Source organism: Helianthus annuus, chromosome 17, assembly GCF_002127325.2.
Source record: "Helianthus annuus cultivar XRQ/B chromosome 17, HanXRQr2.0-SUNRISE, whole genome shotgun sequence".
Taxonomy (NCBI): Eukaryota; Viridiplantae; Streptophyta; class Magnoliopsida; order Asterales; family Asteraceae; genus Helianthus; species Helianthus annuus.
This window is the reverse complement of record NC_035449.2, coordinates 29831921-29904009: the sequence shown is the minus strand read 5'-3', so window position 1 is coordinate 29904009 and position 72089 is coordinate 29831921. Positions and strand designations below refer to the sequence as shown.

The following is a 72089-nucleotide window of genomic DNA, read 5'->3' as shown; positions in this document are numbered from 1 at the left end:
CAATTCTCTAAATTCTTTGTTACTGGCACTTGACCACGGGGCCGTGCCCGGTCACCACGGGGCCGTGTCCAGGATGCCAGTAACAAAAATCTTTGCTTTTTAAACCACTTTTACACATCCTAATCGACCAAAAACCTTATTTTTGGACACATTGAGGACAATGTGTAATTTAAGTGTGGGGGGATGCTAAAACCTTGAATTTTGCAAATCCTAAACACAAGCCTTACACAAAACTCTATTGGAACCGCTAAACACCCCAAATTTTTTCAAAAACTTTTTCATTTTTTTTAATTTACTTGTCTTAGTTTAAGTTGGGAATAACAAGTTCTAAAAAGGTTATATTTTTACAAGTTTACAACCGATAGCGTCGTGATAACAAAGAACCAACATAAGAAAATTATGAAACGGCATAACAAGTCTAGTTAAAAATTCGATTATATATACTTGATCACATTAAAAACCCATTCCCACAAAAGTGAGTTTTGAGCCTTTATTGAGCATAAAAATATACATATTTAGACTAAATGCTCATTTTTCGTTTCTTGTGTGAATAGCCGCTTGGTTCTTACAAATCTAGAACTTGCCACAACAATACATTCCCGGTCCTTACCAACTTAAACCCAAGTAAGTAAATGATGGAGGCATTAGGACTAACCATTTTTCTTTCAAAACCATTATTTTTCAATTTTTTTCACCTACCCAAAATCCCCCTAGATAGCCCCTTTGAGCCTAAACCTTTCATTTCATTACCCCAAAACCCTTTTTACCCACCAAAAACCATTTTTATTTTTCACCCTTTATTTTAGTAACAAGCTCGGTTCTTCGTAAACTCGCCTTTTTATGTGATAAAAAAAAAACAATGATGAAGTCAAAAACAAACAAAAGCTATATAAAAGCTTGTTTGGAGAAATACTTCAAAATAAAAAGTCACTAAAGACAAGGTATTTTACGAAAACCGACGCTTTTTACGATTTTCGCTCTTTTTACTAACCACTAACCCAACCACCCACCTTTAACCCAAGCCTAACCCTTCACCCAAAAGTCCTCTTGATATTTACAAAGGTAAAAAGTTAAAAAGGAGGAGGATTGATTGCTTGGCAAGCCTATGGAAGGCGTAAGTTCCATGCCGCTCTCGAGTGATTCACTAAAAAAAATACACCTTCGGCCGAGTGTTGAGTGATCCCCCGTGAGGTATGTGAACTTGTATATAAATGGAATTTTAATAAGGCATGCTATGCCCAAATAAGTAATTTATCTTATGAAATGTTCAAAATAAATCATAACGAATAGGATTGTAAATAAATAAAAATAAAACTTACAAAGACCTTGGATTCCCGACACTCTAGGACAAGCTAAAAACTTTCTCTTCTACCTATTCCATTTGGGAGTGTAAGCCACATTTAAAGAGTTTTGCTTGAGCACAAGCAAAAGTTCAAGTGTGGGGGTATTTGATGTGTGTAAAATGCAACATATAAATCACATCAATTAAGGCATAAAACTAACCCTTTTTAAGTACTAATGTTGGAAAAAGAGTGTTTTTGTCTTCCTTTGGTATTTTCAGGATGAAATGAGCTCAAAATCACAAAAGAAGCAAAAAGACAACTAATTCTAGCATAAATACAAGAAAAAGGAACAAAAGTAGACTGCCCGGACCCTCAACGGCACCTCCCAAGGAAAAGAAGAGAAAACAGAGACTGAACACGCCCCGTGTCCAGCGAACACGGGGGCGTGCCCAGGAAGCAGCAGAAAAGACAAACCAGTAGAAGCTTCCATTGCCCACCACGGGGCCGTGTCCAGTGGGCACGGGGGCGTGGTGAAAGTACAGCAGGCGCATTAATTGTAATTGCGAATTACAATTAATGAAGAGAGAGAATGTCAGACGGGCACGGGGGCGTGTCCAGCGGACACGGGGCCGTGCCCAGCCTTCTGTTCAGCCTATAAATAGGGGTGCTTGGCTTCATTCCATTTCATCCCTTGGCACACCACCTCTCTCACACTTCATCCACCACCCACCACCACCATAACACCATCATCCACCACCATCATCCATTGTCCATCGTAGAGTGTGTGAGTCGTCTCGGGATCCAAGATTGATCGTAAGAGTTCTTGACAATCAAGGCCATGTTTGCCTAAGTCTCTTACATCACTTGGTGAAGACAAGTGTTTAGTATAATACTTTTTATTTTTAATCTTTTGCACTTTTTATTTGGTTTTGTATTAATGACTTTAATAACTAGTTACTTATGTTGAAGGTGATCTTTCCTTATCGTTTGTCCGTGGTGTCTTGGCATTATTTTACTGTCTATATAAAATAAAAGATTTTCACCATTCATATCTCCACGGTCTATATGGAGGTATGTTGGCTACCTGGTCGGGGGTTAAGGGAACGGTTTGGTAAGGGTCTTGCCCTTGTTCAGCGTTTAGAGGTCCTGCTTGGGACCTGGGTCAAATTTAGTAGGATCTCCTTCAATGCCCATAGGTATTGGATGGCGGGGATCCAAACTCTTTGACCCCCTCATAAGTTAACTACTATTAATACTATAACCCGGCTATTTAGGACTGTATCCCTGCTGACTCAGACTACTTAGCCGAGGGTAACGTCACCGCCGAAAGCGGGGCCTACCACAATTTGCATTAATAACTTAATTCATTATCTTTCAATAATCCGACCCTTTAGGATTGTATCCTTGCTGACTCAAACTACTGGGTTGAGGGTAACGTCGCCTTCAAAAGAGGGGCCTACTACAATAACTAAGATAATCTCTTAAACAAGTGCAAAAGTGCGAAAATAATCAAAGGTTATACTAATACACGTGTCGGATCCAAGTGATTCATCTTGTCTATCTGTTTTTATTTTATTTTATTTTTCAGCATTTAGTTAGTTTTTATTTTTCTTAGTTTAAAACATTTCTCTCACTCTTTGATTTGATTAGACGTTGAGGATAAACCGGTATTAAAAGCTCTTGTGTCCTTGGACGACCTCGGTATCTTACCAACACTATACTACGTCCACGATGGGTGCACTTGCCCATATGTGTGTTTAGTGTTAGTAAATATCGTGTTTTATAAATTTAAAACTTGGCTAAAAGTGTAAAAAGGGCTTAAATACTCATCAAAAATATATTACACTACACACGCATCAATGGTATCTTATCTCACAATCATAATCATTCAAAGTTTCCATCCATCGTCGCTACCTCATGTTCAAATCCTTTTGGTTAAACAGATGCTGGAGGCTCTTATGATCAGAATAGATCACACACTTGATGCCATATAAATAGTGCCTCCATAGCTTCAGTGCGAATACAACGGCACCCAGCTCCAAGTCATGGGTGGTGTAATTCTTTTCATGCACCTTTAACTATCGAGAAGCATAAGCAATAATCTTGCCTTTCTGCATAAGCACACATCCCATCCCGGTGTGTGATGCATCACAATATACCACAAACTCTTCTATTCCATCAGGCAATGTCAATACCGGTGCATTGCTTAGCTTCTGTTTAAGGATATCAAAGGCTTCTTGTTGCTTCGGTCCCCAGTCGAACTTAATTTTCTTCCTAGTTAGAGAAGTTAGGGGTGCAGCAATCCTTGAAAAATTTTCAATAAAACGCCTGTAATATCCTGCCAATCCCAAGAAGCTGCGAATTTCTGTGGGCGTCTTCAGCTCTTGCCAATTCATGACAGCTTCCACCTTAGCGGGATCCACTTGGATACCACGCTCACTAACCATATATCCAAGGAATTGGACTTCTCGAAGCCAGAATTCACACTTCGAAAATTTGGCATAAAGCTTCTCCTGTTGAAGTAGTGAAAGGATACATCGGAGATGCTTCTCATTTGATCTAGTTAGAGTGGGAACCAGTGGGTGCCCTTTTAAGGGTTTAATGCCCACCTAATTACCAACTTATAACTACCTTGATTCGACTAATCACTCGGACCATTAATGATTAATCGCTAAGTCAAACGTTAATTACGACGGTTTGACTTTTAAGCTAAAACTAAGTAAAAACTCAACTAAGAAAGGTTAAGCATACTTACTGAAGTCCTATGCATGATTAGGAAGGCTTAGGGTCTGCTCTTAAGCTCCAGGAAGCTCCAGAAATGCAGAAGTGAGGTGTGATCAAAATGGTTGCACAAGAGGCCTTTATATAGTGTTCAAAACTCACTAGATCATTGACACACAAGCCTAACAATGCCATGGATCATCCACAGATGTCCCTAAGGGCCTAGGGGTTGTTTAGGGGTCGCCCATAGAGTGAAATAACTAACTAAGTCGGTTAAAAAACGTTTATAACTGCCAACAGCCAACTTGCTGTCGCTGGGCACTCCTTACGGACCGTAAGGCATGACCTTTACGGTCCGTAAGCCTTTACCAGAAGGCAAAAAAATTTAACCTTTCAAGCTTTGAACAGTCAACTTGCATAGTATGATTTTTGAGCCAGAATTTGTCAGTATGAGACCTTTTAACCCATGCTTGATCAGTGGTGTCTACCCTATCTTATTGTATTATTGGTTGAACAATATTGGAAATCATACACGAAAGTTTATCGAGCATTATTTCATAGGATCCATTCTTGCAAATTTGGAATCCATCATTATTAGAACATCACTGGATTTAAAGGTATACTTAGATGTTTATTATTCATATTAGGGTCTTGGGATTTTATAACAAAGTCGTTCAGAGGTATAAATTACCATGCCGATATGTTTAAAAATCCTGCCATGCATCTTTAACTAAATCCGGGTTTATAATGTTTTTGTCGTACATGACACGTGTCGTTATATATATTGAACGCAAATTTTCGAGGTGTTACATTAAACGATTGAAAACTGTAATCTTAAACTAGGGTGCAAAACTGTAATTTGTCATGAGTAATGAGTGAGCGCTAGCGAATAAAATTACATTGAGTCTACCAATTAAAATAAAACACTATAGGTTTGCGAAAAAAAACGAAAACGATTACAAGAGTGTAATTTTGAACTGGGGGAATCGTAAGTTTGATTGGTAGTAAAATCGTAATTTAACAAAAGCTACAACAATAGCAAGATTGTAATTTTGAACTGAGGGCAAAATCATAATTTTGGCTGGGGGTAAAATCGTAATCCGTCAAAATCTACAACGATGGCAAAACTGTAATTTTGAACAGGGGCAAAAGTGTAATTCAAAACTGGAGCAAAATTGTAATTTGTTTGGGCCATGCCTCGCCCGCGTTGTAGGGTGCTAGGCCTATTCCTACCAAATAAAACAAAACACTATTATAGATTTGCTAGAAAACGATGAAAAGACTGCAGTTTTAAACTGGGGGCAAAATTGTAATTTGTCATGACCAATGAGGGAGCGCTAGCGAATAAAAATTAAATCGACTCAACCAATTTAAAAAAAAAAAACACTACCATAGGTTTACAAACAAAAAAAACGAAAGCGATGGCGAAACTGTACTTTTGAACCGGGGGAAATCGTAAGTTTGACTGGGGTAAAACCGTAAGTTATCAAAAGCTACAATGATGGCAACATTGTAATTTTGAACTGGGGCAAAATCATAAATTTGCATAGGGGTAGAATCATAATTTGTCAAGTCAAAATCTACAACGATGGTAAGACTGTAATTTTGAACTGTGAGCAAAAGAACTGGGGGCAAAATTGTAATTCTAAGCTGGGGTAAAATCGTAATTTGTTCTAAAAATGGGGAAGTGTCATGCAGCGGCCTGACACTATTCCCCTCCATGTGAAATGTAGTATATATAAATGGGGGCAAAATCGTAATTCTAAGCTGGGATAAAATCGTAATTTGTTCTGGCCAATTAAAAAGTGTCAGGAAGTTGCCTGACGTTATTCACCTCCATGTGAAATGTAATATATATATATATATATATATGAATTCATCAAAACTAAATCATCGTGTCAAATCAAAACATTTTGGTTATTTTTGTAGTTTACTACAAATTAAGACTTAAACAAACGAAAGCCTAACATGGTCTTACAAATCTAGCCGGAACATATACGAATTTATACACTAGTTAAAATGATGTTCATTTTCTAGATAGAAAACGTTTGGACACGTAATCAATAAACAGAACTAAAAACATCATGATATATTGTTGATTGCTAATATAAATTATAACAGACTTAAAAATATAATATCATATAATATTATATTGCTAAAATATTACTTTTTATGAACATTTTTCTGGGACAACATAACGCGTAGGAAGCACGTTTATTTCAATCAGTTCAGCTTGCTTCTCGTGTATGTTGGATATACGCTCAGTCAGTTCAGCGAGCTTCTCGTTAATCCTACGGTTCGAGTCTATTACTTCTTACAAAATCTACCTAAGTTGTTAAAAAACATGTAGCTCTTTGATCGAGTTAGTCCTTATTTACCTATAAATTAATGTATAAGTTAGACATCATTTAACTTTTCTTTTAGTAAAGAGAAAAATTAAAAGTAATTATTTTTTTTTTAACAAAGAGAAGGCTCAAAGTCATCATAGTTTACTAATACAAGATCTTTTAAATCATAGCATGTTTACCGAAAACCGACAAGAATACAATTACAAACCACAAAACCCATGTATTAATATTTAAATATACTTCAGACTTTCATGGTTAGTATAAATCGTAAATATGATTCCATGTAGATAATGTGTCCAAATCTTTAGAGCAAATATTTCTGCTCCCAATTCAAGATCGTGTGTGTAATTCTTTTCATGTGTATATTGTCTTGAGGCATAAGCAATTACCTTGTTGCATTGCCTTAGCACACAACTTATTCCAGTATGTGAAGTGGCGCAGTAGATCACAAGATCTTCAATTCCATATGATAAGGCTATAATTGGTGCATTTGTGAGTTTCTGCTTCAGTGTGGCGGCTTACTCTTGGTTCTTGAACCCATTCATACTTGACATTCTTATATGTCAATTTGGTTAAGAGGACTGGAATTTGGGATAAATTTTGAATGAACCATCGATAATACCCACCCAGTCCTAGAAAATTCCAGACTTCTACAAGGGTCTTTGGAATTTCCCATTCATAAATGGCTTCGATCTTAGCTGGATCTACTTGGATCTCTTAAGCGTTGACCACATGTCCAATAAATTGTACTTTCCGAAACCAAAAGTCAAACTTAGAAACTTTTGCATACAATTTTTCTTGACATAGTTGTTCCTACAATATTCGAAGGTGCTTTGCATGCTCTTCTTCATTCTTTGAATAAATAAGTATAACATTGTCACACCCCGACCGCGTAAAACAACAAACCGCTGCGGAAACGACGGAGAGTGGAGTGGCAGAATTATTGTTTCACAACCATGGTATTTTAAGTTTTGTTTTATTTATTAACAAAATGGTTACATTGTCTTAAAATGAAAGAAATACATAGTACATAACATAATTAAACTATTCTTGCTTCATTTTATGTCACTAAGGCCCAAGTCCGCCTAAGTGTATCTTGAACAACCCTATGCATCAGCTCCTGAAAACACATGTGAAAATGGGTACGTCAGTATAAAAATGCCTGTGAGATACATAGGTTTATTGATTTAGGATTCATGACTTGTAGTTGAAAGAAATGTTTAACAAAATGTTAGTCATGAATCTTAGTAAAATGTTTTCTTTTGTAAATCATACAAAAAGCGATAAGAAAATCAGATGTTATAAAAGAATAATGTATGGTTAAATGAATAACCAAGTAAAATGAGTTTGTATAAAGTAAGTTATTTGTAAAACAATGTTTTGTGAAGATATGTTATTTGTGTAAAATGTAATATGTATAAATTGAAATGGTTTAAATAACAATACGATATGTAATATCATAAAAGCACTTATATATAGGAAGTACCAGCGGCGTATCCACCATGCTTTTATCATATTACACATGCCTCGTTATTTATATCACTTACCCAAACAAACCACCAAATACCTTGTTTAAAATGTTTATGTGTAAACGATGTCTAATGTCAAATGTAAATCATGTAATGTATAATCAAATGTTATGTATGGCAAGTAAAGTGTAACTACTCAAACCATATGTAAAATGAACAAAACAATCTATTGATATAAATCATAGTTTAAATCAAAAGTATGTTTTGCAAATTCAATGCTTTACTGATACAAACATTTATGTGGAAATATTAAAACACATACATTCAAGCCTTGTGACTGTGGAGACAAACCCTTAAACATATTAAAGGTTTATCAAAATTTATGTATATCGGAGTCAGTCATTTCCTACTTCCAAACAAACCTAGGAAGCCAGAAACGGGAGTTGTCAATTCCTATGGTACCACTACTTACTACCGAGTGGCGTGATCAATGTTAATGAACGTATTTTTGAGCCGTTAAACAAACCAAATGTCATACCAAATGTAAGCATGTTATGTGAAAACAATGTACTAAGTATGCTAAAAGAACATACATAGCAAAAAATGTGATGTAAATCAATGTGTACATACGCTGAAATAAACATATGAAACAAATGTGTTTATGAAATCAATGTACTAGCATGTTAATTAAACATACATAGCATAAACATCGATGAAATCATGTACTATAAGTGTACTAATGAACATAGCAAGCATATGATATAAAAGCACGAAAGCACGAAAGTAACAAGTAGGCACATGTGTTTCACCCCAAAATATTTTAAAACAGTAAAAGAGGGGACTATGTACTCACTTGAGAATGCTTAGAAGTCTTGAAATAACAACCAAACAAAGCTAGAAGGATCACGGAATCAATCGGCACCTAATATAGGTAACTATGTTAATAAACCGAACCTAAATCGGAGGATTGGATAGAATGAGGTTTCGTAAACCTAGGGGTGTTCAAAAAACTCGTGGCTCGCAGCTCGCTCGAAACTCGCTCGAAAAAAGCTCGAAGAAAGCTCGGCTCGAAATTGGCTCGGATGTAAACGAGCCAGCTCGGCTCGGCTCGCTATATAAACGAGCCGAGCTCGAGCTTTGTCTGGCTCGGCTCGTGAGCTCGTGAGCTGGCTCGATAAGGTTTACATCCTTCATTTTTTTGTCCCACATCGCTTAGAAAACAAAAACTATTCCCCCCTATGAAAGAAGGTAAAGATGAGGAGAAAGTGAATTAACTATTTATACTTGCATATTTAGCCATGTGGTTAAATTAAATGGCAATTATGGCCCTTAGGCTATGAAGAAATTCAACTTTAAGGGTTTTTTAAGTATTAAATTTTGCGGTTCTTTGTTAGTTCGAGCTAGATCGAGCCGAGCCGAGCTAGCTCGAATTCTAATCGAGCCGAGATCGAGCCTCAAATCTCAGCTCGATTTAAAATTCGAGCTCGAGCCGAGTCAGCTCGAATCGAGTTCGAGCCGAGCTCGAGCTGGGTCTAGCTCGGCTCGACTCGGCTCGTTTACAGCCCTACGTAAACCAAATGAGTATAGGAACTCATGTAATATGGTTTAACAAAGCCTACATTCTAAATCGAAACCTATCCTAAGTGCTTATGACCCGTTACGACTCATTTAGGTAGCTTATGCTACTTTAAAGCGTCATTTGCGCAAAAGCGCAAACGAGTAGCCTAACTAGTCCTATGACAAGTATTATATGCCCTAACATGTTTAATAATCAGTTTATATGGCAAAAGTTAAGTTACATATGTTTAAAATGAAGTTATGCGCAAAAAGGGCATTTTGGTCATTTTTCCTAAGGCATATAACTATCTATCATACAACTAAGTAAACTAAGTGACCATAAGGTATAACCTCGGAAGGTTATTCCCTATACAACTATGGTCACAAAATATGTTTGGTCGGATCCTAATGATCGACCAAACGGGTCGAGTTCAAAAGTCTAAGCGGTTGTTTAGACCGCTTATCTTACGACCCTATATAAGCACTAAACTAAAAGTGACGAGTTAAACATGTTAAAACATGTTTAACTAAGTTAGAAAACAAGTTTGATATCAAAACAAAGGGTTTTGATACCCAAGAATAGTTTGATTGCAAAATATGCATAAACACGTACTTTGACCGAAACTATGACTCGTCACTACGCCTAATCAACGTGGTAATCAGTAGGTATAGTCACAAGGGACTATAACCATCGTGATTACGCTCACGTTGCGAAGTTCAAACGAACTTTGTGTTGACCAAAGACTGGTCAAAGCAGAAAGTCAAACACTGTTCGACTTTCATGCTTAAAAATGCATAAAAGTATGAATGAAACTTACAAAAGGTCCAAGCCTTGAAGATAGAACAAGAAGACAAGAAGATTGGGACCTTCAACCAGAAGGGATAGTCCCAATTATCCAGAAATGAGAGGAAAAACTGAATATGCAAGTTGTGAAGTGAAAATGGATGGGTTTATATAGGATTTCCAAAACCGTTAGGATCGTTTCTCGAAATACGAGCTTCAATCTTGGCCCTCCATGTGTACCCACTGTTTTAGCATTCTATGGGTACCCAAAACCAGGTCCATGTTTGAAGGAAACCATGTACAAAACAAAGGAACAGCTGGGTTTTGCAGGAAACTGGTTTCTGGCATCTGGCAATGGCTTACGGACCGTATGGTATACTGCTTACGGTCCGTATGTAGTCAGCAGACCAGCAAGTTTTGAAAATTGTCAGTTTTGGTCCTTGTGTGCGTATTGTCGTGTTTTGGCACTTCTAACACCCGTCAAACGCATTTTCAAGCTCCATAAGGATGTTAAAGCATAGGGAACTTGAAATATGCTCAGAAATGTCACGGATGTCGGTCCGTTTGGCTGTACGGTTACGTTGTTCGGTTAATTACGACGGAAATCGTAACGGACGCGAAAACGATCCAAATCGCGAAACGAATGAAGTTTTAGCATTCCAAACGTTAAAATAAAATATTTTAATGATTAAAAGTTTTTTTGGATGTCCGGATACGTTTAGAACGTAAGATATGCGCGAAAATGCCAACTTATGCACTTTTTGACGCTTTTAGTCCCTGATTGACCAATAAGTTTATTTTAGCATACCGAACCCCTCAAAGCCTATTTCTAAGCTATGTAAAGGATATTTAGGGTATGTTTAGCTTATGATCAAGTTCCGGAATGTTTGTTACTATACGAATCGGCATACTTTCGCAGTTTGACGTAAATAGTCCCTTCGATCGAATAAACTTGCTTTTGCCATACCAAACCCTTCAAAACTTATTTCTAAGTTATGTAAAGGTTATTTAAGGTATGTTAAGCATATATTGATGTTCCAGAGCGTTTGTCGCGTTAAAATGATTACGTTTACGCATCGGTTTGCGTATAACTCTCCATAAAGCGATATAGAGTTTGAAATTGAACAAAAATCAAAACATGCAAAATGTCCAACATAAATAAACAAAAATTGGGATCAAATAAAATTGTTTTATTGATAACCGAACTGTTTAAACTTTATACAATGGTTACAAGCACAAATGTCACAAACATCAATAAAGAAGATTACAAATTTATCAATATATGGTTTGAATATACGATTCATCATGTCCATGAATGCCGTTGGAGCATTCGTTAAACCAAAGGACATCACTGTGAATTCGAATGTCCATATCTTGTACAAAATGTTGTTTTAGAAATGTCTTATTCTTGCAACTTTAATTGATGATATTTAGATCTTAATTCAATCTTGGAGAAATAACAAGCTCCCTGAAATTGATTGAACAAGTCGTCAATCCTTGATAGTGGATATCGATCCTTGATGGTTACTTTGTCTAGCTCCTGATAATCAATGTACATTCGCATTCATCATGTTCGCTGGGGCAAGTTTGTACCATGCTTTCACGATCGACGAATTTATAAGAATGAGATGAACTCTAAACTCTACCTCTTTATCACGTGCTTCTTCCATGTGTTTCTTTAGGTTCATTATCTTCTTTGGTGTTTCTTTAGCCCTAGCAGATCGCCTGGAAACACATCACTAAATTCTCATACTACACGTACCTCTTCTATCTTCCTTCATATGACTTCATTGTACTTGCGTTTTCATTGGAATCAAATACACTATATTCTGTTTCCTTAGGTACCTTGCGTTTTCATCACAGAGATAATATTCATTGTACTTGTCGATTTCTACTCATGTGTGCCTACTATTTCTCTAGTATGAGAACGAAGTTCATTTGCGTTCTGGTTGTACATGATACGAGCTTGTTTTCAGACAATTAGTCCATTCGTAGAACTATATCGAATCCCGCTAATGTCATAGGTAATAAATTTCTTGGAAATTTATGTCTTACAATGTTAATCTTACAACCGTCTAAGACTTACAATAATAGTAGTGGGCAATGTTGTAAAAGTCGGCCTACTCGGCCTTGTACTCGGCGAGTACTCTCCGAGGCGATTTTACCCTAGTCGGACTTGACTAGTCGGCGACGGTCAAAATCGGCCTACTTGGCCTTGTAGTCAGACTAGTAGGACTTGTATTCCGAATACTCAGACTTATACTCGACCTACTTGGCCTTGTACTCGGACTACTCGGCCTTATACTCAGTGAGATCTGAACTTCAAACATGTTTCATTTTAAATTATACTCATTTTGACATGAATAATTTTAACATATATATAATATATAAAAATTATTTTTCTTTATATTTACCATGTCCGCATACTTCCTGAGTACTCCGATTACTCCCAACTCTCCAGTCGGCCGACTAGGGACCGCCTAGCGACTTTTACAACACTGGTAGTGGGATTAGCTTCGGGTGTTTCTAACTGTGTACAATGCAAGCTTGTTTAAAGTTAGATAAATGTTCTCCCAGCGGTTCACAAAACTTATGATCTACAAAACTCTGGTTAGCACCAGAGTCAAACAAAACTTTGGCGTAAACATTATGAACCAGAAACATACAAGTAATGACATATGGTAACTGGGGTACTTCCCGTGTAGTCAATACAAAGGCATGCATATTCCGTTTTTGACATCCTTCTGCTTTTGTGTGACAACTCGTGATTCGAACCTGCTTCTGTGTAACGTTACGTGCTTACGTGAACTGTGTTAATTGAATGTTACGTGCTTACGTGAACTGTGTTAATTGAATGTTGTGTTTTATTATATGTGAATGTGTGTTATCCATGTTTAGTTGAAACCCGGATCGCACAACGACACACACCCACACTTGATCGCACAAAGCCATTTGGGCTTTACACCTTGTACGCGGGTCCATAGGGCACCCGAATGGGGTTCGGCCCACTTGTTTTGCATGTAAACAAGCATCCATCTAGGGGTTTTGTTCTTTCACTTGTTACAATTCTCACACACACACAAACCCTAGACTTCCTATCTCTCCCTCTCGTTTTGCTTGGAACTCGACGGCAGCCACAACTCTCTCCCTCTCGAAGCTCTTGTCTTGGCCGGTTCCCCTTTCCTCCTTCTAATCGGTGAGTTCTTGTGTCTTTTGATTGCATGTTGTTGATGCTATGATCTATGTGTTTTTGCATGATGTTTATGTAGCGATGTTCGTGTGAATTGTGTTATATAATGATATGCTATGAACCGAATAGAATGATGATAAATCTGTTGGTATGTTATGTAATTCGGATTGTGAAATTGTTTATGAATCGGGCTGTTTTTGATGTGTGCATACCGAATGATTATAACCGACCGTATGGTGGTCACTCAACATTGTTCCTATGATTTGGATTTGCATGATCTAGGGTTAGAACCAAACACCTAGTAATCGGCTGTGATAGAATAAAACGGATATATGTTAATGATTTTGGTTGGTGTTCGTGATTATGTTTCGTTTAGGGTTCATGTGATTTGAATGCTAGATGTGCTTGTTTGATCGATAATTGCTTTGGTTTAGAAACTGTTTCTGTTGATTGATATCATAAGTTTGGAAACCATTTAATTAGTTGTAACCGATTTCTTGATATTCGGATAATTAAACCGATCGCACAAGGCATCTTGTTCGCACAAGATGCCCACACGTACAAGCTGACCAGTCACACAAGTCCCGGTCGCACAAGATTGGCATGATCGCACAACATAATATGGAATCGCACAACATGCTGGGCCACACACAAACGTACAAATTGTTAAGCTGTTGGGCCGATCAGCCCAAATAGAACCGCACAAGAATCAGGTCCGTTCCGTTGGGCCGGACAGCCCAAGTGTCCACACGCACAAGAGACCCTGGTCGCACAAGGGGTCTCCAGTCGCACAAGGTGCCTCAGTCGCACAAACTAATTGTTGTCTGCTATTTGGGCCGGGTACGGTTGGGCCTCAAAACTTAAACCCTGTCACGCAAGCCCAACCGGAATGCACAAGGCTTTTGTTTGGGCCGAGTATTTTTATGTTTGGGCTTTCTAATCGCACAAGACTTGAACGCTATTTGTTGGGCCGTTTTCTGTTTAGATATTGGGCCGCTTGTTACTGGGCTTTACCTTTGGTTGTGTATACGTGTTAGCATGATATGAACTTGACTGACAATATGTGATACATGTTTGCCATGATCTATACGTGTCTGTAACGTGGTTAACTCCGTGTAACTATACGTGCTTTACTCGAATCGAACCTGACGCGTATGATAAACATGCTAGGACGTGGTTGATCACATTGTAGCTTAACTGAATCTTTTTGTGTATCATACCGAGCAATCCCAGGTGAGTTCATTGCATTTTCTCAAGCATGCGTCCCGGTGGTTTGGGACAACTGGTAAACATTTGGAAGGGAAACATTGGGTAAACAACTTAATCGGTTTTGGTTATTGCCTGGAGGGCAATTGGGGGGGGGGGTAATTAGTTGATAGCGCTATTAGGTGGGGAAACCTCACACCGGGCCGTAAGGACGGGGTGAACTAATTATCTGGGTTTCACTATGGTTGTTTAGAGGCACACTCCTCGGTTACGTAAGGGCGGTTCCCCTAGGGTAACTAACTGAACAACATAGTGGGTTGCTAAGAGGCACACTCCTCGGTTACGTAAGGGCGTAGTCCCTAGGGTAACTAACTTGAGCAACATCGAAACGCAACATTGAATCACATTAATATATATCTGGTAACACAACACGTAAGCAACACTTTGAACTCACCAGCGTAGTCTGACACACTTGTTGCATGCTTGTAGGTCATTAACGTTTGGAACATGGACTTGCGATCTGGAAGTGTTGGAGTGGTCATGGATCGAGACTCTTGGATGACTTATAAACGATACATTGGTTTTGATTGTTATCATGAAACTATTACTAAACGAATTAATACATGCTTCCGCTACACAACTTTTGAGAATTGATAACATGTTGACATTTTATATTTGTAGTTAATGTCATGATTTATTTAAATATCTATCATTGGTTCAATGTGATTGGTGGCTCGAACTCTGATGCGTAACACGCCTCGCGGGGTTTCCGCCGGTGGAATTTTGGGGGTGTTACAGTTGGTATCAGAGCCACTGGTTATAGTGAACTAGGTTTTAAAACGTTTTGTAAAACCAGACTATAATCGAACAACTTCGAAAATCGATCATGACACTCAGCTCCAGATTGCAAGGTTCGTCTCTCTCTCACTTTATGCATTACTTGCTTAGTAGTCACCCACTCACAGCATACATAAACTGAAACATTTAACACCATAGTGACTCGATAGTGTGACACTACTCTTTGACTCATGTAAACCATAGAACTGTGATATCATCTGTTGTGTTGTTTGAACGGGGGAAGCTTTGAGCGCAAGCTAAGAGGCACTGAGATAAGCATGCAAATTGCCTTATTATTATGGGTGCACACTTAATAATAACGCGGGGTGCATGCAAGTCCCAGTGAGGCTTATCGAGCGTGAGAAGGGTTCTGCCTTACAATGTGTGAACTTGGTAGTACGTAAATATCAGTATGATACTTGACTCCTATCTCGTTTCGATTCCTAAATCGGTTTATTCCCAACTATAGAAACATGAGTGGACGAGGACACGGACGTGGTAACATCACCATGACTCAGGCCGAGTTGACAGACCTAATCAATACTCGCGTGGCTGAGGCCTTAGCAGCCTATCAAGCTGGTCAACAAGCGCAACCTCAACCTAACCAGCCTGCGTGCACATTCAAAATGTTTATGGACTGTAAGCCACAGACCTTCACCGGGACTGAAGGGGCTGTGGGACTCCTAAGATGGTTCGAGAAAGCAGAGTCTGTGTTTGCTATCTGTAACTGTCCCGCTGGGGACAGGGTGAAGTATGCTGCGGGTACCTTGGCGGATGGTGCCCTAACGTGGTGGAACGCCCAGGTACAGTTATTGGGCATCGAGGCAGCGAATGCGACAACCTGGGAAGACTTTAAAGAACTGATCAGGGAGGAGTACTGTCCTCGGGATGAAGTCCAGAAGTTGGAAAACGAGTACTACGACTTGAAGATGGTTGGATCTGAAGTCGAAGCGTATGTGAAGCGATCGTATGAACTGGCCGACATGTGCCCGAACTTGTCCCGGCCTATGTCTCGGAGGATTGAGTTATTCATCAAAGGGTTGCCTCCGCGTGTGAAGAGCTTGGTCACTGCAGCCCATCTCAATGATCTGACACAGATCGTTCGTCTGACTCATAAGATTGTGGACCAAGAAGTAGAAAGCGATTCGTTACCCCCGCGTATTTCAGCCACTACTGCTGCTACACCCACTGCCACTGTGTCCGCTAATGATAACAAGCGGAAGTGGAGTGATTATGACAAAGCATCTAGTGCGGGCCAGACTCAGAAAAGGCCAGACAACAGCAACCGCAACATCAGCCAGTCGTCTTCTGTCAATCAAGGCCAGGGAAGTGACCACAGCCAGGGTTCGTATGCAGGGAGAAAGCCACGATGCAACAGGTGTGGCTATCATCATTGGGGGTCGTGTGGTCGGACGTGTAACAAGTGTGGTAAGCCAGGCCATGAGGCCAGGGATTGTAGGACCTCACAACCCAAACACCAGCAGCAACAGAACCAGCAAGACCAAGGACAACAGGGGCAACCATCCCAGCAGAACCAGGGTTTCAGGAAGGGGTGCTATCAGTGTGGTGATGAGGGTCACTTTAAACGGGACTGCCCCCAGTTAAACCAGAACGCCAACACCAACAACCGCCCGAATAACGACAATGCTGGAAACAACAACAATGGCAACGAGGCAAGAGGTCGAGCTTTCGTGTTAGGACAAGGGGACGCAATGAACGATATTTGAACTTATAACTTATTTTGGGTTTTCATTGTTATGTTTTCGCTACTCAAACAAAGTTTGGTTTGAACATCAATCGTATTGGGTTTAATGAATTAATTTAACTACTATACTTTATGTTTGATATGATGGATGGTTTGATATTATTGAACGCACCTACCGTATTTATGAACCTTATGAACAGGGTGTGCGAACCCTATCTTGACAAGTTCTTCATTGTCTTCATTGACGACATTCTGATCTACTCCAAGAGTCAGGAGGAGCACGAGCAGCATCTACGCCTTATTTTGGAGCTTCTTCGAAAGGAACAGCTGTACGCCAAGTTTTCGAAATGTGACTTCTAGGCTTCGTGAAGTCCACTTCTTAGGCCACGTAGTGAACAAGGATGGGATCCATGTCGATCCATCCAAGGTAGACTCGATCAGGAACTGGCCTGCACCACGTACGCCAACGGAGATACGCCAATTCTTGGATTGGCAGGTTACTACAGACGGTTTATCAAGGATTTCTCGAAGATTGCGCAGCCACTTACACTACTGGCACAGAAGGGTGTCACCTACCGTGGGGAGATCCCCAGGAGACTGCTTTTCAGCACCTAAAGGATAGGCTTTACAACGTACCTATTCTCTCTTTGCAAGAGGGCACAGACGATTTCGTAGAATATTGTGACGCATCCATCCAAGGTCTTGGATGTGTGTTAGTGCAGCGCGACAAGGTCATTTCTTACGAGATTCATGAACGAAACTACACGACGCACGATTTAGAGCCGAGATCTGCAGTTTTCGCGCTTAAGATATGGCGACACTACCTGTACGGTACCAAGTGCACGATCCACACCGATCACAGGAGTCTCGAGTATATTCTTAAGTAGAAGGATTCGAACATGCGTCAGCGATGATGGGTTGAACTACTGAACGATTACGAATGCGTTATCAAGTACCATCCAGGCAAGGCCGATGTTGTGGCTGACGCCCTCAGTCGGAAGGACACTTTACCTCGGCGCGTGTGAGCGCTACATCTTACGATTCAGCCTAGCCTTCCAGCACGAATACGAAATGCTGAAGCCATACGTGGCTCACGACAGCGATTAGAACCGAAGGCAGACGGCGCTTACTACATAACTGGACGCATTTGGGTCCCATTCTTTGGCAAGCTTACTTTCCGACGCGTGAGACATTCGGATTACTGGAACAAACGATGACTTGGCTCACAAACTCAGGCTAATTGATGAAACGGGATAACTATCGTAATGGTATGTATGCCCTAGGTTTAAGGCAGTGGTTACCCGATGAAACCCTGGTGATACCCTTACCGGAATTTGAGGTCATCGGATCAGTTGTATATATCAGGGAATCTATCGAAAGCATGGGCTAAGAAGTCAAGGTTCGTTAGCAGGAGTCATATGACAATCGTGAGGGCTTGTTAAACTTCAATACGTGGACTGAAGTTCACATAGGAACGGAAGGATATGTTAAAACTTCAATGTTCTCAATTGTTTAAGGGATTGAACCAACTCTTGTTACCACTGGTGAATTTCGGGACGAAATTTCCTCCAAGTTGGGGAGGATGTGAAACCCCAGGAAAACCAGCAAACGATATAACTTACCTAGCTTTAACTTATCTAACTTTCTCAGTGAGTGCGTACCAAATTTCGGGACGAAATTTCTTTTTAGTTGGGGATACTGTGACAACTCGTGATTCGAACCTGCTTCTGTGTAACGTTACGTGCTTACGTGAACTGTGTTAATTGAATGTTACGTGCTTACGTGAACTGTGTTAATTGAATGTTGTGTTTTATTATATGTGAATGTGTGTTATCCATGTTTAATTGAAACCCGGATCGCACAACGACACACACCCACACTTGATCGCACAAAGCCATTTGGGCTTTACACCTTGTACGCGGGTCCATAGGGCACCCGAATGGGGTTCGACCCACTTGTTTTGCATGTAAACAAGCATCCATCTAGGGGTTTTGTTCTTTCACTTGTTACAATTCTCACACACACACAAACCCTAGACTTCCTATCTCTCCCTCTCGTTTTGCTTGGAACTCGACGGCAGCCACAACTCTCTCCCTCTCGAAGCTCTTGTCTTGGCCGGTTCCCCTTTCCTCCTTCTAATCGGTGAGTTCTTGTGTCTTTTGATTGCATGTTGTTGATGCTATGATCTATGTGTTTTTGCATGATGTTTATGTAGCGATGTTCGTGTGAATTGTGTTATATAATGATATGCTATGAACCGAATAGAATGATGATAAATCTGTTGGTATGTTATGTAATTCGGATTGTGAAATTGTTTATGAATCGGGCTGTTTTTGATGTGTGCATACCGAATCATTATTAATCGACCGTATGGTGGTCACTCAACATTGTTCCTATGATTTGGATTTGCATGATCTAGGGTTAGAACCAAACACCTAGTAATCGGCTGTGATAGAATAAAACGGATATATGTTAATGATTTTGGTTGGTGTTCGTGATTATGTTTCGTTTAGGGTTCATGTGATTTGAATGCTAGATGTGCTTGTTTGATCGATAATTGCTTTGGTTTAGAAACTGTTTCTGTTGATTGATATCATAAGTTTGGAAACCATTTAATTAGTTGTAACCGATTGCTTGATATTCGGATAATTAAACCGATCGCACAAGGCATCTTGTTCGCACAAGATGCCCACACGTACACGCTGACCAGTCACACAAGTCCCGGTCGCACAAGATTGGCATGATCGCACAACATAATATGGAATCGCACAACATGCTGGGCCACACACAAACGTACAAATTGTTAAGCTGTTGGGCCGATCAGCCCAAATAGAACCGCACAAGAATCAGGTCCGTTCCGTTGGGCCGGACAGCCCAAGTGTCCACACGCACAAGAGACCCTGGTCGCACAAGGGGTCTCCAGTCGCACAAGGTGCCTCAGTCGCACAAACTAATTGTTGTCTGCTATTTGGGCCGGGTACGGTTGGGCCTCAAAACTTAAACCCTGTCACGCAAGCCCAACCGGAACGCACAAGGCTTTTGTTTGGGCCGAGTATTTTTATGTTTGGGCTTTCTAATCGCACAAGACTTGAACGCTATTTGTTGGGCCGTTTTCTGTTTAGATATTGGGCCGCTTGTTACTGGGCTTTACCTTTGGTTGTGTATACGTGTTAGCATGATATGAACTTGACTGACAATATGTGATACATGTTTGCCATGATCTATACGTGTCTGTAACGTGGTTAACTCCGTGTAACTATACGTGCTTTACTCGAATCGAACCTGACGCGTATGATAAACATGCTAGGACGTGGTTGATCACATTGTAGCTTAACTGAATCTTTTTGTGTATCATACCGAGCAATCCCAGGTGAGTTCATTGCATTTTCTCAAGCATGCGTCCCGGTGGTTTGGGACAACTGGTAAACATTTGGAAGGGAAACACTGGGTAAACAACTTAATCGGTTTTGGTTATTGCCTGGAGGGCAATTGGGGGGGGGGTAATTAGTTGATAGCGCTATTAGGTGGGGAAACCTCACACCGGGCCGTAAGGACGGGGGTGAACTAATTATCTGGGTTTCACTATGGTTGTTTAGAGGCACACTCCTCGGTTACGTAAGGGCGGTTCCCCTAGGGTAACTAACTGAACAACATAGTGGGTTGCTAAGAGGCACACTCCTCGGTTACGTAAGGGCGTAGTCCCTAGGGTAACTAACTTGAGCAACATCGAAACACAACATTGAATCACATTAACATATATCTGGTAACACAACACGTAAGCAACACTTTGAACTCACCAGCGTAGTCTGACACACTTGTTGCATGCTTGTAGGTCATTAACGTTTGGAACATGGACTTGCGATCTGGAAGTGCTGGAGTGGTCATGGATCGAGACTCTTGGATGACTTATAAACGATACATTGGTTTTGATTGTTATCATGAAACTATTACTAAACGAATTAATACATGCTTCCGCTGCACAACTTTTGAGAATTGATAACATGTTGACATTTTATATTAGTAGTTAATGTCATGATTTATTTAAATATCTATCATTGGTTCAATGTGATTGGTGGCTCGAACTCTGATGCGTAACACGCCTCGCGGGGTTTCCGCCGGTGGAATTTTGGGGGTGTTACATTTTGCCTTGTTGTCATTGCTTGCTTTTAACTTCGGGCACTCTACCGTAAGAACCCCTTTCCTCGATAGTTAAAACACCCTCCTTTCTTCTTGTAACAATTTTCTTCCTTGTGACCTAGGTGCTGTTTGTTTTTGCAGTCATAAACTGTCTGCAAGCTGATTTAATCTGTTTTCATGTCTGCAACTGAAAATGTGGTCTGAAACTCTGCAAGCTGAAAATATAAGATTGTTTATTTTTACCGTCTGCATAAACTGAAAATATGTAACTGTCAAACTTATCTCACTAGATAGAAGTCATTTAACATTCAATTTACATAAAAAATAAAATAATAAAACCAAATTTTAAAACACAAAACATATAGTGAAATAAATCAAAGCACATTGTTTTGCATTAATTCTTGTGCTATCTGATCTCGAAGTTGACTCATGAATTCACGGTCCGCTGCATTTCCATGTCGAGCTACTTCTTCTTCACCACCATCTTGTGCATATTCATCTCCATCTTGAAGGCGTACATTCGGGTGATCATATTCATCAAAAAGATCATCACTTAAGCCCTATTTCCGTATAAAATTGGGAAGCGCAAAACATGCAGTCGTAACATTTTGTTGTGTAATTAACGAGAAGGGGGCCATTTTTTTAATATTGGAAAACGTGCCTTTAATACCCCATAAGAACCTTCAATAACATTTCTAAGTTTTGCATGTGCGTGGTTGGATTTTTCTTTGTCAGTCAATGCACGATTTCAGCGAAAATCTCCAAGCCAATACCTCACATTTCGATATGATGCCATAAATCCACGAGTGTGTGCATACGTAACATCACATAGATAATATTTATCTAACATAGACAATACGCTGTCTATTTATTTGTAATTATTTTTTGTATAATATCGTGCTTTCATTTTTTCATCATATAACAAGTCCATTATACAACCCTGTGTATAAAATATAAAATACAAAAATTTATTACATACTACTAATACGGTAAAAATGCCAAATTGGGTCCAAGACTATAAGTACCGTATGGGCCTAATATCGAACTGCCAACCTGGCTTGCGCCTAACGCCACTCTTCCATACGTATCAACCTTTTCTTTCTATAACCAAGCCAAGCCGCCGGCGTACGTTTTCTCTTCACGGTTGCTCTGCGGTGATCTTCATTCTCTCTATTCATACAGGTATATATTCTCCCACCTACCACTCGCCAATTCATTTTTTTCTTCTTCACTTTTTTCATTTGAGGTTTAGCGTTGATCTAGGGTTTTAGCCTCAAAAATATGAAATACGTGATCGGAGTAATTGTACTGCATGTATTGTACTTCAGTTTGATGCATATTGCGTATAACTGTAACGTCGTAATGTTTATTATGTTTAATTTCTTTTTGTGTTATGATTTCTGAACATACATGTTTATTGATGCTTAACATTTATTGTTTGTGTGAAGATGTGGAGCTAGGGTTTTAGAATGAGACTTGCAAAATTGTTTTGTCAATGCTAATGGTATGGTATATTTTATTACAGTGAATTAGAAATGTGAATGTTTGAAATTTCGTTGGGCTTTTGTTTTTAACTTTATGATTCAGAAGATTATGGTTATGATTTTATTTTTTTATTGAGTATATTGGTTAGAACAAAGCAGTGCATCACACAACTTATTGAACAACTAATCTGTATGGTTTGACGATATCGGATTAATATTAACTAGTGATTTTGTAATGGTTTGAATAGAGTATTGACACTGAAGTCCCGAGATTTCAATATAGGAATCAATGTCGCTGGTTGGTCGATCTAGACAATTTATTTCTATTATCAAGAGGATCAGCAAGAATCCTCGCTCGTATTCAAGTGTCTCTGCAAATGGTCCCAGTGAACCCATCATCTCCTCGACCATCATTGGTAATCAGCCGACATCTTCAATCCCACCACCACTGGAAAGCGCAGCGGTGGACAGAGCAGCTGGAAAACCATGGAGTTTTCTTAAGTATACTTTAATTGCGGCACTTACCGGAGGTGTTGCCACTGCTAGTTATGCGACATATGGTATGTGCTTTTCTTCTACACACCTGACAAGTGAATCTCAGGGTGGGCGGGGTACCCACCGATTTCTCATCGGGGACCCCTCTTGCCGAGCTAGGTGAGCACCGCCATCACTGCGGTGAGTTAGAGAGAGGGAGTAAAACCGGTGGCGGTTCACCGAAGAGAGAGGGAGGAGAGAGGGAGGCGGCGTCCAATCAATGCTTTTCTTTTTTTTTTTTTTTTTAAAAAAAAAAAAACCAATTCACCTAAGAGGGGAGTGCCGCCATCAATTTAGGGTGTTAGGGGAGTTTAAGAGGGGAGTTGACGTGGCACACGAGGATTGGTTGGGCGTAAGAGAGGGGACTCACCTCTTAGGTGAGCACCCCTTACACGAAATTTTTAAGTATTTCTTGCAAAATCTTAAATGATTAGTATTTAGTAATTTGCATACCGCTCTTTTATCATATCTTCCACTCAATGGAAAGAGAAAATATTTGAATCGTTCCTAGTATCATATCCAGGTTTTTTTTATAACCTATCTTGTTTGGCACAAGTTTATCATCGTGTTGATGACTTGTTTGGAATATAGAATGAGGTGGATGTTCACTCTGGACACACTTAGTATAGGTCCTATGTATTGTCTTGTTTTTCTCTTCATGCCATATTCACATATATTTTTCGTATTTCAGCATACACTTTAGAAGAAGTTGATGAGAAGACTAAGGCTTTGCGTGCATCAGCAAAAATTTCTGGAGGCAGTGATTTATCTTCTTTTGATGTGAGTATGATTTAGTATAGTTTCCCTATCATAGTTGTTCTACATTTGAAAATTGAATTCAAGCATGGCTCTAGCATAAAGTTGAAAATTGTGTGAACAGCTTAATGTTAGATTTTCAATTTCCTGTCAGTTTCTTCCTCAAATTGTTTATTCTATTCTATTATCTTTACTTGATTGAACGGTTTTCAAGCCACACATTTGATAAATGTGAAGATCACCTTTTTGTTTATTCAAATCATCATAGACATCATATTATGGTCATGGAATGTGACATATTCTAACGTATTTACTTATCATAAATGCAGAATTTTCAAGCTATGCTAAAACCAGCTGCAATGACAGGTCTGTTCTAACTTTTAAGTGCACTCTTCTGATGCTACCGCTACATTTTCACTATTCTTGATTATGTTGGGCCACTTCACCATGGAACACAATATCTTGATTCTTGACTTTCTACTTCGTGAACTTAATAATCAATTCATGACAGTATGGATCTTCCTAATTTTCTTTTTCAATGGGTATCATACAAGGATTGGTCATTTTTTATTTTTTATGCACGAGTCAAACATGAGTATCCACATTATATATAATATTGTGATTACATTTACCAATTAAATAAACAGTGTTTCTTGTTATATATTTTAGCTTATCTGCTGATTGTGTTTGCGGTTTTGCTACCATGTTATTTCAGTTCCTGCCAAGTTAACTGAGCTTTACCTGGATCTGCGTGCTTCTACAGAAGAACATATTCGAGTGCGTATATATTCTTTCATTTTTTTATATCATCATTATAACATCTTTTTTCAAATCAGATTACATCACATCCATATGTATTTCTTCTAATCTTGGTTGCTTTTTGTAGGGTTTTACTGAACCCTCATCAGATATGCTTCTTCCAGATTTGCATCCACTAGAACAACACGTATTTACATTGGTTTTGGACCTTAACGAAACTTTACTATATTCTGACTGGAAGGTATCTAACTATAATAAATTTCATCATTTCATTTTGTACTTTAACATAGTAGGGCTATTTTCGTCATTTTGATACAATGTACGTGACTAAAGCGTGATCGAGGTTGGAGAACGTTCAAAAGACCAGGAGTTGATGACTTTTTGGAGCACCTAGCTCAATTTTATGAAATCATAGTGTATTCTGATCAGCAGTCCATGGTAAATTCCGTTACTGCCCTTTCACTCTCGTACTTTGAGGTTGTATTCTTGACAATCTCTGGCTTCTGTTTGTGTGTGCAGTATGTTGATCCTATTGTTGATAGATTGGATGAAAAACACTGCATTAGGTATAGGCTATCAAGGGCTGCAACTAGATATCAAGATGGGAAACACTATAGAGTATGTTACATTTTATCTTCTTGTGTTATGTATTATCTTGTATGGTGTGTGTTGAGCAGTATGAACCCTTTTTAGCTAGATTTTCTGTTGACATTAGTAGAGGTGGCAAACTGGGCTGGTTTGTTTCCATTAATGGCTCAGGATGGTCTGAACCTGTGATTTGGCCGTTAAAATACTTACATATGAACCCTTTTAGTGATCATTCTTGACCCATAACCATTCAAGTGCAACAAGTGCAATGTCTGACTTGCACATTATTAATATGACAAACGAGGGCGTCTTAGGAATAGTACCTAAGACACAACCTCTATTTTTATAAGTTTACAATAATGCCATCAACCCATGGTTTTTTTTTTTCTTTTTCTTTTTGTGTATTCAACCCTTCAACTTTTAGCATTGCCACTTACACTCTCTCAGCTTTCTAAAAACTATGTAAAATGTCATTTTGACCCTTTCTAGGTTTAAGTGCTTATTTTTATGTATGTGGGTCAAATATAATACATTTTTGTGCTTTTTTTTTATGTATGTTTTTGGTTTGTCTACGTTTTGTTCGGAAACGAGTCGGGTCAAATATAATACGTTTTCACTAGGCGGTTAAATTCGAGTTACTTTACGTTTTGACCCCGCCACAACGCGTGGTACCATTCTTTAACGTAAAAAACACTAATTTCTTACGCTCTTATATATACAAGTACGTTTCGTTATAAATCCAAGTTGGTTTACATTTCAATGTAAATTTTCTCGGTTATGTATGAGGTCAAATATAATACGTTTTTGTGCTTAGTTTCATGTGCGTTTTCAGTTGGTCTACGTTCTGACGTAAATCTTGTTCCAAAATGAGTTGGGTCAAATATTGAAGGTATAATTTCGAGTTACTTTAAGTTTCGATGCCGCCGCGCGTAGCGGCGGGTCAATATACTAGTTACTTAATATAATAGGTTTGACAATATGTTTCTGCTTGTCTAATCTAGTCTCCACTCATCCATAAATCGTGTTTGGTCTAAAATAAATAATTTTGCGATGATTTTTTTTTCTAGACAATAAATGTTTCAGTTTTTATATGGTGGATGGAGTATATGATGAAGCAGAAAATGTTGCTCCTTTTTGTAGGATTTGTCAAAGCTTAACAGAGATCCCGCAAGGGTTTTGTATGTGAGTGGTAATGCTCTCGAGAGTTGCCTTCAGTCAGAGAATTGTGTAGCAATAAAACCATGGAAATGCGAAGCTGAAGACACGACACTTCTGGATCTTATACCGTTTCTTGAATGTAAGCACTTCGTTTTATATTCAAATAGTTTTATTTTGTTTTTTTAATTGAATTGATGCTAGGATTTATGGTTACCTTTAACTGCAGATGTTGCACGCCATAGCCCTAAGGATATTCGACCTGTACTAGCTTCATATCAAGGGCATGATATAGCCAAAGAGTTCATTGAACGTTCTAAAGAACATCAGAGGTAAATTTGAGCTGTTTTTTTTTTTTACTTTTAAGAAATTGTGGGTTTTTAACTAACCGCTAACGTAAGATACGTGTTGTCATGATTCAGGAGAAGGCAGGAGCAGAAGCAACAAGGTCGTTTGTGGCGCTTTTGATGTGATGATTTTTAGAAAAGGTGCAGATAAGTACATCTGTTACGCAGATTGAGATCGAGAATGATTACAACTATAAAGATTGTTGGTTGGTTTAAACTTTTAGACCTATCATGAGTAGAAAACCATTTAGTTACTGGGATCTTATTTTTTGCCATGACATTTTTGGACCCCTCGAGAATAAAGTCTCAGTACATGGCTCTTAACTTGCATATTCTTTTGCCTATAGTTGATTTTCATTTGTAGCAGAAAATGTCAAAGCACTAGTTTTAAACATTGTTTATTCTGTGAGTTTAATTTTCTTGTGATATTTCTATTTTGGGAGTTCAAATTATTAATCATGATTTGATGTTAGGAATGTCGATTAGGATTGTGGGTCTCAGTTTTTGAAATATTGACAAACAAACAAACAAACGTCCCGGATAAAATACCAGTCATAGCATATAGCTAGTGGTAGGGGTTTTAAGACTATATAGAGTGAGTGTGGAAAACTAGCGTGGAAGCCAGCCCACGCTGAGCACACCACCCCGGACATGGCGTGGAGGGTGGTGTGGGCAGGGTTTTTTCCACCCGCGTGGAGGGCTTTTGTTGCTGATGTGGAGGCTCTTGATTGGTTGATTGGTGGATGTAGTTTGAGTTGGTTTTGATTGGTTGTTTATTTATTTATTTTAATTTTTAATAATGCCACTATAATGACCCTTTCACTCCGTGCTTTTTTACCACGCCCCTCTGCTAACGTGAGCCGTTGCTTTTATCTAGGCCCTTGATTCTAAATAAAACCTCTTTTCTTGACGATTATAGTACAGTATAGTGATCCATATATGTGGATTAGAGAATCAAAGCAACAAATCATATACAAATTACTAACAATTATAGTAAATAAACTATAGTAACAAACACAAAATAACAGAGGGAAAAAGAAACAAATCTATACGCGTTTCTAAGGCCTCAAGGCAAGCCTGACAAGTGACAAATTTTCCCAAAATGAAGCATTAGTCAATCACCCTTCGGATTTCCCCTAACATTTAGATTTTAGTTACTTCAAATAAGCAAAAATCTGGTCTTTTTAATTTCCTTAATTTTGTTTTGGCAGTCAGGGAGTTAAATTAGTTTTGTAGAATATATATTCTTTTAGAGTACTGTAAAATAAAGTTGCAACGTGCGTTACGTTTGATAATGATTGGCGTTACCTTATCTTTTTCTGGACTTACTGTCACACTTGGTATAGTATTTACTTAAGGCTCTAAATCTGGTTATCATCAACAACTTAAGATAAGATACAGTAATTCAAGATGCGTTTAACATGCTGTTGTTGCATGTGGTGACGCGGACCAGCTCCCCAGTCGTCAGCGGTAGGAGAGCTGCCAGCGAAAGCCCAGACATGTTGACTGTTAAGGAGACTATCCTTAATCCTCCCGTTATTGTCTAACAATGAGAGTCGAGTCTAGCTCAGCTTAAGCACTTGTTTAACATCGAGATTTTTTTAATAACATTTTTTTTTTACTTCTAAATATCACCTAATCAACCTGCACTTCTAGGGATATAAACCCACACCATATTTGTGGAGGGCAATCACCAATGCCGCTGAACCACAAGGCTATGGGCGTTTAACAACTAGTAGATGATAACTAAAGCGGAACGACATTAAAATTGTCATGACCAACTAAGGCAACAGCAAAAAAGTGAACTAAACCTACTGGCAAGCAAGATATACAAAAGCCATAAAGGAAACAGAAACAACCATAATTAGCCCAAAAATATATGTATAATCACTTTGAGGATCAGCCAGAAAGAAATTATCACGACACATCTTTACCTTTTTCTTAAAACTGACTTATCTACGCTCTATGTACACTTGCAACTCTTGAACCAGTTAAGGAAAGTATTAATCTTCGCTATCTGAGCTGTCGGAGTCAAAAGTTACAATCAACCCCATTGTATCACCTTCTTCACTAGGCCTTCTCACCGGGCTCATTTGTTGACTTCTCAATGCAAGCAATTCAAGTGCCATATCTCTTGGTGACACCCTCCAAAAGTTGGTCTCTGGCCTCCACTGGAAACAAATACACAAACCACACTGAATAATATTATGAAAAAAATATATGTTATATATACACACACACAAACATACCCTGTTGATATTTGATGGGGGAGGTGCTTTTTCAAGTGCCGTTGGTGTCCAAATTTTGATGTCTTTGTCAATGCCGCAGCTAGCAAGCATATGTGTATGCGGATGAGGCTGAATACAGTTCACAACTTCTCTATCTGCTTCCATAACGCGTACAACTTTAGCATCTTTTTTCTTCCAAATAAACATCCGTCCACAATCAGACCCACTCGCAACATACTCGTTAGCTCCAACGAAGCTAACACCCTTAACCGTCAAACAATTCCGGTGCCCTTTGAAGACTTGCGGGCCTGGTTTGGAATCAGTTTCCATCTTTGAATCAGGATTAACAGTCGAATGATGATCATCTATAACGGAATTTATATCGCTGCCCCATCCCATATCTTTAGAGAAAAGATAAATGAACTCTTCGCAGTATGAAACTAAAAGTTCTCTTTGATCCGAGAAGGCTAATCCTGTAATTCCCAGATTCTTGTCACCTAATAAATGCTCGGGACAGAAATGGTCAACAGGTTTACCAAAAGCAGCTGACGCATCATATCTATATCTTCTAATATCATATAATCTAGTAAATTCATCTGATCCCGCGATCATAAATAAATTAGGGTTTACTGGATCAATAGCTATAGCATTCAGATTAACAACAGGTGTGAAAACTCTACCCCGCACCGGTTGGCAAGTGAAAAGTTCTGTAGCCTCTCCTGTCCTTAAATCAAACTGGAAAAAAAATGTTGGATGGATTAGCACACACACATATATATAGGGTTAGGGTAAAATGAAAACTCCTACGAGTTGTGAGAACTTAGAGAACTCGGCCTTACAAAATATTTTTTCAATTTTTTTACCAAAAATCTTTTAAAAAATCAACTTTTCCAAAAAAAAAAGGTTTTTGTTGATTTACACCACCCGTAAAAAACGCTTACAGGTGGTGTAAATGCTGATTCGTGCCAATGTCAGCAGCGTAAAAAGGCTGAAAACGCCACTTCAAATTATTATTATTATTATTATTATTATTATTATTATTATTATTATTGTTACAGTTGTGTTTGTAACATTTTAATATACGTGTGTGCAAAATATGGGGGCAAAACTCGCACGGGAAGTTGGAGTTCTCTAAGTTCTCACAACTCAAGGGGTTTTCTGTTGATCTTGATCCTATGACATATAAGTGAATATGGCATTTAATATATAGTAATTATATGATGACTAACATGTTGAACCAATCCATCTTCACCACATGTATAGAAGACATGTGGACTCGCAGGTTCATTGGCTAGTTTATGAGCTCTTCCTTGATGTCTTCCAAGCAATTTCGTCTCCACTTTTCCACATTCTAAGATAGTTGCATGCCTCACCTAGAATCAAAACATTAAGTACATCCAATTATATTAACTGAAAAATAGCATTATCATAAAGATGACTATTAGGGTATTAGCAATAAATATTATGAAGTTAAATCCATACCTCTCCATCAGCAGCACAAGTAACAACGCTTCGGTCATCTGTTTCTGGCATGATTTTTGCTTGGAAGATATTCCTAGTGTGGCCAGAATCGAAACAAAGTTTAATAGATCCAGATTCCCAATCCCAAAGTACAACTCTCCTGTCGTCTGAACCAGAGACCAAAATATCCCCATGTGCATTAAAGCTTACTGTGTTCACACATCCTGAATGTTTTTCCAGCTTCCTTGCAAGATCAAGTCTCAGGACTAGATCCTTCAACATGAAAACGATTATGAAAGTGTTGTAAGAAAATTAGATGCTGCAATGTGCGTAACTGTAAGGCATTATACAACACGATATCCTTCTTTGTCAATCTAATAAAGCAAGGGAATAAATACAACAAATTTGTGAATCAGTCAAAATAAGTAATCAAGCATAGACAATACTGCAATAGCGGCGACAAAGGTCACCGCTATTGCTGCGTTTTCTTGTAGTGCTCATACATAGATGAACCACTCGAATACAGTCGAAAAGTCCATATAAGGAATATGAATGTGGTGGGTATTACTATCAAAACCGAGCAATATGCATAACGTACCCAGAATAATATTTAAGAAGGAAAGTTCTTGAAAACAGATATACGTTACGCCTTACGCGGATACATACACTGAAACTTCAACGAATACTAGGTCCATATCGATTTCTCTAGGCGCAACAGAAGTTCAAAACAAGCAACAACTACCAACATAAATATTTGCAAATCCATATCAGTTCTCACTCAGATATGATCTCATCTATTAGCATAAACAGAAACTTCAAATGAACTGTAATTATCAAACAAATCAATATTATTGCCACTAAAACATTAAAATCACTATAACACTATGTATAATCGATATTTGCACATCTAAAAGGCAATGGGCCTAATAACTGTGCCCTATAACAGAATCAGATCAATTTAATCAAACACACATTTACACATCTGCATATCGAACAATTGATTCATCAACCTGCCTGTAAACACACACACACACACAAGCAAATACACACATTGATGACCTAATTAACTGAAACATCAGTACGAAGCACACAGCAAAACTAAAACGATTTATATACCTCGGAAGCAGCGAGACGGTGTGCGAATTTTCTGGTGGAAAGATGACCGACTTCACGGCCGCAGATATCACTCAGCACCGTGTGGCCGATCGCTTTGTCCTTTTTCTCCGTCATCCTGTAAATTTAATAATAACAATATGATCGCTGGTGAATTTGAATAGATTTATGTATGGATTGAGGTTGAATTTGATTGGTGAAATTAGCATTGTTTGTTGAAAAGAATACGTGTGAGTGAATAGAAGAATACCTAGAAGACGAATTCATGTCTGAAGTTGCAGGCCGAAATGATCGTGAAGATGTGTCAATGGGAAGGAAGTGAAGGCCTGAATTTATAATTGTTTCAGTCTCTCTCCTACGCTCGCATGGACACATGGATACTTTTATGGGGTTGGCTAAAAGCCAAAAACATTAAATATTTTTATTTATATGTTATTTAAAGGTGTTACTATCGGTATACCCTCTAAGGGCCGAGGGTATAATCGTCGGGGACATATGTGGTGAGTGGGGGTCACTGATCAGTGACCACCCCTACTTAATTTAGTTGTGCGGTGATTTGGAGAGAGGCATCCAAAATCGGTGAACTCTCACCGAACATGATTGAGTGTGATTGAGAGGAGAGAGGAGAGAGAGAGAGATGATGGACCAATCATGTTTTTTTTTTAATTGAGGGGTGTTTGACTATACCTAGTGATTGAGTGTAAAATGAGGAGTAGAATGGAGAGTTGACATGACATAATACTATTGGGTAGAATTTCACTCAAACACCTTAAGTTGTTTGACTATACCCTCCACCCTAAGGCGCTCTTTGTTTGTTTTTTTAAGAGGTAAAATGTTGCAGACATTTGTAAAAGAAGAGATGGAGCAAAGCTCGGCAGTCTGTAAGAAAAATGCTATTTTTTTAACGTATGCAGACTTCTAAAATAACTGGTGAATGGTCGACGGTAATTACACTACTTATAACTAGAGTATTTATCATCAACCTTATAACTAGAGTAACTACGATAATTACCCTTGTTATACAAAGTTGACAATATTTACAGTTTTGCCATCACATGGAATTGGGTAAATTATTCACGTTTCATGCTTAGTACGTTATTTGTATAGGAACACTACTCTTTTTAATAGAGAAAATTGGCTGGATGATCTCTGTGGCTTGTGATTTTTTCACCTTCAGTCTCTCACCTTTTTAAAATAGCATGTTTGTTTCATGTGGTTTGCTTGCTTGTTTTGTTACTCGAGTAGTCCCTAAAGTGAATGAAGTTAATTAGTCCAGCTAAATCTATGTAAAATAACTAAAATAGCGTTGTATATTATTAAAAAAAATAAAGGATTTGTTTAATTAAGTAGCCCCACTATTTTATTAAATTAAACTGTAAAACTTTAACCCCTCAACCAACCCCAATCCCTGTCTCCCTCTCATTCTAGCAGCAACCCCTTCCACCCGTAATTTCCGGCTACCTCGTTTCGTCAACTCCACCCACTCAATCTAAAAACAAAGCTTGAAACTTTTAAGACAATGGTGGTAGAAGGCAAGCAAAATGCGGAGGCATGGGGCCGTGGCGGCAGCATGTTAGTCACCATGGTTCCGTCGGTTCAATCACCGGGATCCGTTGTTGTCACGAGTGAGTTGTTTAAATTAGAGAAATTGTAAACCCTAGGTTGTTTGAGTGTTGGTGAAACAGATCTTGATACAGATTGGAGAAAAGAGGACGAAGATGATAAGAATTGAGAGGTGGGTGGTGGGTGGTGGAGTGAAGCGGAGATTGTGGTTGCAGGTGGGTGGTGGTACGATTGTGGGAGGTGAAAAATGACGGTCGTGGTAATGATGATTGCAACGGTCGGAGGAGGTAAAAAAGGGTTTAACGTCAGTGATGGAGAATGGATTGTTATGGGTGGTGGTGGTTAGATGATGACGGTGGGTTTATGATTTCGTTATGACGGTTTAATGATACGATGGTTTAATGATTTCGTAATGGATTATTGTTCACCATCCTTCACCCACCACCGTAACAACCATCCAACACCGTCGTGCACCCCAACGCTCACCTTCGTCCAAACCCATAACTGTCGCTACCCCGTCACCTTAACTACCATCGGTGTAATTAGATGTTCACCGTAACATACAACCAACATGAAGATGATGCTACAAACAGTGGTGGATGACTGATTTTTCTCTCGTAGTGTTCATTTTACCGAAAATTTCAGAAGTTTTTTTTTAGTGTAAAATATTAGATTTTTAAAAGTCCGGCCCCACTTGTTTGGATCTTGAGAGTCAGGCCCAGCTTTGCCATTGGCTTTAAAAATATAAAGCTTTGGCTATATTCAAATAGAGATAAGACTACTTAGAGACCTCACGGTAGCCATACACGAAATGATTCATGACCGTACTAGCACATCAGGACTTACTGATGTGAAGAATATATGGAAGCACCATCCGAATTTAGAAAAAAAAAGGAAGAAGTATGTATACTAAATAAAGGATTACATGGTCTTAAAAAGTCAGAAAGAGCATATTATGATTTGACATGCTTACTATAGAAATGAAGAAACAGAAAGAAAATGATATAACACACTCTTTCTAGTTCTATAAAGGAGGGGGATAAATGATAATATACAAAAGAAACATTCTTAGCATTTGAGGTAAAAGGTTTGAAAGTGTTGATGTATTTCCTTAGTATTGAAGTCATACCTCTAATACAAGGCTTCTGGATTGTAAAGCAATTGGATGGTGAATTCTGATCCTCACATCTACACTACAACTGACAAATAATGATATAAACATATGTAACTCGCACATACGAGACTTAATATTCAGGTCATTACATAGCCTGAGTGGAAACATATGTAACTCGCACATATGAGGACTAAACTCAACAATTATTGATCACATATATGCAACCCTAAACGTATGGAAATTCTTGTGTTCGGTATTCTTTAACCGCGATGGACCTCTTGTAGACATATGCATATGCATATTGAGGTGCAAAACAACAGACACTTCGCATTTGTAAGAGGAAACCTAGTAACTTGGAGGAGTAAAAACAAAAGATGGATTGATGTTTCATTAAAAAAACTTGACGAGTGTATTACTTTCCTGTCATTCGTCCGATCAGAAGATCTATGGCTGATGTACTAACCAAAACATCACACGACATGTTTTGTGATTGTATCGAAAAGTTAAATATGTGAAATGCCACTACCAACCTCAAGGGAAGTGTTGGAGAACACTATAACAACCATAATAAACAATTGCAGCAGCTGCAATCAAGGATACACATAATCAAAAGGAATTAATTAGAAATCAATCAGACTTAATTAATTGTTTAAATTCTTACCTTTCTTAGATGATCAAGAACCTTGTATGCATAACACATGTATCCATTTTCTTTTTATCTTAATATGAAGATGTGAAAAACAATTTATTTGGTTGACCTCATGGTTTCAAGTGTCAAACTAAAGTGAACCAAACAATTATTCCAAAACTATTAATTTTCTCTTCAACACATTCCAACCCATTTCTGCACACTATCGCATCCTGCATTTACCCAAGGCTCAGATTCTTGTTTGTGCGCTCAAGGATCACCGTGTTTAACAACTTCGTAAACCGTTCCTGTTTTCATACTCATTTAGGAGCTTCCCATGCCGGGGGAATCCGAGAAGAGCTAACTTGTGGAGGCATGTTTCGGATATTGATATCAAGTGGGTACAATCTGTATTCGACGTCATGTTCTTTAAAGAGTCGAACCAATTCATCAATAACCACACCTCTTCTTATGTACCTCTCTCCCATATCTTGAAAGTTTATTTTATGCCTCCACCAAAAATGTATCCGAATCTTGCTTATGTCCTCGAACCTCAATGAAACCATTGTTATATCATTTGGATAATAATGATCCTTCTTGCTCTCTACGAAGCTGCCAAAACCCAAAATCATTTTGATTTTAATGTCATAATGATTATGATTTTAAGCCTTAGAAACATATAAATGTAAAATTACTTCTGTTTAATCAATTCTATACAAGCATAGAGGAGATTTGTTACTTGGTTATTCTTTGTCTCATGACAGCTATCGTTTCGGGAGGAGTAGTGACATGGATAAAGAAATCGACTGAATCCCACATATCAGGACTACGGTAGTGATTGCTGATGGCTCGTGTCGAGAGAGTACTGTTTGGAAAGTAAACCTTTTCGTTGTCCCATTTCAGGAAGACAGTAGTCAAAATATTCATCTCTTCTACGATCAGCTGAAAATCATTAAAGATTCAGATATAAACGAATGTATGTTACCATCAAATGTACATGTCATGCAGGTTTTACAAAACTTTTTTTATATACCTGAACACCATCAATCTCGCAACGGTCGCCTACATCAAAAGGGTGCATGACAAACAAGAAGATGATGGCCTCAAATACGGTTTTGCAAGTATTGCCAAAGACAAACGCCACCACCACAATCTGGGAACTTATAAACACTAGAAATTTGCCCGTTGCGATGTTCAGTATCAGAAGGCAAATTACCAAGATGATGATGCCAACCAAGACATTCACCATTTGGTGCAATTTGTTGACGGCTGTTTTGGTATCGTTTAGTGTCAAGGCGAGTGCTTTTCTTTCTCTGAATGCATAAACCTGTACATTCGCATCAAATGAGCTACAAAAACTAAGTAAAGATTTGAGGTTCTCTGATTTAAGTTCTTAGTTCTTACCACCCAAGTCTTCAAAGCTGCCTTGCTAACTTTTTCATCGCCAGGTGTTCCTACCAAGAGAGCCATGGTTTTCACAGCCTGATCTTCTCTCAAAAACCGCATCAGATCGTCAAGATAGATGGACCTGCAAACAGCATACTTCCCATCCTAGAATCTCAATCATGTGACATGAACTTTAAATCATGATAAATGTGTTAATTATGGGTTTAAGAACATACTTGGAGCCAGCTTTAGCCACATTAAAGAAAATCTTGCGTGCAGCACGCTTGGCTTCGATTTCACTTCTGATTTGTGTCACTGATTCATCCTCTTGTGAATTCATATCATTTAACTGTTCATCCAATGTGTTCAATGTCCCAAGACGAACGATTCTCATCAATCTTTTCATATTCCAAGCGGATATATTCTTTGGATTAAGCCTATGCAAATGATCAATTGTTATTCCCTCTTCTTTCTCATCAATCTTGATGGCAGCAGGAGGTGCTTTTTGTGATCTTCCACTCCCAATCAACCTCTCGCTCCTCGTTGAAAATACTTTCTCCCCAAGTTCTGGTGGTATGTTAGCACCGGCATTCTGAAGCATATTAACTTCCGCCTTTGTTTTCTCTTCTTGTATTTGATTGTTTTGGATCTCAACCAACGGTGGCCCCGATAAAGTTTCAATAACATATTGGTTAAACAAAGCCTCTTGAATCCGATCAAAGAACTTTTTGACATGAAACGAGGACGCGAGTACTTTAACCATCAGCGTTTTAACAAGCCACAACGACGTAGCCACCAGCATACACACCAATAACTTGTTCATGACCCTCAAGAACCGGTTATGACCCTCAACTTTCTCATCAAACATGTAATGCCAAGCAATCAAAACCAAACCCAACCAGATACAATTCTGGACCGGCTTCCTGATTCCATACACGAAATACAAAACTCTTTTACGCAGAAGAAAATTTCTCTCAATAAAGAAAACAATAAACCTTATACCCCAACCGGAAACCAAACGGCCACATATCAAAACAAGCACTAAAACCTCCCATTCCCAAATGTGAAGTCCTCTAACTCTTTTTTCCTTCCAGTTGCGAATCGTAAGCGTGCAGATCAACGCAGACAGGATTAAAATAAGACTAATCCATTGAACAAACGTTAACCCGTCGAGTTTTGCCCTTTTGAAATCATCCGGATTATCTTCTTCAAACAATGAATCATCCTCTTCCTCATTTTCACCTCTAGTTAATACCCCCGACGCGCGTGCTACTCCCGATCTATACTGCCCAGACTTACCAGCTTGGCCTGGACCTGATGAATACAAAGGAACCTCCACCTGGACCACCTCTGGTGGATCTATCAATCTAGATTGTTGTGTTCTAGATTTAACTATTGTAGCTTTTCTTTGAAACGAGGTGCATTTCAACACCTCACCCGCACCTTTATCCTCTACAACATGGCTTAAGCTATTCATATTGCTCGATTTTCGTCTGAGCTGTTGTTGTTCTAGTAATTCATCCTCATCCGATGATTCTGAACGATCCGGTTCAATATCGACTACTTTATAGGATTTAGCAGGTTGTTGAAACGAAACTTTTAAATCTCTAGAATTCAAAACTCTAGTATTTAGATTATGATTTTCAGGATTTATCCTAGGACTATCTGGACGTTTCTGATTAACAGAATTACCAGAACTGTTTACGTCGCGAAGCTCGTCCATATCCATATCCATATCCAACGTCATTTCTCCTACGGAATTCTTCTGTTTTTTTAAAAACTCTCCGATCAGCTTTGAAGGTGGATCCTCCATATCGTCACTGTCGATCTTGACGATGCATTCGCGATGGTCGATTGAGTGAGAAGTCTGGTTGTAGGAGAGAGGAGATCTGAGTGGTTTCTTGGAATCCATTGAAGAAGGTTTCTTCAAGCCATGCAATAACCAATTAATACAATTGTAGTATTAACTGAAATTTTGCATGAATGTGAATTGACAACGATGATGTAATTTTTTTAGCTTTGAAATTGATGTATGTATCAAACTGAAAAAAAAAATATTAATGTTTTGTGTAGCTAAATTTGTTTTGTGACACTTAAACAAACATAATAATATACTAAACTTGATATGCATAAAAACAGGAACCTGATCTATCTACAGCCAGTGAAATTGAGTATCTATAGATCTTAAAGAATCAGCTCTCTTCTTGATTGTTTTTTTAAGGATGAATATATTTAAAAAACTAGTACGATGCTAAAAAAATGAGCTTACCTACCACAAACCAGATCAAGAAATGTGAAAATAAAAAGCAAAATTACAGCAAGAGTCCCATGAAGTTTTTAATTAAAATAATTAGTGCTGGTTGTTCGTGGTTGATGTTTAAGAAATTTGTGTTTTAAATAATAATAAAGGAAATAATATAAAAGTGGTCGGTTTCCAATATTCATTATATTGGAGTCTCCCCTAGTCGGGCTCAAGGACAAGGGCTTTGTCGTAGGGCAAGCGGTGCTCAAGGCAAAGGCGAGCAAAGTGGCAAAACATGAGAAAGTCTGCCGGGAGAATCAACATGTGTTTGTCCCGTTTGCGTTTGATACCTTTGGTGGTCTCGCTCCTGACGCTGTGCGACTCTTGAATCGGGTTCAAAAAGTCGTTAACAGTAATTCTTCGTCGCTAAAGGTTCCAAACTTTGTATTTAGTAGAATTGGTTTTTCTATTCAAAAGGGGGTGGCAGCGCAACTTGTTGCCCGACTACCTGCCATTGCTTTGTAATTGCCCTTTTTCGTGTGGAATGAAATAGAGATTTATCAGCAAAAAAAAATATATATATAAAATGATAATTTATTTTCTAGTTATAATGAGACGTTATTGTAAAATAGTTTTAGTTGAAATTAATTATATTTTGTGGATGTAAAATAGTTTTAGTTGAAATTAATTATATTTTGTGGTAGTTAATCTTCCTTTCATGAAACTCAAAAGGTTATTATTGTTCTTTTAATTTTAATCACTTTCCCTTCCAACAAAACAATAACAATAGGTTACGTTGACTGATTGGCAGATGAATAAGTTTTTTTTTTTTTGAAAGTTGAACTTTATAAAAAACACCAAGAGCTACTTTATTCCTAAGGTAGGAATAAAGCACTCGAAACCCAATTACATAATGTTAAAACTACACCAATCCCTCCATTCTATACACGCACCTTTTTTCCTATTTTTATACCATAAAAATCCCAACGCCTTTGAGTCCGCGACTATCTTCGGCACATTACTCTTCTTATCTTCAAAAATGGACTCACTCCTAGCCTTCCATATTCTCCAACACACTGTTATCACAATACCTCGGAACACCTCCTTCTTTGTAGATGACAATTTCATCGACTTGTACAATTCCAATAAATCCTTTACGTTGAACACATAAATTTGAGGAATACCACACCATTGAGATATCGCATGCCATAAGTGAATTCGAACTCAACTCCTATGTTGATTTATGTTGTGCCATGTGTGGCACGCTTAGATTGTGGTGTTCCAGTGTTTTGGTTAACTTGGTTTATGTTTATTTTGCAAATATAGTACCTTAGTAACAATTTAAACAACCAATGAATCGGCACTAACTAATGATGTCTTCGTGCATTGGCAGCCCCATGACCTTTCAATGTGGTGGTAATGGGTTTGAGTCTCGCCTGAAGCGAAAATTGCTCTGGATTGAGCCAGTGGTTTTATCACAGTAAGCTTTCAGATGATGAGTTTCCTCTAGAATGGTAGTAAATCGGGTCAATCAGATAGAAACGGAGTTTATATTTATTTTATCTGGGTGTGCTTATAATTATTATTTAAGTCATCCAAACAATATTGAAATTTGAAAGTTGAGCCCATGCCAATATATTCTAGTGGCATTTTAGGGGTGATATAAGGCTTAGAGACTATTAGGTGCTTGGTTCGATTCCTATAAGGGAGGAGGCATTATTGCCTAGTAGAGATGGATATGATCGGGTGGTTCCGTTGATGACACGATGATACTCAAGTGATCCGTTCGTGATCCAAATTTTCCGTTCATAAAAAATATTGAAAGTTGAGTTAGCTTTTTTATGAGTTAAATGCCCGGATAGTCCCTGTGGTTTGCTCTTTTTTCACCTTTAGTCCCTAACTTTCTAAAATTACAATTATAGTCCCTAACTTTTCAATTTTCTTTCCCGGATAGTCCCTGTGCCTAACATCAGTTAGTTTTCTCAGTTAAGAGGATGTGAAATGACAAAAATACTCTTTACTTAAAAAGGGCAAACCACAGAGACTATCCAGCCATTTAATAAATAAAAAAAATAAAAATCTAATGAGTCAAATTTTAAGTGGGGCACACAACCTACCCCACTGTACCTCTCCCCACCCAAACTCCACTGTACCCTCCACCCACCGTCTCCACCCTTCCTCCGCCGCAACTTTCCACCGTCGTCCGTACAACCACTACCACCACCCCCACCTAATAATGAATCATCTGTGAAAGAAATCACGTGGCCATCTTCATGATCACCATGTAGTGAATTGCAAATATCACAGATAAGATTTTAAACAAAACCACATTTGTTGAATTGTTTAACAAAACCACATCAAAATTTCCTAATCCTATTACATATTTTTTTGACTTCTACTTCATCGTTCATTTGTTAAATTGCCACAAGAATTCCAGATTTGAATAAGGGACTAATGGCATTTTCAATTGAACTTCAAGAACTCAAGAAAATTGAAGACGAGGCAGACTTCAAAGATAAAATAATTAAAAGGCACCACTTTTTATATTTCCTCTCATTATCTTCATTCTTGCAGGTAATTAGTTTTTGTTACACCTTCCGATTCTTTTCTAGGTGTGGGTTGTTGATTTAGGTTTTAGGGTTAAGGGCAGTGGTTTGGTGTTTCGTTTTTCTGGCGACGGGGTGAGTTGGTGGGTGAGGTGGGTTGTGGTGATGAAGCAGCGGTGGTTTGTTTTTCCGGCGACGGGGTAAGTTGGTGGCGTTTTCTGGCTGGGTAAGGTGGTGATGGCGTCTGACGACGGGGTTGGTGGTGGCGGTCTGATAACGGGGGTGGTAGTGCTGTTGTGGTCCGGTTTTGTGGAGGTGGTGTTAAGGTGTTATGATGATTGTGGTGGTTTGGTGATTATTGGTGCAGACAAGAAGGAGAAGGAGATAAAGGGGAGAGAGGGTCGGGGTGGGTAGGTGAGTAAAGGGTGGCCCCACATGTAAGTTTTAATCTTATAATGTTTTATTTATTAGGTTTTTCAATACAAGGACATTTTAGTGATTTCACACCCACTTAACTGAGAAAACTAACCTCTATCCAAGCTAGGGACTATCTGAGAACGAATTTGCCAAAGTTGGGGACTATAGCTGTAATTTTGAAAATGTAGGGACTAAAGGTGAAATCTGGGCAAACCACAGGGACTATCCAGGCACTTTTCTCTTTTTTTTTATTTTGTTGTGTGTGTTAGTAATAATTAGTACTATAGTACAAGAAATCCTGAAAAAGCAAAAGCCTGAGACAAGGTACGATAATACTTCCCTGACTACACGTAAAGTCATTTTCATGAGAAAGGTTGCAATCCCTGCATTCATTTTCAGAAGACCTTGTTGACTGATAATACTTTCATGTGTATAAATACACCTTTACTTGATACACCCCTTCTTCTTGTGAGAGAAAAGTTGCAGGCCCGACACGTTAGTATGTGAGAGGAGAGGGTGTAACTAGTAAAAGGGGAGGTGTATTTAGTAGCTCCCTTTATGATCAACTTCAACTTCCACCCGACACTATGAAAACCCTAATACAACTCTTTCTACCATTGTCTCGATTAATTATTTGCATTCGTGTTTGATTTATCTTTCTGACAACGGGGTTTTGGTTGAGATCCTAGTTATTCGGATAGATGACTATGAATGATGAACTTGATTTGTTTATCACCTTTGAGGTAACTTTTTTTAATTTCTGGTAAAAGCAGTTTTTATGTATATATCATTTGGATTATATGTTTGTTACTTTTTTTTTTGGATAAGGGGCAGAGCCCGGCAAACAATATAAATAGAAACAAAGAATGACACCATTAAGCCCCCCCCCCGGTATCGTCACCCAAACCAAACTTTGGGGACCAAAAATACGAGACCATACAACCAACTCTAGGACAACAAATAAACCAAGAGCTACTCGGGATAACTTTCCCGCAACAACAACTAACATCGCACCAAACATTACAAGATAACCAACCCGGATAATGAGGCCACCAATCTTTTGATCCACTATCACCTCGTTTACAAGTGGATTTTGAACACCCCCACCCCAAAAAATAATGCCCCATACCACACAAGGAGTTACGACAAATGAAGTAAATAAGGATAACAATGGTTTGCCAAGCCCATTTAGTGCCAGTCCAGTGCAAGTAGAACGTGCAACCCCAAGAGTGGGCCTTTAGTTTTAACAACACCCGATGGGTCTTCTTTAAATCTAAACCGGATTTAAACGAGAGGACATAGGGCTACAGCTCTTTGAAAGTCTCCTGGCCCATGCTGATTTTAATAGGCTCAAGCTTATCCGTAATAACCAAACACTCCACCACATTATAGCAGGCCTTCATGACATGATCCCAGCCTAGCCACACACAACATTCCTCTAGAAATGGTCCAAATCATGTTTTTCGTACGAAAATCTCATATTTTATATCTATGTATATCACCGGACCCCTCTTGACCCCCCTCCCCCATCCCCGGGTCCCCGTGCACATGGAAGTTATGAAGATGGTATTTACTCACATGAAAAAATTGTTTGCATATTATGACTCTATTTAACTTCAGAATTTTGTAGTATTCATTAACAATGCTTCGGTAATGAATTCTGAGTTTTATAATGTGTCGATGTTGATTATGTATTTAGGGCCTACCAAATAATAAAAAAAAAAATGTTGTTTGTGATGACCAACCAAAGGAGCGTGAGATAGTTGAATTCTCTGACATTTACGAGTTAATGAGTTGATGACAATTCATTTTCCAAAGAAATATTCTTGAAAACACTTCCAAAAGTTTTATCGTGTGACATGGTTTGTGTAGATACATAACCGAGTCCGGGCCTCCCTCAAGAGGCCGAACCATAACAAAAGGAACGTACATCTTAAGGTCCGTCCTCCTTACCACAATAATGGACGCACATCCCAAAACCCGTCCGCCGAATGACGTCATCAAAGTCAACTAGTATAAATACCTCCACCAAGTACACCACAAGTATGATTTTCTAAACCTTCGTCCTTACTCTCTCTACTTTATCTCTCTAGCAAATACTTATCCTCACACCGGAGGGTGGTCGCAGAGTGGCCCTCCCACCTATGCGACGAGCCTAACATTTGTTTAGTGTGCAAGTTCAGATCTCCAAGTTGTTCAAAGGTCTAATCGTGGTTACTCAGAGTTCGGCCACTTTTTGGATCTTCAATTGGCGCCATCCGATTTAACGTTCATGGTCTTTCACTAGTTGAACTTCTTGAACAAAATCACCGATCTATAGCGGCTCCAGGTTCTGTAAACCTGGGATCCACTGTTAGCACACAAGCTACAGCTTCTACGGGCACTACGATAATGGTCACAACTCCTTTGAGCTCTGGACCAGACACGTCGTTGCCATTCATATTGATGCCAACTCCACCCGTATCGGAATTTGACGAAGATTTCCTCACTAAAAATGCTAGTCTCCTTAGAAAGCTAAAAGCTCAGCAAACTCGTGATGAACAAATCCTCGGTTTACGAACCAGGTTGTTCACAGAGGATTCACCGGTAAGGACTACGGGTCCTATGGCTTTAGCTATTCCTACTTTCTCCACAATTGTTACTCCGATATAAGAAATTTATAACAATTATTATGTGCAGGGATCCACGGGACCATCTCCAGCAGTCATAACACATACGAGCCCTCATCCGTTAATTGTCAATGATCCGGAGCTTACAAAGCCTTATCACCCGGTGTCAATGACTGCAAAGTCAAAGTGTAGTCCAGGATCGTCCATGCCAAACTCCCCCCGAAGTTAAAAATGTCATCCACAGTTAAAAAATATGATGGTACCACGGATCCAGATGACCACATGTTTGACTTTGACAGTGTCGCACGAGTTAAGCACTGGTCGATGCCGGCATGGTGTTTTAGGTTTGCTCAAACCCTAACCGGGGCAGCCCGAGTGTGGTTTGATGCACTCAACGAAGGAGAAATTAACGACTTCGAATAACTCCGAAGATTATTTCTTCAAAACTTCAGCCAGCAACTGCATTATGCAAAAAAAAAAAAATAACTGAAGTGTATAACATCAGGCGGCAAGATGGAGAGTCCCTTGATAGCTTTATCGATCGTTTTAATCTGGAAAGTATAGTATACTTTCCAGATTAAAACGATCGATAAAGCTATCAAGGGACTCTCCATCTCGCCGCCTGATGTTATACACTTCAGTTATTAGCGGAGTGGTAGACCAGCTGAGGGTCTCCGGATTCCGCCATGGAGTCAGAAACAATTAACTGGTGGAAAAATTACATGAGAATCTTCCCAAAACAATGGAAGTACTTATAGAACGTGCCCGAGCTTTTGTCAGGGGTAAGAATGCTTGCAGCTCAGCTTCCGAATCAGACCATAAGGTGTCTTCCTAGAAAAGAATGGAGAATCTATCTTTGATAAACCTCCGGCCGGAAACCGGGGGCGAACACATCCTTATAATAGGAGTGATCGAGCCCCACGGGGTAGGAGCGTTAATCCTCGATTCTACAACCTATCAGATCTTTCAAAAACTTACAGTGAAATCCTTATCACCGATGGAGTAAATTTCCCGGTGCCACCAAAGCTCCGGTCCACCGGCGATAAAAACTCTAAAAAGTATTGTGACTACCATCGAGCAAAGGGTCATAATACAGACGATTGTTGGTTTCTAAAACAAGAAATTGAAAAGGTTGTTAGGTCAGGTAAGTTGTCGCACCTGATGAAGGAAGTCAAAGAAGGTTTTTTTTTAAGTCTGCTACGGCTCCCATCGAAAATCCCAACAACCAGTCCGTCATTTGCATGATTCAAAAAGCAAATAATCAAGGCATAAAACGTTATAATCGACATTCGACGTCATGGATGCAGCAACCAATTGCTTTTCCTCCCATCACCTCCAGAGATATTAATAACAGTCTAGTCATTGTGTCCGCGATAATTGTGGGACACAAGGTCCGAAAGATTTACGTAGACAGTGGAAGTGCTTCGGAAATCATGTACCAGCAATGTTTCCAACAATTGGCGCCGCAGACTAAAGCAAGGTTAATTCAAGTTTCCATGCCTTTAATAAGTTTTTTTCCGGTGAAGTCATTCAACCCATCGGGCAGATCACCTTGCCCACTACTTTGGGCACAAGGGTTCTAATGCGAACTGTGAACCTAAACTTTTTGGTCGTTGGGGGAAAGATCAGTACACAATGTAATCTTGGGAAGGCCAGGAATGTACGCATTCGGCATCATTAGCTCCACGATTCATAGTTCACTGAAGTTTTCGACCGAAGCCGGGGTAGCTACCCTACCCTCCGAATCGACAATGTGTGTCGCTGAAGTAAGGCAGAATGAAGGAAGCAGCTCCCAACCTCCGGCAATGCTTACAGAGGAATGGGCAATTCACCCAGATTTTTCGGAGCAAAAAGTTACCATTGGTGCACAGCTCCCTGACCGAACCAAACGACGATTGTGGAAATTATTAACTAGTTCTCTGGATGTTTTCGCCTGGCAACATTCAGACATGATCGGAGTTCCGAGGGTACTGGCCGAGCATAAACCGAAAGTTTCACACGCTGTCAAACCAGTATCCCAAAGGAAGAGAAATATGGCTCCTGCAGGATATAAAGCCATTGCCGAAGACGTAGGAATACTGGAAGCAGGTATAATCCGGGAGGAACGGTATCAAACGTGGGTTTCGAACCCAGTGATGGTTACTAAGAAGGATAACAATTGGAGAATGTGTGTAGATATCTCCGATCTCGATAACGCATGCCCAAAAGATTGTTATCCGCTCCCAAAAATCGACCTCAAGACTCGACTCCTTAGCAAGTTTTCGTCTAAAGTGTTTTCTGGATACGTACAAAGGCTACCATCAAATACAGATGGCCATTGAGGATGAAGATAAAACAGCTTTTGTTACGAACGAAGGTTTATTCTGTTACACCAAGATTCCCTTCGGCTTGAAAAATGCAGGGGCTACATACCAGCAATTGATCGATAAAGCCTTCAAAAACCAAATCAATCGTAATTTGGAGATTTACGTGGATGACCTAGTTATTAAAAGTGCGGCTGAAGATGATATGTTAGATGATATTTTTTAAACTTTCACGAGACTTCGTAGCATAAACTTGAAGCTGAACCTCAAAAAGTGTCCATTCGGCCTCGATGAAGGAAAATTCCTGGGAGTGTGGGTGACGCAGTCCGGAATTCAAGCTCACCCAGAAAAGGGTAGGCCGTGGTTAAAATGCAACCACCCCAAACAGTAAAAGAAATTCAGTTGCTAAATGGAAAGTTAGTCGCGTTGCACCGTTTCATCTCCAAAGCTGCAGACCGAACTATACCGTTCATGTACAATTTAAAAAGAAGCACCGGAAAAGGGCAGATCGAATGGAGTTCAGGAGCAAACACGACTTTTCAAGAGCTTAAAATTTGTCTGGGATCTCTTCCCACCTTAACCGCTCTAGTAACGAGTGAAACAGTCACGGTTTATTTGTCTGCTTCTCACTTTGCAATCAGCGCGTTACTCGTAGTCCACCGGAATATGGCTCAAAATCCGGTGTACTATGTCAGTCGCGTCTTAAAAGATTACGAAACAAGGTATCCTATGATTGAAAAGTTGGCCTTGGCCTTGGTCCACGCCTCCCAAAGGCTCCGAAAATATTTTCAGACCTTCATCATAGAAGTACAAACCGATCTCCGGATTCAGCAAGTCTTACCGAAGCCAGAAATCTTTGGCCGACTAACCAAATGTTTCAATGAGCTCAGCGCCTTTGACATAACTTACCGAACGAGAAGTCCGTTAAAAGGCCAAGTGGTGGCTGATTTTTTAACAGAAGTCCCTACTGCGGAAAGAACGAAAGAAAGGTCGGTTATCCCTAAAGTGTGGAATCTGTATACGGATGGAGCTTCTAGTAAGGAGGGCGTCGGGCCGGATTGATTTTGATTGATCCAGAAGGAATTGAATACACATATGCCCTACGTTTTGATTTCAAAACATCAAACAACGAGGCCTAATATGAAGCACTTTTGGCTGGGCTTCAAACCCGTCCAAAGCTGGAGCAAAGTCCGTCCTGGTCCATGTAGACTCACTATTGGTAGCAAACCAAGTCAATGGGGAATACGAAGCCCGTGAAGAAAACACGACTCGATACTTGAACAAGGTGAAAGACCTAGTAACAGCATTTGACGCATGCAAAGTGATTCACATTCCAAGAAATAAAAACAAAAAGGCTGATGTTGTAAGCAAGCTGGCCTCGGTCTCATTCTACCATTTATCCAAAGAAGTTCTCGTAGAAACTCTCCAAGCCCCGGCCATAAGTCAGGAAGAATCCATCATGGCAATATCCGTACAGAATGAATCTTGAATCACCCCGATTTTAGACTATCTGACAACTGGCAAGCTTCCATAAGACAGAGGTCAGGCCAGAAAATTAAAAGTGAAAGCCCTTCAGTATCAAGTGCATGACGAAAAGTTATACAGAAAGACATTTCTGGGCCACTTTTGAGATGCCTAAAACCGGAGGAGGCAAGCTACGTGGTTAGAGAAATTCATTGGGGAATCTGCGACATCCATTCAGGACTGAGAATGGTGATAGCGAAAGCTATGAACGTCGGGTATTATTGGCCGGTTATGCATCAAAGTGCTTTTGCTGAATTACAGGCTTGCGAGAATTGCCAAAGGCATGCTCCAGTCAGCCACCGTGTCAAAAAATCATCTGATTTCGGTGACATCAGCCTGGCCGTTTCAAAAGTGGGGAATAGACATAGTCGGACCTTTTCCCACTTCAACCGGAGGTGTGAGGTTTCTGGTAGTTGCCATAGATTATTTCACGAAGTGTATAGAAGCAAAGCCCCTCCGAACAATCACCGGAAACCAAATTCTGCGCTTTGTCTGGGAGAATATCGTATGCCGATACGGGATGCCGCTATGCCTAGTAAGTGATAATGGAAGACAGTTCGCGGATAAATCATTCAAAACATGGTTTGAAAGAATGCACATAGAACAAAGCTTTGCGTCCGTCACGCATCTTTAGGCGAATGAGCAGGTGGAAAGGGCCAATCGAAGCATAGTTAACGACATTAAAAAACGTCTAGGGAGAGAAGGTGTTTCTTGGGCTGACGAACTGCCACACGCAGTGGCGGACCCAGAAATTATTTGCTGGGGGTGCGGATGAGGTGTTCAACCATATCTTCAAGGGGTGCGGTCGGGTTTTTTGCCTAAAACATACACTAATTTTTTTTTCAAGGGGTGCGGCCGCCCACCCTGGCCAAAGGCTAGGTCTGCCCATGGCCACACGTGCTTTGGGCACATCGTACAATGCCGAAGACTAGCACCAGGGAAACACGCTTCAGTTTAGCCTACGGTACGGAGGCAGTGATTCTGGCCGAGGTTGGCATGTCGACGCGCAAAATGTTACAAAACCAAGATCAAAATGAGCATGATCTCCGCCTGAATCTTGACCTAGCTGAGGAAAAAAGAGAAGTAGCAGCCATCCGGGAGGCCAAGTACAAACGAGAGTTAGAGAAGCACTATAACTTCAAGGTCAAAGAAATCCGTTTCAGGGTAGGCGATTATGTCATGCGGCTAAATGATGCCAGTCATGCTGAAGGTATGGGCAACTTGGCTCCCAGATGGGAGGGTCCATACATAATCAAGACGGCAGGAAAGAATAGAGCCTACAACTTGACCAAGATAGACGGAACTCCCATGCCCAGAAAGATACTGGAATTGGATGCATCTGAAAAAATGCAATCTCTGAGCTCTCCGTAATTCTTTATTTCAAATAAAGTTTTTATTTCCATGTAATGCGCATCTTCTCTGGGATGAGTTTTCCTCGGCGTCTTCTCTTTTCAATAAAAGTTTATCTCAACAAAACTGCAGTTTAATTTTCTTTTCTATCACAAGTAAAAACACGGATTCAACCCCTAAAATATAACAACGGATAGGTGAATGTCCGACATTATTTTCACAATCAAAGAGATACTAAATTATCCTAATTTACAAATAACAAGACGGAATTCCGCATAACAAAAATGAACGTTCTTAAAATAAGAAAAATATTGTTTACATCATTAACACAAGGATAATATTGTATACATTCAGTAATTACAAAAGAGAAGTTTAAGAAACCGCCAACACAAAAGTGCATACCCCAAGAAACCGGGCATGTCCACCTACACTACTTTCCTTCGTTTGGATTTTCTTCTTTAAAGCCTAAGGCTTTTTGGATCCGAGGAAGAGGTTCGTTGACTAAAGCTGCTAAATCATCCACCAGAGGAAACCGGAGAAAGTCGAAGTTCGACACGGCCGCGTCCAACTGAGCATCCGCGTCCCTATTCAACAACGAAACTTTGCCATAAGGAGTTTTCTTTTTCAAAGCATGAACGTAGCTTTCGTGCACCCCGATGTTTACACCAACGGCACTCATAGCATTATTCACTGCGGCTACGGCTTGGGTTATCTCCGGTCTCTTATGAACATACTTTGCCAAACATCTGCCACCTTCGGTCAAAAACCAGGTTTTCATCACCTGCAACTCCTCCCCCTCTTGCTCAAATCTGCAATTTCCAGCTTCAAATTTTCCACTCGGTACCGTGGCTTTTCTCCATAGCTTCTATCTTCTCCTTAAGATCAGCTTCTCCTACTTTATGCAAATCCTTCTCAGTAAAAATAAGTTAGCAAAAAACTTAAACATAAAAGTATGAAGCAACAAAAAAGGAAGGTGTCGAACCTTTAGCCATCCGCTCGCAAGCATCGCGGGCCTGAGACAAGGATTCTTCCATCTTTGCAAGATGGTCTTTATAAGCCTTGTCACTCTCCTTCATGACAGCCGCAAACCTTGTCAATTCAACTGCAACCTTGTCTCTTTCCTCCCCGGCCGAAGCAGTATCAGTTTGGGCCGATTGGTATTGGGCAGATAAAGCTTTGATCTTTTCTTTCTGAGTAACCAGGTCCAGGTTAAGCTGAGAAATTTTCTTCTCGGTATCTGGAGTACGTTGCATCTTATCCTTCATCGATAAAAGATCGTGTTCCAGATTCTCCCTTACTGATTCCGCTTCAACCCATCTACGATACAACTCCACTACATAAACATTTGACTGAGCTTGGTTAGCCAACACCGCAAGCCCTAAATCCTGGCTCTTCATCCTGCGACTCCGGGTGTGGTCAACCGGAGTGTTTATCCCAAACATGAACAATAATGCAGTCAAGGCGTCTATCACAGAATACTTGTTCTTCACCTCCTGTCACACCCTGACATTTCAACATCGCCCGGTGGGCCCGAATGGGGAGTACGTGACGAGATTGATATACAAATGCACAGATAGCACAACGGGAGTCTTGGATTTAAAATATTATTACAAACATAATTGTCCGAGTGTTCAAAATAATAATATAGACTACTTGTAATAAAAGATCCACATGCGGATTAAAAAAAATGTACACAAATGAGATAACAGACTATAAGCTTCTATGCAAAGGAGTTGCAAATTTCTCTTCTAGCATTACCAGGCAACTTCCAACCTATTACGTAACCTTGCAACCTGTCACTTAGTCTTTTGAAGATACGTCAGTTTACACTAGTAAATACAAATAACCGACTCATTTTGAAAACATTTCAAAAATTGTTTTAAGTGCACAAGGCACATGTATTTTCATTAAAAACTTGGAACAATTCAAAATGATCTTGTATACAGTTTTACATGTCTGTCAATACATATGGGGTCCGGTGCAGAAACCGAATAACATGATTAACCGACACGCCACTTTAACCCACAAAAGGGTATCCCCAATATGGGTAAGAGAAACATTTTATAATAACATTAGCATCTGTCAGGTGTATGCCTACACCCCGTGCTTAGCCGTGGCCATTAGTAACTTAAATGAGCCGATGATATCCAGGACACGGTCGCGTTAACCCCCAATGTTTAAGTTATCAGACAAAATAGATTAAAACGGGTTATGAAGATTTTCTAGTCACAATCCGACATATGATCCCATACCCGACCAAGCGGTAATAATTTACCGTATCCCAAGCCCGTATAGGGAAAATAGGCAAAAAGTGTTTACCTGGCTTAATTATATCTTACAATGCAAGAAACAATAAGCACAACCGTTGACAAATAAACTAAGGTTGATTGCAATCTACCGGAATGCCTTAGTCTGGAATGAATGGTATAATAAACAATTAGAATGTTACCGGGTCATATTCAAGTCGTAGACTTGGACCGGTTAACTTAAATTAACAAAAACGGTACGATACGATTGATTAAGCGATGACCGGAATAGAATGTAGTTTAGAACCCACAAGTACTAAGACTTGTATAATTTGGGTAAACAATATACATTCTCGAATTTGAAATAAAATTGAAAAGATTTGACCCGTTTCGGTAAACTTACGTAAACTAGTTACACAATCTCAATCGTACGCGTATAAGCGATATCGGGTAACCGGATGAGTCATAAACAAGTTCTATATGCCAAGGTACTTTAAATATGTTACCAAGTCAGTAGGTAACCAAGGTTTTATAAACAATATGATTTAAAACCAAAATATGCACCATAAGGGCATTTTAGTCATTATGTGACATACTTTGAGAACTTGCATAAAAATCTGAGTTATGAACAAGTTTATTCTTTTAGAACACTTTAATTATGTTAAAATATCAGTAGGCAATAGATTTTATATGATAATTATGTTTTAATACCATATTATGTGTCAAAAGGGAATTTTGGTCATATTATAACTGAATTTACGAACTTGTAAATAAACTCGGGTTATGAACAGGTTTAATAAACTAAAATATGTTAATTATAATAACATATGAGTAGGTAATTTATTTTGCAAGTTTATCATTGTTTAAAACCAAGTTTTATTCAAAAAGGGCAGTTTGGTTATAAATAGGCATAATTTAAGAACTTGTGTAAAAACTCAGAATCTCATTATGATCAAGTAGCATAACCAGAGGGTTATCCTACATTACAATGTGATCATAATACAACTAAAATTCAGTAGCTAACTTTGCTAAATCGGGCCAGAATCGAATATTAATGCAATTTTGCGAACCGACACTAAAACTGGAAATGACGGGCTGAACATGTTCATACATGTTCTAATATTAATTACTAACTGATTCTGTGTCAAAAACACGGGTTATAACATTTATAAGTTCATTTTATAAAGTTTACGAAAATCTGCCCTTTGACTTTTTAATTAACATAACTTTGACCTGTCATTTGACCAAGTTAACGTGATTTCCAGGAGGTGCCCTTTTGAGGGATTAACACCTACCTAATTACGACCACGTAGCCATGTTCGATTTGAACATGGCTAGACCATAATGGTCTAAACCGAAAATCAAAGCAAAAATCGATTTTGCTTGACTTTCGGCTATAAAAGCCTATAAATGGAAAAGAACTGGAAAGCAACACTTACAAGTGAACCTTAGAACGTTTTAAACTCAAAGAGATGCTTCTTTCAAGTCAGGAACTTCCAGAGAAAGTAGAAGTGATTTAAAGAATTGGTGCAAGTGAAATGGTTGCACAACACTCCTATTTATACTTGAATGGAGTTAACCAGATCATTATAGGTGTTATGGGTTACTTTAAGATCATCCCATGTATCCTTAAACGTGTCAAATGCAGCTAGGAAGCTCAGAAATTTGAATAAGTGGCATTCATGCAGATTTGATTGGGCTGCACAAAACTGTCTCTGGCAGTCCTTTACGGACCGTAGGGGATAGTCCTTTGCGGTCCATAAGGACCTTCAGCGCACACAGGTTTCAACTTGCCTACGGATCGTAAGCTAAGATGCTTTGAGGTCCGTAACCGGTCACCAGAACTCAAAATTGATATGTTTGCGGTCCGTAAGCTTAAAACTATACGGTCCGTAAAGGTTACTTAGAGGCAAATAAATTGCATGTTGACACATTTAGTCCCTCCACATTTATATTTTCAATAATTGACAAAAATAGTCTCTCTCGTCCAACATTAGGTACAATTGAGAGTATGGACACGTGTCAGACATGACTCGAAATTTACGAGATGTTACATTCTCACCCCCTTAAAAGAAATCTCGACCTCGAGATTTTATTCAAAAAGATTGGGGTACTTTTGTCGCATAGTGGACTCAACCTCCCATTTATATTCGGGGCCCACCGGGTGTTGTTGAAATATCGGGGTGTGACACCTCCAAATCTGGAACAAACTTATCATCTGCCACTGTCCGATCAACCTCTATTTCGTCCGAGAAAACATCTGCATACCGAAAAAAGGTCATTACCTCAGGCCCGAACCAAGATGAGGGAAGGGAGGAAACTTGATCCTTCTCGTCCCCTAAAAAACAGTCCGAACCCAAGGAAGAACCTAGTACAGTACCTGTAAAACTCACGGACTGCTTTTCCCTTTTGCTCAAAACCCCAGTATCCCCCGTCTCCATCACATTATCATCGTCAGGAACAAATCCGATATAAAGCATCGTAGGACCAGACATGGTTTTGGGAGCTTTGTCCCTAGATGATTTTCTGCTGGATATATGCTCAGACAAGTTTGTCAACACCTGATCAGGGGAAATGGAAAGTGTCGATTTGGCCTTCTTGGTCACCTCCGGAAGATAATGGTGATCCTTCTTAGGATTTACTTGATGAGAGTTGGCTTTCCTCTTCCGAGGAATCAAGTCTTTAACTTCAGAAACAGAGGAAGCAGCGCCCTTGCCCTTGCCCGGAGAGACCACTGTTGATGAAGATGGAAGTTTCAGTTCTCGATCCAAGTCGCGGATCTCCGGATCGCTATCTTCATTAACCTCTGGAACTTCCGCGGTAGCTCGAACACTTCCGGATCCTCCCGTTTCAGCAGCAGACTCGGCTCCACCAGGATTTTCTAAAGGAGCCTTCGGATCACCTGGAGGTCTAATAGCATAAGCAGCCGAAGCAATTTGCTTCAAAAATGGCTCCCCATCTCCTATAATTTCCGCAAAGTCGAAGTTCAAGTTGGAAAAACGAAAAACCTTCAAAGCGTCCATTAGAGAAATAGTACTACCTATTACAAAAAAGAAGAAGGGATGTCAGAGAAGACAAAAAGATAAAGGGGAGCCGAGGATAGAAAGCAGGCCGGATCACTTACCATTGTCCTTCCTGTTAATCACTGGCCACTCTTTAACCCCTCGGTCCCAAACTTGGCTCAATCGGCCTAATAATAAAAAATGCTCCGGAAGGGGACGAATGGGGCTCCGGTTATCAACCGAATCTCGGGCCAACCCTTAATTGAAAATAAAATCCTCCTTAAGCTCAAAGTCCACAGACTGGTCTTTGAACCTCCATGCTATATCAGTAGTAAGGCATAGATCGTCCAACCAGAAAAAGTGATCTTTCCAGTTCTTCAAACTCGACTTCTCCTCTGATGAGGGGCTAGGGCCAGATTTCCTATGGGCAAAGGTATACCAGTCTCTGGCCGTAATGAATTCGTAAAAATACCGAAAGACATTTAGATCCGGCTTACGATTCAAAGCCCTACAAGAAAGCTCGAAGTGGTTTATCCGGCTAAGGCCAAAAGGGTTGACCTGAGAAATGTGGACTCCGAAAAACCAAAGGACTTTTATCAAGAACTTGGTAGATCGAACGCGGTAGTTTGCAAAGTTACAAACACGCGTGTAAAAAGGAAACTTCCTGACCAAGAAAGGATAAACAGCCTTGTTCTGTGCCGGAAGTTTCGGGTTTAGAAAAGTCGTAATCTGGTATTCCCTGTTAAACTTATCCAAGTGCTTCTGCGTTAGAACGCTGAAGTTTGCAGATAAGTGTTCTTTCCCCGGAGCCATGATTTAAAGAAGGAAGAGTACAAAAGCGCACCTTGTATGATAAAGACAAATGAGGAAAGATCATCGAACAGAGAAAAACTACGGTGAAAAGGGGATAAAAATGCAGAGAATCAATAAGAACAAAGTGAAAAAGTAAAAGTTTTTACCCTCTTTATAAAGGGGAGAGTGATGGAAGACAACTGGACAGTCGCCCGTCCAATCAAACGTCACTTCTGGACGTCGTTCACGATTCCCAAGGGGGAACTCTACGGGAACGAGGCGGTGACTGACTCACATGCTCCACGTCACTAATTCAAATCCTACAGACGCCACGTCACTATTACAAGACTTACGGACGCCACGTCATCGGTTCGGAACGGCTAAACAAAAACTTTATCAAGTCCAAACTTGAGCTTGATAAACTGGGGGACTTGTAGATACATAACCAAGTCCGTGTCACACCCCGAAATATCAGAGCTGGCGTGACTGGACCGGTATCTTCATTGCACAGCGGAAGCAAATAAGCTAAGACTTCTAAAAAAATGAACACCGCTAAGTACTCGAATTCCCATGGGTTCTCCTATTCCAACCGTTCCATAGCTTTGTAAATTCAACCTGAGAAAGAACATGCGAAAAAGTCAACATAAAGTTGAGCGAGTTCATAGTTTGTTTTGAAAAGATTTAAAATAAATCTTTTTGATAACCGGTTTTAAAGTTGTTGGGAAAATGTAGTAAAATCATTTTCTTGGCATGATATATGAAAACTGTGAGTCTAGCCCACGAGAGTCTTTGTGCATTGCACGAGAGAGAATGGGCCAAGCCCAAACGAACCTTTGTAAGCAGGATGAGCGCGTCCTCTTACTTAGGTATAATTTGAAAAGCGTTACCAAAGTTCACAACTCCATGTATTTGTGAGTTATCATCAATTGAATCTTAAAAACATTTGAGAATCTGAGTATTAGAACTGGTATGTAAGCGTCTATGAACAGATCATTAATGTTTTGCAAGGACATTAATATGTGTGGCGACATAGGAAGCACTCAACCCTAGCGGATTTCCCCCGGTCCACCCGGTTAGAACAACAAAAGCACTACATGGGCCACACAAGGACCCAAGAGTGGGGCTCGCTACACCCGATAGATCTACCACTTTTGTCCTCGGTCTTATACAAGATTAATGGCACTTAAGAGAGATTACTATTCGCTCACTTGATCTAACAGTTCATTCCCTAGCTTAACCATACCCTAGTTAACGTATAATGTGAGAGTTATTCATGTCCTTGGGCCTCTGCCCATGTCCTTGGGCCTTTGCCCACGTCATTCGTGTTATTAAAACTCATGCATGTTTCGAAAAACACTTATGTTTTTATAAAACCGGTATGTTTAGCATAATCTTTTCGTAAACCATTTGAGTTTGTTGAAATCCTGTCGCAAAATGGTTTATAACTATGCGATATTCATTTATCGAAACCATGTGTGATTTTGCAAAACTTGCATGTCTTTCCACCCCCGAAAACATTTTATAAAAATGTAAAACAGTAAAAAGTGGGGGTTATGAACTCACCTGAATATTCCTGTGCAAAGCTAGCTTAACGTGATTCCGTGATGTCATTCCAAGAATGTGAACTCGCTAGCGTGCATCTATAGTATTCCTAACAGGGAATAACTTATCAGTTTCTAGTTTAAACGTAGCTAAACTACGTGTCCGAGCTCTACCGAATCGTTAACTAAACGATTCTAGTATAGTGTTATCGTCTTGGTTTTGAAATAACCACTTTATGGTTATTTGATCTCATTTAAGCGGGACAGATACTAAGTCTCGAGATCGACTTAGTTTTTGAGTGATTTAGAATATATATATTTATATATAAATATAAATATTTTTACAAAGTCGTGTTAGTTGTCGCGAATAGAAGGCGTAGAAGAGATATTGTGCGTATTCGAAACATCGTATATGATTCGGTGATATACCGTTGTAGTTTTTGTAGAATGGAAGTAGATAAATATATATACATATATATATTCGAAAACTTGGCGTTTGAAGCAAATATAAACAATTATATTCACTTTTAAAGAATTCGGATTCTAAACGTTTGAAAGAAATATAGATAATTATATTTATAATATATGACTCCCGAATATTAAACGTTTGAAAAGTGAATCCCAAATTCCGAAGTTTGGAATAAATATAACATTATATTCATTGTATAAAAGTATTCGGAAATATCGGTGTTCGAAATAAAATAAATGATTATATTTATTTGTAAAAGTGTATCGGGTTTCGATCTTTCTAAACGTCGGAAATAAATATAAAAACTATATTTAGTTCGTAAGAAAGTTTACAGTCGACGTGTAAAATTAATATAAGCGATTATATTCATTTTATAAAATACACGAAGTAAAGATGTTTGAAATAGATATAAACTATATTTATCTAAATAAGTGTCGGGTTTCGTTAAGTTGTAACTCGCGTGTTGTCGAAATATTATAATTTAAAATTTTAAGCTATAAAACGACACTAAAGTACATATGCTTTCATATTAAGTTTTATAAGAAACTAGAGTTTCGATCGGTGCCGTTTTTAAGATATAAACTCGTTTTGTAATTCGGGTTTTAACGAAAATCGGGCAGAGTTCCCTCTAATTTTTTAATAACCCGACAATAGAAGTTGTCGTATAATTTCAAAATTCAACAATTTTTCAATAATATAAACAGTCTATATAAAGTTTTCGTCAAAGTATATCGAAATGCAAACTAATACTTAGTCGAGTAGGGTCGAGCTCGGTCGCGTAAACTAAATAAAATCTAACGTAGACTAACTCGCTACGCTAACAACTTTACCGGGTCTTTCGTTGACTCCTGTTGACCGCCCGTTGACTGGGGTTTGACCAGTTGACTTTCGTTGACCATCTTTGACTAAACCAAGCATAACCCGAAACACCACCAAATCTGAAGCTGAGCCGAGTTCACCTCTTGAACCGAAACGAGACTTGACCCGACACTTGAATGACCTTGAACTGAAATCCAGTGTGCTCTGACACCGAACCAAAACTCGAACCGGCTGAGCCACGAAATCTGAACCGAAACAGATCATCATCTTCAGCTTAACATCACCGTCATCATCAATCATCTTCAACCCTCGGTAAACAAAACGACATCATCTTCACAAAAAAAAAAAAGAGAGAATAAAAGATATAAACAGAGGGGAGAGGTTTACCGAAAGGATCATCGGAAAACTTGGTCCGAAATTGTCACACCCCGACCACGTAGAACATACAAAACGTGGCGGAAACGTCGGGGAGTGTTGGGACAGAATCATTGTTTCATAACACATGGAAATTTAAATATTGTTTTATTGATTAAATGAACTCGTTGTTCTATTACAATCACATAAGTACAACTATGATCTTCCAAGTTTTAAAGTTGCTAAGGCACGAGTCCATCCTAAATGTAGCATGTATCAACAATCATCTCAAGACAGCACCTGAAACATGTGTAAAAATAGGTACGTCAGCATAAAAATGCCTGTGAGATACATAGGTTTTGTGAAAACGGAGTTCATGACTTGAGTTTGAGAAAATGTTTAGTCATGAACCTCGTATTTTTGCTTTGTCTTGTAATCATTTGAAAAACAATAGGATCAGATGATATGTATAAATAAGAGAATAATGTATGGTTAACTGAATAACCATGTAAAATGAGTTTGTATAAGTTAAGTTTGTTTGAAAAACAATGTTTTAATAAAACGTTTATGGTATATATAAAATATACCTTGGTTTTAAGAAAGTTGAATAAGTAATATATTAAAATATATTTCAGTTCCAATATTGTTAACCCAAGTGTACTAAATAACGCCACGGTATGTAATGCAATGAAAACACTTATATATAAGAAGTACCAGCGGCGTATCTACCATGTTTTCATCACATTACACTCGTTCTGTTATCTAAACACTAACCAAAACCAAATCGTTTGATAGATAGTATATTAAATATACTTTAGTTGTTCAAAATAATAGTTTTCAGTAGTATATTACAGGTATACCTTGGATTTATAAATAACACATTAAACTATGCTTTAGTTTTGTAAGTAACATATCAGAATATGCTTTGGATGTGATAAATAACATATTAAACTATGTCTTGGTTTGTAAATAACATATCAAAATATGCTTTGGATGATTACAAAATATATGTTGGTTCTGTACAATACCACACATGAGAGTATATCAAACTATACTTTTTGGGAGTATATCAAAATATACTTTAAAGGTGCGATTTAAGAATTCATTCAGACCTGGTGCATCAAACTACACCTTTGAGACTATAAGGATACCACAAAGGAAATCCCTATTTGGATGGAGAAACAAATTGGTTTCAGACATTCCATGACAACAGGAATGGGGTGTCTAGTCCTATAGCGCTATATCATACTACCAATCGGTCTGGTGAACAAAATAAGTACTATTCCAACAATTACTTTTTGTAATTTTTGAGAAATCATTGTTTAAACCATAGATAGTCATTTAGTTTGTCAAAAGATAAATATTAACATGTATAATCAATTATACTTTGAAATCATGAAAATAACAGATAGGTACACATGCTTCACCCCAAAACAGTTTGGAAAACAGTAAAAGAGGGGTTCAATGTACTCACCTGAGATTGCTTTGGAGTTCTTGTATAATAACCAGATAATGCTAAAGATCACGGGATATCAAACGGCACCTAATAGGTAGCTATGTTAATATACCGGACCAAATCGAAAGGATCGGACAGTACGCGGGTTCGTAAACCAAACGAGTATGGAGACTCGTGTAATATGGCTTAGCAAAGCCTACATACTAAAATGAAACCTAATCTAAGTGCTTACGGTCCATCACGACCCGTTTAGGTAGCTTATGCTACCCTAACGCGTCGTTTGCGTAGAACGCGTTCGGAACACCTAACATTGCGACCACACGGTATAACCTCGGAAGGTTATAGCTATGGTCACCAAATGTGTTTGGTCGGGTCCTAATGACCGACCAAATGGGTCGGGTTCGAAAGTATAAGCGATGGTTTAAATCGCTTACCTTACGACCCTATATAAGCACTAAACTAAAAGTGACGAGCTAAGCATGTTAGAACATGCTTAACTAAGTTTAGAAACAGGTTTGGCATCAAAACAAACGGCTTTGATGCCCACGAGTAGTTTGGTTACAAAATACGCGAGAATGCGCATTTTGGCAGAAACTACGACTCGTCACTGAGCCTAGATAACGTGGTAATCAGTAGGTATGGTCACTATGGACCATAACCATCGTGATCACGCTCACGTTATGAAGTTCCATGAACTTCACATTGACCAAAAGCTGGTCAATGCAGAAAGTCAACAAAACGTTGACTTTCGGACTCGAAAAGCGAATAAAAGAGCGAAAGAAGACTTACGGAGGGTCCCCGAGTGCTAATCAAGACCAAATAACTCAGGTATGAAACAATGGTTTCAACTTAGAGCTCTAAGATCTGATTTTGTGAATTTTACACTAAAAGGGGGGGGGTATTTATAGGGAAAGTGGAACCGTTAGGATCGTTTTATCGAATATCGTGCCTTGATCTCGTGCGTACATGTGTCCAAGTGGATAAGTTCAGTGAACTTGACCCTTGGCTCTTCGTTGGGTGAAAAGGCATCGCCCCTTGATCGAACGAAAGGCCAGATTCTGCATTAAATGCAAAATCTTCTGTCAGACATGTTCACGCGGCCCGCCTCATGTTTTGGGTAATCTTTACGCGGGCCGCCTGGCCCCTCTGATCTGCACCACTTGTAGAATTTACACTTTTGGTCCCTGTTGCGTGTTTAAGCTATTTCCAGCCCTTCTAAGACCTGTAAAGCCATCTTTAAGGCCCTAAAATGATGCCTAAACATTGTGGACATGAAACATGCCCAAAAATATGTCGGATGTCGGTTCGTTTGGCCGTACGATCGCGATGTTCGCTTAATTACGACGGAATGCGCATAAGCGTGAAAGATGATCCAAATGACGCGACAAATGGATTTTTCTCATGCCAAACACTAAGGCATAATATAAGGATGCTTACATAAATTTTTGGATGTCCGGATGTATTCAGAACGTGAGTTATGCGCGAAAGTGCAAACTTATGCACTTTTTGACACTTTTAGTCCCTGAATGATCCAAAAGTTTGTTTTAGCATACCAAACCCCTCAAAGCCTATTTCTAAGCTATGTAAAGGATATATATGGTATGTTTAACTTATGGACATGTTCCGGAATGTTCGTTACAGTTCAAATTGGCATACTTTCGCAGTTTGTCAAGTTTAGTCCCTGTAAGCGAATTAACTTGTTTTTGCCATACCAAAGCCTTCAAAACTTATTTCTAAGTTATGTAAAGGTTATTTAAGGTATGTTAAGTGTATGATGGTCTCCCGGAGTATTTGTCGCATTAAACTGAGTACGTTTATGCACCAGTTTGCGTATAATTCTCCAGAAAGCGTTGTAGAGTATGAAATTGAACAAGAATTGATATGTGCAAAGCATACACATATTTATACAAATCCTAAGTATGAAATACAATATTTCCTTGGTTTGGGATTTGTTTGATGGTTGAAGTGACACAGGTGTCACAGTCTCCCCTACTTTAGGAAATTTCGTCCCGAAATTTAATTCTAGAGGAAACTTGTGAGGACAGCTGTGAAGGTTTCGCCTTATAATAGATCCATTGAACCCTTAGGTAAAACCCTGGGCCATGTTAGGATTCTTAGCGAATTTGTTAACCCTCAGAGTGAATTCCTTGAAATAGTAAAACATGAAATTTTGAACTACTGATTGACGAACGTTTCTTATGAAGGCTTATCATAGGAAAACTTGGTGTGTGATTGAGATCAGAATTGGGGGAGTGTGAGAATAAATGACATTGGTCGAGGTCCGAGACTTCTCCCGTATCATTATTCTTGTCACTAGGTCTTAACACATGATGAAACTTCCTGTGGTTCCTGTGTACTGAATTCCATAATTATGTAGGCCTCCATAATTACGTAATTCCTTGCACAGTCCGCACAGTCCATTTCATAATCCGTAGGAAAAATTTCTTGAATAAATATGAAGCGATTTGACTAGACCACCAAAGGATCCTTTTAATTCGATCAACGAACGATCTTTTTAACTAGATCAACACATGATCTTATTAACTAGACCGTCGTACGATCTCTTTAAATAGACCGCTTAAGGGATCATTTTTATATCATCACCTGATATTTCTAATCAGATTTTCAAAATCAATCTGTTTAAGCAGACCTTTCAAGAGGTCCAATTATAGAATAATACTTTATAACCCGAGGGACTTAACTACACTGTTGAAATCCATTAAGGGTTTAAGATAGTATCTTTGGATATCCCATTATGAATCTCTCGTATGAAGATATGAAAGATTCTATGAGGATTTGGATGGATCACATACAACCACAAAACATGTAAGAAAATACATAAGCACAAATTTAGTTAACTTGATTCTTTATTTTGTTATCCTTAGGTATGGATATTAAGGCACACTAGGAATCCAACCTATGGATTTCATTTGGCACTTTAACGATTTATGAAGATCTATCTATAAAGATAGAGGGATTCTCAATAAGTGTTTGACTTTGTTTTTTTAAAAGAAACGAGAGTTTAAGGTTCTTGGGGAGATCACAAGTGATCATAATATGATAGAACCATACGAGTAGTTTGTCGTTGGGCTGACATCATAAAGTTGCATCAAGCATTCACACAAACGCATAAATTTTGCAGAAATAAAAACAACAAATCTTTATTTATGTGGCAACGGATTTGTCTTGAAGTGTCAAAAGATAGCAACTAAGAAAATACAAAACACTAATTGTTCACTGCTGCATCATTGTTCATGTTTGCCTCATTGATGTTGAACACTCGTCCACGCGCTGGAGGTATGTTAACAAGCCTTGGGCAATTGTTCCTGTAGTGGGTAAGGTCACCACAGTTATAACATGACCCTGGGGGGAACCGTGCTTGAACAGCAGCAGGGTTTGCAGCAGCTTGATTTGCATAACGACAAACATTGATCAAATGTCCCAACCGCCCACAGTGGGTACATTTGTGACACTGCTCTTGCTCTAGATGATGACGGTTGCATTTGTTGCACAACGGTGCAGTACCAACATAGTTTTGTCTTTTACGAGGTTGTGTTGGCTGGTTTGGTGCAACTTGTTTGTCTTGAGCAGTTACAGCGTAGCTTTGAGAGGCTTTGCGCTTTTTCTTCTTGGGCACCTCAGCACTTTCTTCCTTTGTTTCCACATGAGCAGTCTTGTCAGATGGTCTTAAGTCGCCCTTCCGAAACAGCTTGTGCTTCCTGATTTGGGATTCAGTCAGAGTGGCAGCCAATTCAATGGCTTGTCTGACAGTAGTAGGGTTGCTGCCAGTAACGATGTCCTGAACTACGTCAGGAAGCCCATCAATGTATTTCTCAATCGCCTTATCCAGAGGCGTAACCATAGTAGGGCATAACAAGCTCAATTCCTCATAGCGATCAGTATAGGCTCGATGTTCCCCACTGTCTTGTTTTAAATCATCAAATTCCCTTTCTAGAGCCCTAAGCTCATGACGAGGACAGAACTCCTTCATCATAAGAGCCCTAAGCTCGGCCCAAGTCTGTGCTAATGCAACCTCTGCACCGCGGTCTCTCATAACCCCGTTCCACCACGTAAGAGCCCTCTTCTGAAACACACTTGAAGAAAACTCGACCTTGCGATTTTCAGGACACTGAACGTGACGGAAAGTATTCTCAATGCTCTCGAACCATTGAAGAAGACCAGTTGCTCCCTCAGAACCATTGAACTTGAGCGGTTTAGCTGAGTTAAAAATCTTGAAATTGCATGGAGCATTGTTGTTGTTGATGGCTTGAGTTATTTGAGCATAAAGAATTGGGAAGGCAGTAGCCATTTGTTGCGCGATGATTTCCGCCAGTTCGGCATTCGCCATCTGATTGTCGCGTCGAGGAGGCATTCTAAAAGAGGAAACATGAGAGGAAACGAGTGAGAGAATTAGACGAAAAGAATGAGATGGAACAAATCTGATGAAAGCAAGGATAGTGGCCGTCTGTCTGTTACTACAAAGCAACACACGACCTGGTGATTAATCAAAGCAAATAGGTCAAAAATAATGTATCGCGAAGACATGCTCGCCTATAAGTGGACACTCACCCCAAGAGTTCCCAGGTAAGAGTGACTGGTCTGATTTTGTGGATTTGTACGAACACTCTAGCCTTAGACAGAAAACTCAGGGTACAGGCACCCACTCTTCCAGTTTGCACGTGTTCACACTATTTAGGACCCAAAATTTGACAAGAGTTTTGAAAACTCAAAGGGGTTCAAAACCATATAACAGAGGGTTCAAAACCTTACAATAGAGGGTTCAAAACCTAGTAATCAATCATCCTAGAACAGATGATTAGTTTTCAAAGCGGTTTTGAAATTTATGTTCTTGTTGCGGTCGTCGCCTAAGGATAGGTGACGGTGTTGTTTTATGACTAAACGCAAGTAAACTCGCGTTAGGGTCCTAGGAAGGTTATAGACTAGGTCAAAGCATTACTAATAACCTAATTCCCTATAACCATGGGCTCTGATACCAACTTTTCTGTCACACCCCGACCACGTAGAACATACAAAACGTGGCGGAAACGTCGGGGAGTGTTGGGACAGAATCATTGTTTCATAACACATGGAAATTTAAATATTGTTTTATTGATTAAATGAACTCGTTGTTCTATTACAATCACATAAGTACAACTATGATCTTCCAAGTTTTAAAGTTGCTAAGGCACGAGTCCATCCTAAATGTAGCATGTATCAACAATCATCTCAAGACAGCACCTGAAACATGTGTAAAAATAGGTACGTCAGCATAAAAATGCCTGTGAGATACATAGGTTTTGTGAAAACGGAGTTCATGACTTGAGTTTGAGAAAATGTTTAGTCATGAACCTCGTATTTTTGCTTTGTCTTGTAATCATTTGAAAAACGATAGGATCAGATGATATGTATAAATAAGAGAATAATGTATGGTTAACTGAATAACCATGTAAAATGAGTTTGTATAAGTTAAGTTTGTTTGAAAAACAATGTTTTAATAAAACGTTTATGGTATATATAAAATATACCTTGGTTTTAAGAAAGTTGAATAAGTAATATATTAAAATATATTTCAGTTCCAATATTGTTAACCCAAGTGTACTAAATAACGCCACGGTATGTAATGCAATGAAAACACTTATATATAAGAAGTACCAGCGGTGTATCTACCATGTTTTCATCACATTACACTCGTTCTGTTATCTAAACACTAACCAAAACCAAATCGTTTGATAGATAGTATATTAAATATACTTTAGTTGTTCAAAATAATAGTTTTCAGTAGTATATTACAGGTATACCTTGGATTTATAAATAACACATTAAACTATGCTTTAGTTTTGTAAGTAACATATCAGAATATGCTTTGGATGTGATAAATAACATATTAAACTATGTCTTGGTTTGTAAATAACATATCAAAATATGCTTTGGATGATTACAAAATATATGTTGGTTCTGTACAATACCACACATGAGAGTATATCAAACTATACTTTTTGGGAGTATATCAAAATATACTTTAAAGGTGCGATTTAAGAATTCATTCAGACCTGGTGCATCAAACTACACCTTTGAGACTATAAGGATACCACAAAGGAAATCCCTATTTGGATGGAGAAACAAATTGGTTTCAGACATTCCATGACAACAGGAATGGGGTGTCTAGTCCTATAGCGCTATATCATACTACCAATCGGTCTGGTGAACAAAATAAGTACTATTCCAACAATTACTTTTTTGTAATTTTTGAGAAATCATTGTTTAAACCATAGATAGTCATTTAGTTTGTCAAAAGATAAATATTAACATGTATAATCAATTATACTTTGAAATCATGAAAATAACAGATAGGTACACATGCTTCACCCCAAAACAGTTTGGAAAACAGTAAAAGAGGGGTTCAATGTACTCACCTGAGATTGCTTTGGAGTTCTTGTATAATAACCAGATAATGCTAAAGATCACGGGATATCAAACGGCACCTAATAGGTAGCTATGTTAATATACCGGACCAAATCGGAAGGATCGGACAGTACGCGGGTTCGTAAACCAAACGAGTATGGAGACTCGTGTAATATGGCTTAGCAAAGCCTACATACTAAAATGAAACCTAATCTAAGTGCTTACGGTCCATCACGACCCGTTTAGGTAGCTTATGCTACCCTAACGCGTCGTTTGCGTAGAACGCGTTCGGAACACCTAACATTGCGACCACACGGTATAACCTCGGAAGGTTATAGCTATGGTCACCAAATGTGTTTGGTCGGGTCCTAATGACCGACCAAATGGGTCGGGTTCGAAAGTATAAGCGATGGTTTAAATCGCTTACCTTACGACCCTATATAAGCACTAAACTAAAAGTGACGAGCTAAGCATGTTAGAACATGCTTAACTAAGTTTAGAAACAGGTTTGGCATCAAAACAAACGGCTTTGATGCCCACGAGTAGTTTGGTTACAAAATACGCGAGAATGCGCATTTTGGCCGAAACTACGACTCGTCACTGAGCCTAGATAACGTGGTAATCAGTAGGTATGGTCACTATGGACCATAACCATCGTGATCACGCTCACGTTATGAAGTTCCATGAACTTCACATTGACCAAAAGCTGGTCAATGCAGAAAGTCAACAAAACGTTGACTTTCGGACTCGAAAAGCGAATAAAAGAGCGAAAGAAGACTTACGGAGGGTCCCCGAGTGCTAATCAAGACCAAATAGCTCAGGTATGAAACAATGGTTTCAACTTAGAGCTCTAAGATCTGATTTTGTGAATTTTACACTAAAAGGGGGGGGGTATTTATAGGGAAAGTGGAACCGTTAGGATCGTTTTATCGAATATCGTGCCTTGAGCTCGTGCGTACATGTGTCCAAGTGGATAAGTTCAGTGAACTTGACCCTTGGCTCTTCGTTGGGTGAAAAGGCATCGCCCCTTGATCGAACGAAAGGCCAGATTCTGCATTAAATGCAAAATCTTCTGTCAGACATGTTCACGCGGCCCGCCTCATGTTTTGGGTAATCTTTACGCGGGCCGCCTGGCCCCTCTGATCTGCACCACTTGCAGAATTTACACTTTTGGTCCCTGTTGCGTGTTTAAGCTATTTCCAGCCCTTCTAAGACCTGTAAAGCCATCTTTAAGGCCCTAAAATGATGCCTAAACATTGTGGACATGAAACATGCCCAAAAATATGTCGGATGTCGGTTCGTTTGGCCGTATGATCGCGATGTTCGCTTAATTACGACGGAATGCGCATAAGCGTGAAAGATGATCCAAATGACGCGACAAATGGATTTTTCTCATGCCAAACACTAAGGCATAATATAAGGATGCTTACATAAATTTTTGGATGTCCGGATGTATTCAGAACGTGAGTTATGCGCGAAAGTGCAAACTTATGCACTTTTTGACACTTTTAGTCCCTGAATGATCCAAAAGTTTGTTTTAGCATACCAAACCCCTCAAAGCCTATTTCTAAGCTATGTAAAGGATATATATGGTATGTTTAACTTATGGACATGTTCCGGAATGTTCGTTACAGTTCAAATTGGCATACTTTCGCAGTTTGTCAAGTTTAGTCCCTGTAAGCGAATTAACTTGTTTTTGCCATACCAAAGCCTTCAAAACTTATTTCTAAGTTATGTAAAGGTTATTTAAGGTATGTTAAGTGTATGATGGTCTCCCGGAGTATTTGTCGCATTAAACTGAGTACGTTTATGCACCAGTTTGCGTATAATTCTCCAGAAAGCGTTGTAGAGTATGAAATTGAACAAGAATTGATATGTGCAAAGCATACACATATTTATACAAATCCTAAGTATGAAATACAATATTTCCTTGGTTCGGGATTTGTTTGATGGTTGAAGTGACACAGGTGTCACAGAAATGCTACAACCGCCGCCTCTCACGGCGGCGCCACCACCTCCACCGTCGTTATCATCATCCTCGATCCACATTGCCACCACCGCCGCAGGGGCGTCGACTCTGGTCGTCGAAATCAGAGATCGAGAGAGAGGGAATAGGGGTGTCGGCCATGGGAGGGTGTCGCTGGGTTGTGTTTGCGTGTCGGATAATGGTAACAAGCAGGTGGCCGGAGCTCGACCGGAGCTTTTTCGTTGGTTGGTTCGCAGAAGAGAAGGAACACGAAAAGCAGACATGATATCTATGTTGTGTTTGAGTAGAGGAGTTAGAAAAATTAGGGTTTCTTCAACTTGTAGGAGAAAGAGAGCAGATTGTGTGCGTGTTTTGGTTTTGTGGTTTTCAAATAAAAGATAAGGTTATAACTACAAATATATACTAGGGTTTTTGGGTAGTGGGCTTTGGGCTTGGGCCCAAGGCCCACAAGCCCAATCCCCGTGTTTATGTGACCCGTAATTCCCACGAGACCCGTTATCAAAACCCGAATTCACCGTAACATTGTGACTAAAATTTTAGATTTAAAACATGTAAAATAGTGCCGGTAGATGTCGTTTGCGCGTTCGCTCGTCGTTAACGGTAAAATCACGAAAAATTGCGTCGTTCGCCGTTTCAATCCGTTTTTTGATTCGATTTAAACTACGAACACTAAAATTTAATTACGAAGCTAAATATATCGTAAAACTTCGTTTTTGAAAGTAATACACGCGTCTGATGCTTCCGTTTCATCGTTGATTGCCGGTGCGTTACTGTTTCCGCGTTTTCGTTTACGTTTGCGTTTTGTGACATTCGAAAGCATGAAAATTTAACAAAACGAAATCTATAGGTTTAAATTATATGTATAAATTTCATATTTGTCGATGCTGTCAGTATTTTGTACGGTGTCAGTTCGTTTTCGTTTAACGCTTAGAAGATTTCCCGAAAATCATCATATACGTACTGTAAAGTCAGTTAAGCGTTCATAGGCATTCCAAGAGCCTAATTAAGTTAATTTATGCCTTAAACACTACTTATTATCGCCTTAAACGTTTGTTAATCGTGTAATTAAAAGCCGTTAATTACCGGTTGTCACATTCTCCCCCTGTTGCAGAAATTTCGTCCTCGAAATTTAGTCTATGTTATTTCCTCAAAATTTGTGTCGTTCCTAGGTAAGTCCATATAATACCAAAGTGAATGACCGCATAATCAAATCAAGGTTTATTCAGATTACGAATGTAAGGACATTTTGCATCAAAGAACCCAACGGTTCAACTGAGTTTGTTCTAGAAATCGACGTCAAGTGAACGAAGTGTTGTGATACTATCACCAATGTGACTATGTTTACGGGGTTCAACAAAAGAGGAATTTCGACCAATAGAATTCCAAGTGAACGTTCACAGTATGCAAATCAAATCAATTTTTGAAACAATAGAATTTACTACCAACGGAATCTTGCGTTGGTTTTTGTATTGATGAAACTTGAATTCAACAAACTCAAATCGATAGCATCATGAAATGATTTGTCAACTATTGGACCAATAAATGAATAAGATAAAATCAACGTGTTGACATTGTTGAGTTGCAAGGATACACCGAAATGAAATACAACCGAACCTGGTGTATCATCGTCTTAATACATAGTTGCATTAAGACCATTTAAATGATTAGTCAAACGAAATACATATGTAGTTTTGCATGAAACGATTGACCATGATTAGCCCAAGCAACAAATGTATACCGACACCACAAGGTGTCGTAGTGATTGAAATAGTTCAATAATAGCAGTGATAGAACAAGTATCACCGTGTTTGAAATCAAACGAGGGCTAAGCGAAGTAAATCTGAATGCTTGTTTCAAACAATCTCATAGGATTTTCAATTGAAAATGAAACAAATAAATAATGTTTTTCGATCGAAGTTGGAAAGCAATAAACATTACAAAATGTTCGATCGATGATGAAAGAACCGTTAAGAGGTACACCGAAATATGACATAAATTTATGTACCATTATCTTAACACGCGATTGTGTTAAGATTGATTTAATATGATAAACCAACAAAGTGGATTTAATATAAACAAACAAATAAATAAATAATTAAATCCGTACATGATGTGAGCAACGAGATTAGCGCAAGCTTCAAACTTGTGAAAAACGCCACCACAAGGTGATCGTGATCAGAGAAACGATTCAATAAAGTCAAAGACCAAACAAGCATGTTACAGTTCAAAACAAATGAAGTACTTGTTGGGATTAAGTTGAATATGATGGCCTCAATCCATCATATGAACCTTGAATTGAAGGTATATTACGAGCAAGTTCAAACAATTGAACTTGGTTTAAACACAGTCCAACAATGGATGCATGTATCAACCAGAAGATTTCGACATGGTTACAACGAAAACCATGTATGTGGCTTGAAAAGAAAAGAGTTTCAACGAGTTTCGTTGACTCGATGCCAAAGAGTCAACGCTTTGCAATAATGCAGTGATCCAAATTACAATGCAAAACACGAACATAGCAAAACAATATTGAACGTTAGTAAAGCAACAATTTAGAGTGAAGCCACCGATGGTCTTCACGAATCAATTTAACTGCATGTGTAACAAACAAAACATGCATAACATATGAATTTGTCAAGAAATGAAGCAATTGAGTGTTCGCTATCAAGAAATGAAATCTTCGTGATGCAATGACCGTTAGGGGGAGTAGAAATGCGAAAATCTACTCACTGTATGCAAAAGTCAGAATTTCAACAAAAGAAATTTAAGGACTTTACCTGGAATTTCGTGTAATGACCGGTTGTTACATGACATTACCATGGAATGTCGAACATAGCGTAATCGCCATAACGAAGTAGGGGAAATGCGAAGATGTGTGACTTCTTTTGCAGCGCCAACAATTGTGAGTCTCTTTAGACTAAGCATCGATCGTTATGAAATCTTGTTTAAGCGTACCTCAGTGTGATTCGTGTCGTTTGTATGATCGCATGGCTATTTGCCGCATTTCGACCCGTAGTTCTCTCGCTGACGGGATTAGCATCGTTGTTGTCATGCCCAAGCATGTTTTCCAAAGGCTCTGCCTCGAAAGTCGTGTGTGATATACTTCGACGTCCGCTGACGTATAGTTTAAGTTTCATGTATACTTGTGCACTAGCGCTTCGTTTCGTGTAGAATGTGATGTGCTCCGATATCCGTTGACGTACAGTTTGAGTTTCATGTATCATCGTGCACTAGCGTTTCGTTCCACGTAGATTACCTACTAGGGCAATTAAAATAGCATAGACAATATAGATAATGGTGTTTGCCTGAGTTGTTAGTCACGGTTTCTAAGTGAGGACCTTTAATTAATTTCGACATAAGTTTTCCAAAGGTCCTAAATGCGTGTTATCAAAACTCTCAAAGTTTTGCTTTCTGTGTGTAATTGTTTCGTGCACTGTGTATCAACAAAACACTTGTGTATGTTTAAAATCAAAACAGTTGGCTCATTGTTCTTGGAAACGGTTGGAACCCATATTCGAGTCTTAGGCGTTCTGTATGTGCTCAAGTCTTAATAATCTAAGTCCCCAGAGAAAAGTGAGGTTAAAGCCTAGGTATCTCTACAGAAACCTAATTCGCTGAAACCTATAGCTCTGATACCAATCTGTCACACCCCGAAATATCAGAGCTGGCGTGACTGG

General features: G+C 39.1%; 3 protein-coding genes across 7 annotated transcripts; 1 reads left to right on the top strand and 2 right to left on the bottom strand.

Moving 5' to 3' along the window:
• Positions 1 to 22201: 22201 nt before the first annotated feature.
• LOC110920967 (mitochondrial import inner membrane translocase subunit TIM50) lies at positions 22202 to 27261 on the top strand. 5 transcript variants are annotated; one of them, XM_022165218.2, is made up of 12 exons: positions 22309 to 22419; positions 22686 to 22741; positions 23005 to 23281; positions 23947 to 24035; positions 24341 to 24377; positions 24727 to 24788; positions 24898 to 25011; positions 25104 to 25208; positions 25290 to 25388; positions 26499 to 26655; positions 26743 to 26845; positions 26936 to 27261. In XM_022165218.2, exons 2-12 carry the CDS (start codon positions 22733 to 22735, stop codon positions 26979 to 26981), a joined length of 1098 nt encoding a protein of 365 aa, XP_022020910.1. In that variant the 5' UTR covers positions 22309 to 22419; positions 22686 to 22732; the 3' UTR covers positions 26982 to 27261. The 5 variants fall into 5 exon arrangements, with proteins under 5 accessions (XP_022020914.1, XP_022020911.1, XP_022020913.1 ...); XM_022165220.2 differs by having other exon boundaries at positions 22970 to 23281; XM_022165219.2 differs by lacking the exon at positions 22686 to 22741 and having other exon boundaries at positions 22290 to 22419; positions 22970 to 23281.
• A 1400-nt stretch (positions 27262 to 28661) lies between these two features.
• Positions 28662 to 32028, bottom strand: LOC110923496 (DDB1- and CUL4-associated factor 8). The gene is made up of 6 exons (XM_022167579.2): positions 31913 to 32028; positions 31666 to 31780; positions 30571 to 30822; positions 30318 to 30461; positions 29110 to 29823; positions 28662 to 29031 (listed from the first exon to the last, which is right to left on the bottom strand). The coding sequence occupies exons 1-6, from the start codon at positions 31927 to 31929 to the stop codon at positions 28864 to 28866; spliced, it is 1410 nt and encodes a 469-aa protein (XP_022023271.1). The 5' UTR covers positions 31930 to 32028; the 3' UTR covers positions 28662 to 28863.
• Positions 32029 to 34955: 2927 nt separating this feature from the next.
• LOC110922039 (mechanosensitive ion channel protein 8) lies at positions 34956 to 38265 on the bottom strand. Its single transcript, XM_022166367.2, has 5 exons — positions 36590 to 38265; positions 36372 to 36495; positions 36001 to 36294; positions 35707 to 35909; positions 34956 to 35579 (listed from the first exon to the last, which is right to left on the bottom strand). The coding sequence occupies exons 1-5, from the start codon at positions 38263 to 38265 to the stop codon at positions 35288 to 35290; spliced, it is 2589 nt and encodes an 862-aa protein (XP_022022059.1). The 3' UTR covers positions 34956 to 35287.
• Between the last annotated feature and the right edge of the window lie 33824 nt (positions 38266 to 72089).

Bases quoted from the DNA above. Each gene is read 5' to 3' on its own strand.
- LOC110923496 (XM_022167579.2), bottom strand. The intron at 30,462-30,570 runs GTATGGATTTAA...TTTTGATTCTAG, and splicing joins CTTGTGCTGCTGATGGAGAG to GTGAGGCATGCAACTATCTT. The intron at 29,032-29,109 runs GTATGTTTGTGT...ATTTGTTTCCAG, and splicing joins CCCCATCAAATATCAACAGG to TGGAGGCCAGAGACCAACTT.
- LOC110920967 (XM_022165218.2), top strand. The intron at 24,378-24,726 runs GTCTGTTCTAAC...ATGTTATTTCAG, and splicing joins AAAACCAGCTGCAATGACAG to TTCCTGCCAAGTTAACTGAG. The intron at 25,012-25,103 runs GTATCTAACTAT...ACGTGACTAAAG, and splicing joins TACTATATTCTGACTGGAAG to CGTGATCGAGGTTGGAGAAC.
- LOC110922039 (XM_022166367.2), bottom strand. From the start codon at position 38,265: ATGGATTCCAAGAAACCACTCAGATCTCCTCTCTCCTACAACCAGACT. The intron at 36,496-36,589 runs GTATGTTCTTAA...TGCTGTTTGCAG, and splicing joins GTGGCTAAAGCTGGCTCCAA to GTCCATCTATCTTGACGATC. The intron at 35,580-35,706 runs GTAACAAATCTC...GGGTTTTGGCAG, and splicing joins ATGAGACAAAGAATAACCAA to CTTCGTAGAGAGCAAGAAGG.